We start from the raw sequence: 72,089 nt of genomic DNA on the forward strand, positions 1-72,089 counted from the left end.
CTCGTATCTTCACAAATCCACCAATTACCCGATGACTTTCGTCTCTATCTCCCCCTCAATGTAAGAACCCCTATTTCAAGAATCCGATCAGTCACCCACTTGGAAGAGGTACCAAGAAGACTAATCTTCTCTACTCTAACCGGCATACGATAAAGGCATGATCTTGAACTATTGCCAAACGAACAATTTGCTTCATCACGTCAACACTTGATTAAGCCTCGAACAAACTTGACAAAACTCAATCATACACTAGCTCTAACTTGCTTCATGTTACACTTCGCTACCGGTAAGATTAACACTAAGTTAATCTCAAAGATAGTGAACATGAACTTATTTCGATGTAGCACTACGAGCTTTTGGTTTACAAAGAAAACAGGATTTCCAAAATTTTTTACTCCCCCTTTTTCTTTGTAAACAATACAAAAATCCAAGCAAGTCTTATTCTCTTCATCTCCTCACTTGATCCGGACAACATAAGTACCATAAAACTTTTCGATAATCCGAAAACTGACTTCAAGTCTTCAAACTACGCATAATTCTGACTCTTAGTTAGTTATCTGGTACCCCAGGTAACCCGGAATAACTAGAAAAACTCGGAACATGCACAACTTGAAACTTCCGAACAACACAACCTTCTAAATTCAGCTAAAAATCTGGTACCCCAGGTAACCCGGAATTCTAGAAAATTTGGAACTCGCAACACCCGAAAGCTCTTGAAATCTCCGATCAAATCATTGAGCAGTACTTAGAGTACAAAGGAATTCAAAACAGGCAAAGAGATAAAGGAAATTATGAAGAAACCCGGAAGCACGAAGCCAGATTTAAAGGTCGGACCTCAAAAGCTGACTGTGAAATCAGACTGTGTTAAAAACTCGGAAAAGAAACAATCTTGACTGTTTAAAAATCGGAAAAACAATCTTGAATGTTTAAAACTCGGAACAACAGTCTCGACTGTTTTAAAAACTCGGAAAAGCTGTTTCACAGTTTAAAACTCGGACACTCTTGTTTAAACTGCAAAACTCGGAATCACAGTCTTTTCACCTATTCAAATCTCGGACAATACTCAGAAACATTTACTTCAATACTTAGACAAACCAAAGAACATAAAGAAAACTCGGAACTTTGCCTTTCTAAAACTTGGAGAAATCAGCTCGGATAATCTCGAAACCAATCTCACTTGCTTGAACCCTATCCAAATGAACTTCAACCAAACAATTATCCGAATCAGTAACCTCCGTTAACAACAGATCCCAATCACCCAAACATCTTAACAACTTCAACGTCTTCAATCTCTTCATACCACAAATCAACGAGCCAAACAACTGTCCGTTATAAAGCTCCTTCAAACAAACCGATTTCAACGAATTCGCAGCCACGCCAACACCAATCGGCTTGGCTGAGCCGTCGTTAACATCTCGTAACCGCTTAACCGAAATCTCCTAAAGTGAATAATTGTATTCAGGCAGTGCGTTGATCCCTTTCGCTCCAAACATACAATAACTAAAGCCACCAACAAGCTGTCTTACTGTGTAAAACTCGGACTGAACAAAAACTCATAATACTTCTCTTTAACTTCAATACTCGGAACAAAGTTCAACAAGCTGTCTTACTGTGTAAAACTCGGAATCATATTGACTGTTCAAAACTATCAAAACTCGGACAATCCACACCCAACAAAACTCGGACAGGTAAAACTCGGAATACACATACAAAACTCGGAATGACTTATTTATAACCTGCGGAAGGATCAAAACACGGAACAACCAGTTAAAAATCAAAACTCAGAGCATTGAAGACAAAAACTCGGAAAAATTGTTTCTTGTTTAAAAACTCGGACACAACATGATGAACTGTATGCTTAAACTTCAGAACCATGAAAAGAAAGGAAACTCGGAAACATATTATGTGACAAAACTCGGACTCAGTTAAAAGCCTCGGACTCAGTGGACAGGAATCAAAAACTCGGAATCATTAAATCAAAAACTCGGACCGACTGTTTTCTTTACTCAAATTGATGGTCGGACCATTACTCAAATAGGTGGGCAGGAATCAAAACTCGGAATCATTACTCAAATTGATGGTCGGACCATTAAGTCAAAAACTCGGACCGACTGTTTTCTTTGTAAATCAAATTGATCTTTTAGGGTCGGACCATTAACTCAGAGTAAAAGTCCGACTATATAAGTGATCACAAAAACTCGGACTTGTTTCAAAAGTCAGACCATCAACTCAGAGTCTAACAAATCCGGACTTGTCTAAACAGGAATTTCAAATCACAAAAAACTCGGACTTGTAAAGATTAACTAAAAATTCGGACACAATAAGGAGGAAATAACTCGGACCTGAAAGACACTAGAAAAAAATTCGGACAAGTGTTGGAGATTTGAAAACTCAGACAAGCTGAAGCTCAGAAGAAACAAGTCTCCGGACTATCTCCCTAGTGTGACTTCACACTAGTTCACCAAAACCCCGGAAACACGAACACAGAGTTTTAAACTCAGACGGGTTTAACACTAAGAAAAACTCGGACCGAGCAATTTTTGGATCAAACCTCATATCTGCAACAACTTGGAGAACAAAACAACCACGAACAGCTTCATTTTCTTCAACTTTTCTGCAAAATCTTCAAGTCTTCAAGATTTTGGCGGAAACAAACATCAAATCAAGAGCAATGGTGATTCAGAAGGCGGTTAGACCATTCTGAATCGGTAACCATGCTCTGATACCACAGTGAAAGCACCGGATCGATGACGAACATCAAACATTGCACTTGATTCAAGACATGAAGAACAAAATATGAACAAGATGGAAATATGTAGAAGATGAATCTCTTTATTGATGAATCAGTCATCACAGATTACACAAACCAAAGGAGTATACATCATCTACAAGCTGGATTTAGATCACAAAGATCTAAACCCTAGCTTTCTCTCACTAACACATAGTCTCTCTGGAGAGGTGCACAAAGCTGCTTTCTTTCTCTCGTTGTCATTCTTGTATCTATGTCGCCTTGCCCTAATCCTATACAACACATATATATAGACTAGGGACTAAAGTTCGGACAACACAATCTACACAAAGCTCTGACTTTTGCCCTAAACATAAAACTCAGACAAAAGTTTTCCTAAAACTTGGACAAGTTGTCCAAGGATAAATCTTGGACTAACTTTCAAGATATGTACAATAAAGACCCTAACAATTGGAAGGCATGCACTTTTCACCCAAAGTGCATTAACAACTCCCCCTTGATCAATGCATGGTCTTCATGTGGTCTTGAATTCTTCATTATGGTTGACTTTAACTTGGACTTCTGCTTTGGTTGACCAGAACTGATAAGCGACAGTTACCCGGCAGGAACTGCACTTACATAATAAAAGAATCCAAATAATGTCACATGTCATTCTCTCTTTCAACCTCATAAATTTTTTGGTTAATATATAAAATATATAAATTTCTTTTAATATTAATATTAATTAATAACCAAGATATAGATATAACTTAGATAGTGTTTGGTATGCAGGAATGAGAGGTGGAATGGAATGAGTGATTACGAGGGAATGAAGAAAAGAGTGTTTGGTTGGTCAATGAAATGGAATCACCCATTCCAAAAGTCATTCCATTCCCTCAAAATCATTCCTTCCAAACCCCATGTTTTTTTTCCATTCCATCCCCTCTTGCACCATTCATCAACAACACCACAACCCACCACCACCACCACCGACGCCATCGCCGCCACCCGCCACCACCTCACCCCGACAACCACCGCCGCCGCCGCCGCCACCCACTCGCCACCGTTATCACCCACAGCTGCGACCAACCGGCAACGCCACTCGTCGCCGCCGCCCACCACCATCGTCAACGCCACCACCACCGCCACCAGCAACCGCCGTCGCCGCCACCAACCGCCACCTTTGCTGCCACCTACCACCAACGACCACCTTGTCACCACCACCACTCGTCGTCACCACCGCACCACCACTCGCCGCCACCACCACCACCCATCACCGCCGCCGACACGCACCACCTCCACCTATAACCACCCACACTCACTACCACCGACCACCACCACCACTCACCGCTAATTTTATTACTCTGTTTTTCTTGCCTACCGAACAATACACAGTAATAATTCATTCCATTCACAGGTAACCAAACAAGACATGGAATGGTAATGTGTTGATGCATTTTTGTGTCTGTCACTAGTCTTGTAATTTACGATGTATTTTGTACGCTCGTTTATCGTTTATCGTTTATCGAGTCTGTATTCGCAGTCGACCAAGTCGGATATCCTCCTATCCGCTTGTGTCCGACTTATTTGTCTCGTTGGTTATGTAATAGTCTTTGAACAATGCATGTTGCATGTTAAGGGTATTTCTGTCATTTGTTTATGCTTATAGGTGCCTGCTGTTTGCTGTCTGTTTGCAGCAAACAGATTATAATTTGCAGCCTTCGACGAAACAGAAGTGTTTCGTCGAACACTTGTCGACGAAACAGACTTTGATCTGTTTGTTTCTGTTTCGTCAAGATCAGCGACGAAACAGATGTGTTTCGCCGTCTGATGAGCTTAGTGTTGGGCCCAGTTTCGTTTCGTCGGCCCAATCTGTGTTTCGTCGAACTCTAATGGCCCAACTGCTATATAAAGGCACAGATTATCTCAGTTACAACTTAGAGATGAGAGAATACCCTGAAGGTCACTTTGTCTAGACTGTGTTTGTATCAATTGCATTCTCATCCAGTTTAATCAAACGATTGTGTTTCTTTGGTTAAACCACTGTTCTTACTTTGTTCTATGTTTTGATTTGGCTTAGTTAAGTGGATTCCGCACACTTAGCTTTGTTTGTTATAAACAAGGGTTTGGTTGTGTAAATCGATCCTCCGATTTCGGGACCTACAAGTGGTACCAGAGCCTTGGCTCTTATCCTTGTTTAAAATCAAACATAGTTCAGTTGTTTTATCAAGTGTTTGTGTGTTTCTCAGAAAATTGTTCTTAAAACTCATATTTTCCAGAAAAGTTCTTCAAAAATCTGTTGAAATATGGTTTTTTGCTAAAGAGTTTTATCAAAAACCCCGTTAGATTGTTTGTTTGTGTGATAAACCAGGTTTTTAGTGAAAGTCTTGTGCATTTTAGTGTTTCGGAAAATTTATTGGTGACCGGAAAGTTTAAAGTTTCTGGGTTTGTTCTTCTTTTGTTTAAAGTTTCTGGGTTTGTTCTTCTTTTATTCAAAGAATATTCAAGTTGTTCTTGAATATTCATTGGATATAGAATTAAGTTTTAAAACAGAAAAAGGTTAATCTATTGTCCACCATACCTTGGTTGGTAATCGGAGCATGGGGTGAAGTGAGAAAGCTGTTGTGAGTTGATAGTTTAAGGATAAGATTTGACCTACCTCACCAACTCTGGTTACCTTTTTCAACGAAACAGGCCTCGACGAATCGAACAATCGACGAAACAGATTTGTGACGAATCAAAAAGTGTTTCGCCAAAGGTCCCTTCGACGAATCAAAAAGTGTTTCGCCATAATACTTCGACGAAACACACTCTGTTTCGTCATAAGTGATTGCGACGAAACAGAATCTGTTTCGTAGGAAAGTGTTTCGTCGTGTGTATTTTCATTTTTAAACAGAAGGTTTGCAAAGTTGTCTTAACATTGTGTTTTCAAGTATTTGATCAGGTATTCCTCTTGTATACATTGAAGATGAGTTGTACAAGCACGTGGGACTGGAGCACGGACCCACGACCAGGTCAAAGTTCAAATCAAACATCTATGGCTTCATACTTAGCAAACTCCATACCTCAACAACAACCTTCCATAAGTGCAAGCCAATGGGCCTTGGTTTCAAATCAAAACCAAAGCATTCAAAATCTCTTGCTAAGCAAAAGTGAGATGGGTAGCAACAATCTCCCACCCAAGTTAAATCACATGAATGATTATCCATCATGGAAGGGACGTTTCCATACCTATGTTCAAGGGCAAAGCACCGAACTTTGGACGTGTTTCATTAACGCAGTCAACCCTGCCCTCGAATTAGCAGCATCAACTTCAGCAGGTTATGCTAATATGCTTGAAGATGATAAGAAAGCCTATGACTTGGAGAAAAAGGCGTTTACTATTCTTACACAAGCGCTTCACAAAGAAATCTATCATCAATTTGGATATTGTAAGACCACGAAAAGCCTATGGAATGCATTGGTGGCGAGAGGAGAAAGGAATGCAGCTTCTAGGAAGACTCGTCATGATTTATTAAAGAAAGAGTTTGAATCATTTCAGTTCTTGGAAAATGAAACCCTAAATGATATGACTTCTCGTTTCTATCATTTGATTAGTGAAATGAGTTCTTACAATGTTAATGCTACCCATCAGGAAATGATTGCTCGGTTTGCTGATGCTCTACCTCCTAAGTGGAGTCCATTCATTGAGCTTCTGAAACATACAGGTGCACTGGATGCAGCTAATGCCAGTCTCTATGAATTCATTCAGAAGTTAGAGCACAAGAATGAAGAAGAAATTAGGAAGGCTAAAAGAATTGCAGCTGCACCTCCTCAAAATACAGAAATGTATTTGCCTGGTTTTGGTCCTTCAGCTAGTTCTAGTTCCTTTCAGCAACCGAAGCTTCAAACGGAGTTTGTATCCAATACAAACTCTTCTCCGTTTCCACAGTTCAATCAAGCACAACCACAGTGGGATCAAAGTGCTTATCTTTCACAATCCATTCCTACACCTCAAGTTACCACTGCTCAACCACAGTTCGATCAAAGTGCCTATCTTTCACAATCAATACCCACACCTCAAGCACAACCACAACAACAAGCTCATTATACCAACAATCCTCCACCCCTAAACCCTAACACGGTCAGAGTCGATACTTCAAACCTCTCACAAGTTAGCATTGAAGTGGCGAAGGAGCATATGGAACTCATTAATACGATGGTCAGTGCTTGCTGCGGGTTGGTCGCAGGTCAAATTGGAAACATCAATATGACCAATGAAGATTATCAGCAGATCGACAGGGATGAAATGGAGTTAATGGATATCAAATGGGCTTTTGCTAGTGCAGTTAGAAGGGCAAAAGACTTCATGGCTCGAACTGGAAGAACTTCGTTGGAAGGCAAAAAGGATACGAAGTATGGGTTTGATATAAATGCAGTCACATGTTTCAATTGTGGCGAGAAAGGGCACTTCAAACATGAGTGCACCCGACCAACCAAACAAGGCAATCATAACCCATTCAGAAACCAGACGAGTACTTCAAATGTCAATGCCCAGCAAGAGAATCGTGAAAGAAGGATTGTTGCAGTGAATAACAATCAGAACCAGTCTGGACCATCAAATCCCAATCGAGCATTGACCGTCCAAGCTGACGAAGGGTGTGACTGGTCTGTACAGTTTAGGGAAGGTGATCAAGGAGGAGGAACAGCATGTTATGCAAAGATCATCAATCACATCAAGCATGTTCATAAGGAGGAATTTTCTGAAAGTGACGACAGTTCGGGTTATACCGGGAGTTCTGATAAAGAAAGTTCTGTTTCGGGAGATGATCACTCTGAGTCTGATGTGAAGGAGGAAGCAAGTTCTGATGTTGAAGACTTGTTAAATGAAGCTGAGGAGTTGAAATGTCAGAAATCAGTTCTGATTAAGAAGGCTGCTGTAGCATCTAAGGAAATGGAGAAGTTCTTCTCTGAAGATGAATCTTTTTCTTTTCATACTGCCTTTATGGCAAATGTCTCAGCCTCTACGAGTCAGGTAAATTATGAAACTCCTGCTCCTAATGTTTGTAAATCTTGTGCAGATATGAAGCTTGAATTAGAAAAGCTTCATAGTCATAATCAAAGTTTGGTTATTGAACTGTCTAAGTGCAAGGAGGCTAATATGGCTTTAGTTCGAAACGAAAAAGAATTTAAATCTATAATTTAAACCCTAAAGAAAAGCGTTTCCGAAGTTAACAAAGTGGTTTATCATAAACAAGTTAGCATAAACGATTACATAAACATTGTTGAGGAAACCAAAAAGGAACTAGCCATAGCCAAATGCGAGCATGATGCTATCAAGCAAAAGTTGGAAAGTTATTCTAACTCCCGATTTGTGCTTGATCACATCATCGATGTTCAACAACTGAAAGGAAACAAGAAAGGCGTAGGGTATGAGAAATGTCCGCCCCCTTTGAGACATAACTATACCAAAATGACTGATGAAGAGGATATGCCACGGTATGAACCCAGTGTGCCTCTTGATTATGAGGAATTTTCTACTGGCCTAGGGTTCAAACCGAACAGTTCTTCAAACACATTATCTGAGCAACCAGAAACCTCAACATGTACGAAACAAAGTCCTCCAATCATTGAGGACTATGAGTCGTCAGATGATGAATCAGAATCAGATATTAGTGATCAGGATAAATCACTTAACAAGATGAAAGGAGTAGAAATTCCACTTGAAAATCATATTCTTTGTAATCCTGATACTCCTACGGTCAAACAAGTGACAGATCCTGTCAAGAATGACAAGACATCTGTGTCTACCATTAAGAGCAGTAATGTGTTGTACACTTTGGTTGGTGATTCCAAAATCTATTCAGATCATGATTTTCCAATTAAAAATGTCAATCCATCTCCGATTAATAAAGTTTTTGAAGATAACACAAACAAGTTTTTGGGAAAATCACTTCCAGGAGTCGTTGTAACTCAATGTGATCCAGTTCCTAAGCCTGAGATTAGAAAACAATTTGGAAATCAAAAACCACCAACAAAACAACAACCTATTGCTTCTAAGGGTAAACAACCAGAAAGGCGAGCTCAAAAGCCTAATGTTTCTCAATCAAAATCTGAAACAAATGGAGCTCGTTATCAAAAGAAAGCAAAAGATGTCAAATTCGTGGCATCAAAGGGTACGGATAAAATTGAGACTTTTGAAAACAAATCAAACACCGATTTTGTACAACAAGTCACGATTTTAAAACGTAACAGTGAAAACAATTACACTCAACATACAAACGGGTGTAATGAAAAGGCAAGTACCTCAGGCTCTACGGGTTCGACATCTGTTGGTCAATCAAATTCTCCTAAGTTTGTGGAAAGGAGAACATGTTTTAAATGTGGGGAGTTTGGGCATATCATTAAAAATTGCACAAACACTCCAAAAGATAATTTTTTTGAGAAAGTACCACCTGAAAAGGTTCACCCTCAACGTCGTCCTGTTTCACCAAAACATGATAAACGAACAGTTAAAGAACAAGAAACGAAACAACGACGTAAGAACATCAAAGCTGTTGAAAAGGCTTTGAAATCTGAAGTCAAACCAGTAAAAAGGGAACCAAGTGTTTCACAACCATTAAAACCAGAAGATTCAAAATTTGTTTACAACACTCAATCTGGTAAACAAAAACAAACTTGGAAACCTAAGACGGGTGATAGTTCAGGGGGAGCTACTGTTTTTGAGAATCATCAAGAAATTGAGATCACTTTTTGTGATGCTCAGGTACGACCCAAGACCACTAAGGCTTGGGTCCTCATCCTCAACTGATCTTTCAATGATATGTGCAGGATGTTCTAGGAGGAACTATTAATAGTCATTGGATTTTTGATAGTGGAGCATCCAGGCACATGACAGACGACTTACGGCTTCTATATGATGTGAGAAATATTAGAGGAGGCTATGTCGCATTTGCGGGAGACAAAGGCGGATACATCACTGGAGAGGGAAGTATCTCCAATGGTATTGTGTGTTTCGATAAGATCAATTATGTTCGTCAAATTGATCATAATCTTCTCAGTGTGTCGCAAATCTGCGATAAAAAGTTCACCGTGCATGTTGATGATGCCGGTTGTTATGTGCTTAAACCTGGTTTCAAGATTCCTAAAGAATAGATTCTCTTATCGGCTCCAAGAATTAATGATCTCTATATTCTTGATATGAGCCAAGCGATTACAACATCTGCACAAGTCACTTGCTTTGTCTCAAAAGCCACAGAAAAGGAGTCTATATCTTGGCACAGAAGAATGGGGCACATTCACTTGAGGAAGATGAACCATTTGGTGAAAAACAATCTTGTGAATGGTGTGCCTGTGAGAAGTTTTCATTTACAAGATATCTGTGTTTCGTGCCAGAAAGGGAAGCAAACAAAGAAGTCTCACCCTTTGAAGAAAATCAATACTGTTAGCATGCCTCTCGAACGTCTTCATATGGACCTGTTGGACCTATGAAACACAAGACAACTTTCGGGGATGCTTACTATCTGGTGGTTACTGACGATTATTCTAGATTTTCTTGGGTATCTTTTATGGCACACAAGAGTGATACTCCTGGCATCCTCAAAGATCTTCTTACAATGTTGAAGAATCTCTACACGTTGAAAGTTAAGAGGATCAGAAGCGACAATGGAACGGAGTTCAAGAATCATGTGATGGATGAGTTCTGTACTTCAAAGGGGATTCTGCATGAATACAGTTCTCGTTACACTCCACAACAAAACGGCGTCGCTGAGAGGAAGAATCGGACGATAACTGAAACTGCAAGAACAATGCTGGTAGAGTCGGAACTCCCTGTTCAATTCTGGGGGGAGGCTGTGTCGACTGCTTGCTACACATTAAACCGAGTTCTTACAGTTAAGAGACATGGCAAAACTTGTTTCGAACTTCTACAGAAAAGGAAACCGGATCTTTCTTACTTAGAACCGTTTGGCGCTCCATGTACTATGATTGAGCCGGATGGAAAGTTTGGCGCGAAAGCTATCGATGGTTTCTTCCTTGGATATGCAACTCCAAATTTTTGTGTATGGAATCTGGCTACCAAAAAGATTGAACTATGGAGTGAAGTAAGGGTTCAAAGGTACACAAGTCCTGTTAGGGCTCCGGGTGATCCTTGGATGTTCGATTACGATGGACTGTTTGACTCCTTTAATCTGCCAACCTTTGACGAAGAATCCACAGCTGCTAGAATGTTATTTGACAGTGACAACGCTGCTGACTCGCCATTGGTTAGACCTGTTATCGTTAACCCTCAAGGTTCTTCTTCGGTTAACAATACGGTACAAAATGAGGTATTTGAAGATGCTACTGATTACAATGAGTCATCGAAAGATGATGAATATCATGATGCGGCAGAAGGATCTTCAGCTCCACTTGCTCCTGTTCAGGGTGCTTCTTTGGAAACTCCTCTTGTGCAGAATGTAGATACTGCTGAAGGAAATGCATCCACTTCAACACATATTCCAGGTGTGGAATTGGTTGTTGATCTTAATCTTAACAATTTGGGTATCAATGCTCGTGTTCCTGAAAATCCTGAAATGAGGATTCATGATACCCATCCCCAGCAGAATATTATAGGAGATGTCCATCGCGGTGTGCAGACGCGTAATCAGCTGAGAAATAACCAGAATGCTGGTTTATATTCAGCCATCAGAGAATCTGGTCTTCAGAACGATTGGTCCTTCGCGTGTTACGTGTCACAAGAAGAACCAAAATCTTGGAAAGAAGCCTTAAAAGATAATGCTTGGGTTGAAGCCATGCAGGACGAACTGCAGCAATTTCAAAAGCTTGGTGTTTGGAAGCTTGTTGAAAGGCCGGAGAATTACAAGAAAATTGGCACTCGCTGGGTTTTTAAATGCAAGAAGGACGATCGTGGAGTATTTATTCGTAACAAGGCGAGACTGGTGGTTCAAGATTTTCGCCAGATTGAGGGGATTGACTACAATGAAGTTTATGCACCAGTTGCACGTCTGGAAGCTATTCGGATCTTTCTTGCTTATGCTTCTTTTAAAGGATTCAAAGTCTACCAGATGGATGTCAAAAGTGCTTTTCTTCATGGGATAGTTCAAGAAGAGGTGTACGTCGAACAACCTCCAGGCTTTGAAGATCCAATTCACCCCGATCGGGTCTGGTTGCTCAACAAAGCTCTTTATGGTTTACATCAAGCACCTAGAGCTTGGTACGCAACCTTATCCAACTATCTTCTGGAGAATGGATTTCGACGAGGTCTTATCGATTGCACTCTCTTTATCAAGGAACAAGATGGAGATCTTCTGTTGGTACAGGTATACGTTGATGATATCATATTTGGTTCTACTAATGATTCTTTGTGCAGGCAATTCGAATGTATTATGCAGGAAAAGTTCGAGATGAGCGCTATGGGGGAGATGACTTTCTTTTTGGGCCTACAAGTTCAACAAACCGAGTCTGGGATATTCATCCATCAGACTAAATATGTTAGTGACATCTTGAGCCGGTTCCAGATGTCAGATGCAACGCCCATCGGTACCCCACTTCCGCAGAATCACGGGATTACTCCGGATTTGAAGGGTGAAAGCATCAACTCTTCATACTATCGCGCCATGATCGGATCTCTCATGTATCTCACTGCTTCGAGGCCTGACATCATGTATCCAACGTGCCTGCTTGCAAGATATCAAGCCAACCCGAAGGCCTCTCATCTGTCAGATGTTAAAAGGATTTTTCGCTATTTGAAGGGATGTCCAGACACCGGTCTTTGGTACCCTAGGGATGATAGCTTTGACTTGACTGCATACAGTGATTCTGATTTCGGTGGTTGCAAAATTGATGGCAAATCAACAACAGCAGGATGTCAATTCTTAGGAAATCGCCTAGTTACGTGGCAGTGCAAGAAGCAAACGTGTGTTGCTACATCAACTTGTGAAGCAGAATACATTGCTGCCTCCAGTTGTTGCTCCCAAGTCTTGTGGATACAACAACAAATGCGCGACTACGGTTTTAAATTCCTATCTACTCTTATTTTTGTTGATAACAATGCTGCCTTACAGATCACTAGAAATCCTGTGCAGCATTCCAAGACCAAACACATCGAAATTAAATATCACTTCATACGTGATTATTTTGACAAAAGATTAATCGATGTTGTTCATATCCCCACCGCTCACCAACGTGCCAACCTGTTTACAAAAGCATTTGATAAATCACGGTTTGATTATCTACTTTTGGTCAATGGCATTAAGGTGATACCCGGGTAAACTTCTTTGGCTAATTGTTTTTGTAAATATTTTCTTTCAAAATTCTAAAAATACAAAAAGATTTTCACTTTCGTAACCTTTTAGCATTTTAGGGGGAGAAAATTTCAAGAAAATACAAAAACATTTGAAAAACTAAAAAAAAAAATCCAAAAAGATGTCTTTATGTTCTGTCTTTTCGTTTGAAAAATTCAAAAATTAAAAAAAATAGAAAACCCAAAAATGAGTTTCTTGGAAAAAGGAAGATGATGATATTCACTGGTGTAGTGTGTCAACATGGTCAAAAATGTGAAACAAATGATAAGTATCTCTACTAACGATGTATCGGTAGGCTCACAATCAAACTAAAATGTGCAGGATGATACAAACCTAACAGACTTCAAGTCAGGTGGGAACCATTCATTGGCATATGCTCTTGGTACCGAAATTTCGTTTGATAGATTGCCGAGGTTCTGAGATATTCGGTCTTTATGCTGCTTATCATCTGGGTATCATAGTTGTATCTTTTACCGAAAATAACGGGGACGCAAGTCTAGATCTTCCATGATACCATACATACGTGTACATATTGCATTCGACCTCAATAAGTGATAAACAATCACATGTCCAAACAAATAAGTGATAAAATATCACATTTATCCGGGAGTCAAGTTCGTCTCTCTACTGTACGAAAGTACTGACCTGTTCACGGACTTGCTCCTGTGCCCTCATGCATCGAAAATCAAGTTCCTCATCAATAAGTGATTCTATCACATAGGGCTTGTTTTCAAAACAAAATAAGTGAGTATCTCACATCTTTATACGGTCAAACAGATGATAATCGGTATACTCACCGGTAAGATGAATCCTCGTGCATACCTTGATACGGGAATGTGTCGTGAAGTGGATTCACATTGACTTGTAAGTATAATCCTTACCGTAAATCGTATCTCCTAATTGTGATTACGTTTGATAAGCTTGAGTTTATGTGGACAACAATACCGATAATCGAGGTAGTATACTTATCAAGAACCTTGAACATATATCAAAATCATGTTGACTAAGACCGTAAGCTGGTATGATTCCTTATCCTTGAAACTCGCAAAAGGTTGCACTTGTACAGTTTGTTTATCTCTTTCAATTGCATTTCGTTTAGTTTTCCACGTTTTAAATTTGTTTGTAGCATAGTGTGTAAGTTCGGTTTTGATTAAGCCAAAGTTGTTACTTGGTGTTTATGCCGGAAGCCTGAAACCTACTTCATAAAACGTTCTTGCATTTGAAAACTCAAACAAAATGGCAAAATGGTAAATTGTTCAAAACCTGTTCAGTGTACAAAATTTTCATGCCTTGGTACTTTTGAAAATGATGTCGACGAATCAAAGCATGGTCAACGAAACAGATCCTTATCGACGAAACAAAGAATGGCCAAAGTCAAAGTGTCAACGTTTGGTCGAACCAGTTTGGTTTTCGACGAAACAGTCCGTTTCGTCAAGGTGATGACGAAACGGAATTAGCCCAATTTCTGTTTCGTCATGGGCTAATGTTACAGGCCCAAGTCCAGCCCAGGTTTCTGTTTCGTCGAAGCCCACAACTCAGTTTCGTCGAGAAGTCTGTTTCGCCGAAGGTGAGTCGGTGTATAAAGGGTCCCAGTGGTCAGAAGGTGGTTACGTTTTTCAAACAACAACTGTTCATCTTCTCCAAACACACCCAAACACCCATACCTTCGGTCACCCACTAAATCACTCAAATCATCCATTTTATCTCCAAATCTTGCAAAATTCAAAGGTACAAAAATTATCATGTCCATGCTTCGATCATTATGAACCGTGTGTTCTTGTTTGAAACATCCGAAACCCCTATTTTTTTAATGATTTCATGTTTTAAGCTTGTTTTTAGTATGGAATCGTATGAAATCAGATAGATTTAGGGTTTTTGTATGTTTGTTTGCCTTTGATTCGGGTTTGGGTTTATGTAACAAAAACAGGGGATTGATGTTTGTGGAGGGTTTACCGTCCTAAACGGATTTTTGACCGGAAAACTCATCCCCATTAGATTTTGGGCATGTTTCCTACTTGGGTTGGGTTAAACAAGTAGCAGTCTGTAAGTTGTGATGATCTGTTCATGGTTTAAACCTCATACGGCGAAACGCCCAAATTCCAAAACCCTAACTCCGGCGAATCAGACAGTCGGCAAAACAGAAAAGTCAACGAAACAAATCCGTTTCGTCATGTAACTGGTCAACGAAACAAAGTGAGTCCGTTTCGTCGAAGACTTGATCGACGAAACACAATGGTCAACGAAACAGATCTGGTCAACTGGCAAATTCTGTTTCGTCGATCCTAAGTCTGTTTCGTCGAAGTGTTTCTGTTTCGTCGTCCATGTACTAGTATCCATACATGTCTAAATACATATGTGATATAATTGTTGCTTATTGTGGACATTTCCAATTTCAGATGGCACCGAAAGAAGGCAAACGGAAACCCGCGACAAAGAAGGAGAACAAAACGGAAGAGGAGGTTATGTCTGAAAAGCGACATAATCAAATCGCATATTTGGATCCGGAAGAAAAACTTGCTGAATTAAAAGATATCACGAAGTGGATCAGGGAGTCGCGGATAAATTATGCTGTCACGTTCTGGACGCCGGTTTACAAGTCTCTCATCAAGGCGTTCTGGGATTCCGCAAGCGTTGTGCAAGTGGATGGAAAGGATGTTATCAGAGGCCGTGTGAACAATTTGGGTGTGATCGTATCTCCGGATATTCTGAACGAAGTGCTACAATTACAAGACCATCCGGACGCTCCAGATTCTATCCCAATTATGTGTACGCGAGGTTGCTTATTACGCATGAAATGTACCGGAGACATCTTCAGCACTCAAATCAACAAGGGTGATGTGCCGTTACGCTACAAGTTTCTGCTACACGTTCTCATCCAGTGCCTTAGCAATAGACGTGTCGGTTATGACATGGCTGGCAACGATCTAGTTGGTTTTATGGTGGCTTTGGCTGAACAAACTGTTTAGCATTTCAAGGTACATCTTCGGCAACATGAAAGAAAACATGACGAGAACTGGGAGTAGGATAACCGGGAACAAGTTCTGGATGTATCCACGGTTTCTTCAAATGGTTATGAATATTCAACATCCGGGTCTTCCTAAAGCCGACAATGATGTTCTGAAGATTGAGGCGATGAACTTCAACTCGTTAAGGATTATAAAGAATCTTGCGCACAAAAGATATAAAGAAAGTGATCCTCCAAGAAAGTTGTTCGGTGCGCTAGGAAACACTGCCTACGTTGCTCCTGAAGAAAACAAATGGCGTCACGATGACAGTGAATCAGATGATGAAGAGCCGGAGTTGAAAAGGAAAATGAGTGAAAAATTTGGTCCAGATCCGATTGATTCGGATAGTTCGGGGAGTGATAGTGATGATGAAGGTGGTGATAGTGTCGGTACTGGTGCCGTTGGTGCATCTAGTGTTGGAACTACTGGTGGTACATCAGCTGGTGGTACATCAGCTGGTGGTACATCAGCAGGTGGTACATCAGCAGGTGGAGTGTCAGCTGGTGATACGTCAGCCGGTGGTGATGAGGAGGTTGAATCTGATTCTGATGATGATCATCTGATCGAACCTGGATACGAGATGTATCTAGATGAACGTGGTGTAAAGAGATTCAGGAAGATTCGACAAGAAGATGATCCGGAATACGTTCCTTCTGATTCTGAAGCGGAACGTCTAAAGAAAAGAAAAGCAGAAAAATCTGCAGAACATCAGAAAAAGAAGAAAGCTCGAAGATATTTGAGTACCTCTACCTGAGAATCTGTTCCACAAGCACCAATTCAAGAACCACCGGTAGTATCTTCAGCTCCTGAAACTCAAACTGTATCTCCTCAGGCTATTCCACAAAGATCCATGGCTGAAGCAATCAGAGCAACAACTTCTCAGCCGAGTGGTGAACGTCAGAGGATCTTCTTGGAAATGACTCAAGAAGAGAAGAATAACTTTCTATTCTCTCATCTTGAAGCAGCAGTGGATCGTATTCAAAAGCAAACAGACTTCATCAGGATCACGAAAAACGATCAAATCACTCATCAGGTGGACATTGATAGGTTGAAGTCCACGGTTGGCGAACAACAAGCTGTAATACAATGCCAACAAGCTGAGATTGATCAACTTAAAGCCGAAAACGTCCGTTTAAGAGTTGCATACGAGGAAAGACAAAGAAGTAGTTATGTACTTCAAAAGCTAGCGGAAGATCTGAGAAGTAGATGCGATGTCATGAAAGAGTGGTACGACTCGCGAAATACCACAATACTTGAAGGGGCTAAGAAGTTAAACACTGGCTACGAGTTTCTACGATCTCGGGTTGCTACACTATGGGAGGATAGATGTAAGCAGCAAGAAATACTGAAGAAAAGGGATGATGATCCCGAGGATCAACGTAATCCTGACCCCTCTGCTACATCACAGCAACCGACAGCAGCTACATCTTCCGCAATTATTGTTGCTCAGCCACAAACAGTTGAATCTACACAAGGAACTTCTTCTGGAGCAGCTGAAGAAGTACAGCAAATTGAAGGTACATCTCATATTCCTAGCAGTGCTGATCTCGCATTGCAGGTTATTCATCCATTCACCGATGAATTGCTGGAAGAAGGAGAAATTGTTGAAGATCTCTCACAGCAGCAACTGATTACCCTAAATGCAATGAGAGACGTAGATGATAATGAGATTGAAAAGATGCCTAGTGAGCCGGAATCTTCAAATGCTGAAAACATCGAAGAAATTGTATTCAAGGGAAATGTGAAGAAGTCTTCGTATGTTAGACAAGATGGAACTGAGTTTGCCCCGTTTGATGAAGACTGGTTAAAAGACAATGTAGAAGACATTGACGAGCATCTGAAGAACCGCGATTCATCAGAAAATGCCACCGATGCATTCTCCGCGTGGCGTCAACGGTTCTTGTCAAAAGCTTCTAAACCCGTGCCTGAGGCTGCTCAAGTTGACTACTTACGGTTTGAGAAAGTGAAGCCTAGCGGGAGAATCCTATGTTGGATGTTTGTGAAGGAAATACACTGTGTTGCAATTAATCGGGAGTTTGGGATCCAGTACTTTCGGTCCTTACTGAGCATTCTATCACCATTTTATGATGTGGCCGCATTGACAAAGATAGATCTCATAAATCGTTCAAAATATGATGGTGCGACATTATTCGAGCGATTGATTAGAATGAACAAGAAGTCTGGGTGGAAGGACAAGTCTTACAAACCTCAGTTCCCCATCTACCAACAAATCAAGTTTACGCTTGATCCGGCAACCAACACTGGCAGATACAAACTTATTTACGAGCCGGCGAAAGTGGTAGACAAGATTCCTTTGATGCCAATGAGGCAAGACTTTCTGGGTGAAATGCGTTTATGGTGTTATGATTCCGACACACATGAGGCGGTGATCGTTTTCAATGGCGATCAAGAGAATTTCAGGATGTTGGATCCAATGTGGATAGTTAATATGTCCGCATCCGACATTAACAAGTTATACCGGCATGACATATTCTATGAAGACAAGGACACACATCACCGCACCGCCAACGACCACCTTGTTGCCACCACCACTCGTCGTCACCACCGCACCGCCACTCGCCGCCACCACCACCACCCATCGCCGTCGCCGACACGCACCACCTCCACCTATAACCACCCACACTCACTACCACCGACCACCACCACCACTCACCGCTAATTTTATTACTCCGTTTTTCTTGCCTACCGAACAATACACAATAATAATTCATTCCATTCACAGGTAACCAAACAAGACATGGAATGGTAATCTGTTGATGCATTTTTGTGTCTGTCACTAGTCTTGTAATTTACGATGTATTTTGTACGGTCGTTTATCGTTTATCGTTTATCGAGTCTGTATTCGCAGTGAACCAAGTCGGATATCCTCCTATCCGCTTGTGTCCGACTTATTTGTCTCGTTGGTTATGTAATAGTCTTTGAACAATGCATGTTGCATGTTAAGGGTATTTCTGTCATTTGTTTATGCTTATAGGTGCCTGCTGTTTGATGTCTGTTTGCAGCAAACAGATTACAATTTGCAGCCTTCGACGAAACAGAAGTGTTTCGTCGAACACTTGTCGACGAAACAGACTTTGATCTGTTTGTTTCTGTTTCGTCAAGATCAGCGACGAAACAAATGTGTTTCGTCGTCTGATGGGCTTAGTGTTGGGCCCAGTTTCGTTTCGTCGGCCCAATCTGTGTTTCGTCGAACTCTAATGGCCCAGCTGCTATATAAAGGCACAGATTATCTCAGTTACAACTTAGAGATGAGAGAATACCCTGAAGGTCACTTTGTCTAGACTGTGTTTGTATCAGTTGCATTCTCATCCAGTTTAATCAAACGATTGTGTTTCTTTGGTTAAACCACTGTTCTTACTTTGTTTTATGTTTTGATTTGGCTTAGTTAAGTGGATTCCGCACACTTAGCTTTGTTTGTTATAAACAAGGGTTTGGTTGTGTAAATCGATCCTCCGATTTCGGGACCTACATAATGATCCATTGCATTCCCTCATCCATTCCATTACCTCGTCGATTCCATTCCTTTGTCCATTCCATTACTCCATACCAAACATACCCTTATTTTTATCCTTATCTTTATCTAAAATTAATAAATAACTTCAATTTTGCAATTTAGACTCTTTGTTTTTTTACTTTTAACCCAAATTCTTTCATCTTTTGCAATTTAATAGCAACTCTTTTTTATTTTCAATTTTGGTTCACCATACTTTTCATCTTTGCCAAGTTTTTACATTTCATTCCAAATTTTGTGAGTTAACGCATCGCAACGTGCATATGGAGTTCACCATTTTTCGCATATTTTTTTCCTGTTTGACTGATCCGTCGCGTCACATCTATTTTTATGCGTTCTACAAGTTCATCCAACACGCGGGTCCTGGATGGAGTTAGTTATGTTTTTCTATGTTTTACGTTTCGGTTTAATTTTTCAGCAACGAGCGTGCGTGATTCAAAGATTTTACGTCTACTTTTCGCTCGGCGTTATTTTTTTCCCGTTTTTATTTATTTTGCTTTTACGAGCTTTTCTGGTGTTGGTGATCGCTGGCAATGACATATTTTACGACAACCGCTGCAACGCAGGGGCTTAATACTAGTAATAATAATAAAATAGATGTTTCCTATTTAATATGGTAGCTTTAACTAGGTATCGCGGCTCCCAAACCTTGAGTGTCTTGTTTCGGGCCATGCTCTTAACGGCAATTTTAAGACTTGGGTGGCAACATTTGAATTGTTAAGTGCTGAACCAGTAAGAGGTCTGAATCATTAAGTGTTGAACCAGTAAGAGGTCTGAATCATTAAGAGCCTGTATAATGCTTAACCGTTCAGAGGCAAATGTCTGACCAATTCAGATTAGAGGTCTTAACCATTCAGACTCTGTATAAATCTTAATCATTCAGAGGCAAATGTCTGAACCATTCAGACATCTGCTCGTGAAACAAACAGTCTGAACCAGTAAGAGGTCTGAACCATTAAGAGGTAAACAAACAGCCCCTTGGTATGTTAAAGAAGATGGGGAACACACCTAGAGAATCGTTATCACCATCCACATTTACACTTCATCTCTAAATTTTCGAGAAATCAACTAAGCTGGCACTTTATCGAGATCCCTACGATAAGAAGCAATGTTAGGGAAACTATAGTAACTAATTCCCTAAATATACAGTCACTATTTATTAATTCCTTATACTTTTTCCCCATATTTTTTGTTGGTGGAAGAAAAAGAAACTGGGTAAACTGGGCACCTAAGAAAGTCAACATCGTTATGTGGAGAAGTGTACAAAATAGGTTGTCCACACTGATAAATCTGCAGAAACGGCACATCATCAGCGGCTCGGTTACCTGCAAGCTGTGTAATATGTTCGAGGAAGATGCTGATCATGTGCTAGTTAATTGTTTTGTGGCAACGTTGGTGTGGCAGAAAGTATGCAGCTGGTGCAAGATCCCTGTTGGTCGGTTCGGTAATATAAACGAGCTGTTGAATTCCCATCTAATTTTAAATCTCTCAAAGTTCAAGACTACAGTACTCCAGACTATAATCGTTGCGACATGTTGGGAGATATGGAGAGTGAGAAATGCTTTAATTTTTTCAGGAGAAAGAGCAAGAATCGAGAAAATCTTTGGCGATTTACAACTAACCTCCTTTACATGGGTCAAAAACAGGGGGAAAAGACACAATCTGGAATGGAGAAACTGGATATCTTTCAATATAAATGAGTAACTTCCTTACAGGGGTGTAACCGGGGTGAATATATTAGTTTTGTTTAATGTTTTTTGTTCTAGTACCTTGCTTGTCTTAATCATTGTACAAAACTGTTTGGTGATGGAATAATATGCAATTAGCCGTTAAAAAAAACAGTGGTAAAAAAAAGAATATAAAATAAAATATATTTGTTCATGGATAAATATGGGAAACATGATCTGTGTTGTTTTAAAATATGAATAAACTAGGTTATAACCCGGGAATTCTCCCAGGTTGTTAATCTATGTTTCTAAAAAAATAAATATATACATATATATATGAATAAATGAAAATTTCATGATGAATAGGGTAGATTAATCAATAATACGAATGTCTGTAGAAGTAAACATTTATAAAATGTAATACTGAGAAAAACATTTATAAACCCTAATACTAAACACTTTAAGCAGCAACTTCTTCATTAACTTCTTCTTTAACTTCTACTTTAACACGTGCAAGACGTCATTCAGGAATACGGACCAAATCTTTTGTGCCTCTAAAAACCATCATATCAAATTTTGACTCCGAAATCATGTCGAAGATAATAAAGTGTTCATCTTCAATTTTCATGTCTTCTTTAATTTGATTCCATCCAGTAGTCATATAAAAATTTTGACCATGTTTTTCCATAACAACCAACCATGTACGGTTAGGAAAAGCGGTTATAGAACATTTGTAAGTTTAGGAAATCTCCTGATCTTATCACACATGGATGCAGTTAATGTAGGTTAACAGGTAATCTTATAAGATAATGTTGAAGGTGTTTGTCAAGACGAAATCATGACTCTTTTGTGCTACTGCTTTTATGTATCTTTTTTTTTGGGACATGCAAGTTCTCTTCTTATCATGTTTTTTTTTTTTTTGGTCGTTGGTAGTTTAAGCTTAAAGACAATTAGTGGTATATCATCATGACAGATACCATATTTTTGAATATATCTAACAGTGGTATCAATTCTAAATGCTTGTTGATTATCGATGTTCAAATATATATATTTAGAAATTAAAATGTGGTTGTTTATATGTGTTTTGCATTATTATATAAGTTCTAACTCAATTCCTAAAAAATTAAAGAGGTAAAGTAAGGAGTGACAAAAAATTAAAAATCAATAAGGATTAAGTTTTAAAATGTAAGAATACATGTAAAATTGAGAACAATATTGAATTACCTTGCATAACGTAAGAGAACCAACATCTGAAATCTGAAAGATTTTGGGAAAAAAGAATTTCATTAGTCTCTTCAATGTTTTAAACAATAATATATGATAAAACAAAATAAGAAGCAAAGGAACAATCATTAGCGACGACATTCATTGGAAGTTCAGAAGAAGATGAATATAGTTGTTTGAACGCATTATGCATTTTCTAAACACCAGCAGAAAGCTAAAATAAAACATCATAACACACGGTTATAATTATAGAGTCAAAACTTTTATCTTCTAAAAAAATAATTAAAACTAACATAGATTTATCATCAATGGAAAACATGAAAATACGTAGAAATGATAGTACAATACATGAAAACTTACTGGAAATTTATAGAGTGATGAAAAAAATATGACAGCGTAGAAAAAGTCAGAATCAAGATTCAAAGAAACTTGAAGATGAAATGAAGAAATATGTAATTTTTTTCTATTTATAGACATAACCTATTTAAGGAATAAATAATGACATCATTACAAATCAATTACAATCAAATTAATGAGCTTAATTATATAAAGGATGTTAAATTTAGAAAGATTACGAATTTTTTAAATTAGTCAATACTACAATCTAATTTCTATAATCATGATATTTTATAAACTAAATATAAAATTGTAACTTATTTGTACAAAGAATTTAAAATAAATAATTAGTGTTACTTTCATGAAAAGTAACTAAGGATAAGAGTAATATGAAATTTGTAATTTTCGTTTTTTATCGTATGATTAGATTAGTAAATAAAAAATGTAATCTCATAAAATAAGAAACATAAGTAAACATCATTTCGAACCAAACGCCAAAATAGATAACTCAAAATGTCATATTAAATAGGGAAACTATATAAATGTTTTAAAGACAAAATAAAAAACTCAAAGCAAACACTCCAATAACAAACCAGATTTTTTTTATTAGAGGGAGAAACCGGAATGGAGAAACTGGATATCTTTCAATATAAATGAGTAACTTTCTTACAGGGGTGTAACCGGGGTGAATATATTAGTTTTGTATAATGTTTTTTGTTCTAGTACCTTGCTTGTCTTAATCATTGTACAAAACTGTTTGGTGATGGAATAATATGCAATTAGCCGTTAAAAAAACAGTGGTAAAAAAAGAATATAAAATAAAATATAATTGTTCATGGATAAATATGGGAAACATGATCTGTGTTGTTTTAAAATATGAATAAACTAGGTTATAACCCGGGAATTCTCCCAGGTTGTTAATCTATGTTTCTAAAAATTAAATATATACATATATATGAATAAATGAAAATTTCATGATGAATAGGGTAGATTAATCAATAATACGAACGTCTGTAGAAGTAAACATTTATAAAATGTAATACTGAGAAAAACATTTATAAACCCTAATACTAAACACTTTAAGCAGCAACTTCTTCATTAACTTCTTCTTTAACTTCTACTTTAACACGTGCAAGATGTCATTCAGGAATACGGACCAAATCTTTTGTGCCTCTAAAAACCATCATATCAAATTTTGACTCCGAAATCATGTCGAAGATAATAAAGTGTTCATCTTCAATTTTCATGTCTTCTTTAATTTGATTCCATCCAGTAGTCATATAAAAATTTTGACCATGTTTTTCCATAACAACCAACCATGTACGGTTAGGAAAAGCGGTTATAGCACATTTGTAAGTTCAGGAAATCTCTTGAGCTTATCACACATGGATGCAGTTAATGTAGGTTAACAGGTAATCTTATAAGATAATGTTGAAGGTGTTTGTCAAGACGAAATCATGACTCTTTTGTGCTACTGCTTTTATGTATCTTTTTTTTGGACATGCAAGTTCTCTTCTTATCATGTTTTTTTTTGGTCGTTGGTAGTTTAAGCTTAAAGACAATTAGTGGTATATCATCATGACAGATACCATATTTTTGAATATATCTAACAGTGGTATCAATTCTAAATGCTTGTTGATTATCGATGTTCAAATATATATATTTAGAAATTAAAATGTGGTTGTTTATATGTGTTTTGCATTATTATATAAGTTCTAACTCAATTCCTAAAAAAATAAAGAGGTAAAGTAAGGAGTGACAAAAAATTAAAAATCAATATGGATTAAGTTTTAAAATGTAAGAATACATGTAAAATTGAGAACAATATTGAATTACCTTGCATAACGTAAGAGAACCAACATCTGAAATCTGAAAGATTTTGGGAAAAAAGAATTTCATTAGTCTCTTCAATGTTTTAAACAATAATATATGATAAAACAAAATAAGAAGCAAAGGAACAATTATTAGCGACGACATTCATTGGAAGTTCAGAAGAAGATGAATATAGTTGTTTGAACGCATTATGCATTTTCTAAACACCAGCAGAAAGCTAAATTAAAATATCATAACACATGGTTATAATTATAGAGTCAAAACTTTTATCTTCTAAAAAAATAATTAAAACTAACATAGATTTATCATCAATGGAAAACATGAAAATACATAGAAATGATAGTACAATACATGAAAACTTACTGGAAATTTATAGAGTGATGAAAAAAATATGACAACGTAAAAAAAGTCAGAATCAAGATTCAAAGAAACTTGAAGATGAAATGAAGAAGTATGTAATTTTTTTCTATTTATAGACATAACCTATTTAAGGAATAAATAATGACATCATTACAAATCAATTACAATCAAATTAATGAGCTTAATTATATAAAGGATGTTAAATTTAGAAAGATTACGAATTTTTTAAATTAGTCAATACTACAATCTAATTTCTATAATCATGATATTTTATAAACTAAATATAAAATTGTAACTTATTTGTACAAAGAATTTAAAATAAATAATTAGTGTTACTTTCATGAAAAGTAACTAAGGATAAGAGTAATATGAAATTTGTAATTTTCGTTTTTTATCGTATGATTAGATTAGTAAATAAAAAATGTAATCTCATAAAATAAGAAACATCAGTAAACATCATTTCGAACCAAACGCCAAAATAGATAACTCAAAATGTCATATTAAATAGGGAAATCATATAAATGTTTTAAAGACAAAATAAAAAACTCAAAGCAAACACTCCAATAACAAACCAGATGTTTTTTTATTAGAGGGAGAAACCGGAATGGAGAAACTGGATATCTTTCAATATAAATGAGTAACTTCCTTACAGGGGTGTAACCGGGGTGAATATATTAGTTTTGTATAATGTTTTTTGTTCTAGTACCTTGCTTGTCTTAATCATTGTACAAAACTGTTTGGTGATGGAATAATATGCAATTAGCCGTTAAAAAAAACAATGGTAAAAAAAAGAATATAAAATAAAATATAATTATTCATGGATAAATATGGGAAACATGATCTGTGTTGTTTTAAAATATGAATAAATTTTGAGTTAAATGTGTTTCTTAACTAAATGAGAGAGGTTTTGACAGAGAAGTTAATATAAATGCATTTTTTAAGGGCATAAATTGATGTATTCCAGAAGATGAATTTCTCTTGAAAGTTAAACTATTGATTATGGGTCCTAATATTAATACATGCTAAAATCTTATTTACACATGGTGTATACGGGCCGTTTACAGTTATACGGCCCGTATATAATAAAATAAAACTAACAAAGTCTGTGCCTTCAGACTTTGTCAGTTTTTTTCATTCCATACGGCCGTATAACTGTATACGGCTCGTATACACCGTGTTTAAATAATTTGCCTGGTCGTATACAATGGATACGAATAATTTATACGGGCCGTATACAGTTATACGGCCCGTATGAAAAGAAATTAGATTTTACCCAAAGTATTTAATGGATTTAAGGTGTCAATCACGCGATACATTTTACAATCGTTAGGTGGTCAAAGCTTTCTAAAAGTAGAAAAAAATAAAACTTTAACAAGTAACAAAGACTGAAAAACAAAAAAAAAACGTGTCGTATGACTGTAATAAAAAGGAAGGGTGAGGCATTTGATGAGAGTTGTAAGGAGAAGCGTTTTAATCACTTGTTTTCAACGGGGATGTAATGCAATGATTACACAAGGTGATATGAACCCAAACCAACTGCTTTGTCTTGAGTCGTCGGGAAAACTTTTCCTCAGGGGAGGGTGAGTAGTATGAGTGTGAGTCCATTATGGTTCGTGAATGTTTCAAGGTCTTAAGTGATGGACAATTGGTTAAAAGATGTAGAAGATTTTGTTGGTTTGTTTCCAAGTAGGGTTTAGAATGTTTGAAGTATTCTTGGTTCAATACCAACTCTTCTGAAAGACAAGAATACAACGTTCATGTATCACAAGGAATGACCGATCTAAGGCAGAGAACCTGATTTAGATACACAAATTCATCACCGGTTTCTACAACACAAGCACATACACAGTTTGTTGGAAGAACCTTACACGTCTTCTGCTAGTTACTCTTTTCTTCGATTTCAACAAATCTTTCAAGGTCTTAAGTGATGGACAATTGGTTAAAAGATGTAGAAGAGTTTGTGTAGAGATCTTTACGTACAAATTTGCATCATCCTTACGGTTACAAATGAAGTATTAAAAGATGTTAGTTTCTTGACAATATGGTTTCTCGACAAATGAAGTATTATCTGTCATTGCTGCCTCTTCGGTTGGTAAAAGACAAAGGATGGTTTCTAATACAGGCTCTTTTAGAGAAGCGTTGGGATTCAAGGGTTTATGAGTAAAAGATGTTAGTTTCTTGACAATATGGTTTCTCGACAAATGAAGTATTATCTGTCCTTGCTGCCTCTTCGGTTGGTAAAAGACATAGGATGGTTTCTAATACAGGCTCTTTGTCAGTTGTGGTTGATTTATAGAACGATCCTTGACTTGAGTTTGTGGATTTCGGTTGGATCAGAAAAACTTAAAAAGAGAATCAACTAAAAAAATACAATTGATTACTCGGTCGAATAACCGGTCCGTTAAAGTTGAGCTTCCTGATGCAACTTTCACAGTGGTACCAATGTCCTACTACTACAATCCTTCCAACGCCTGATTCCGATACAACCCTCGATGTTGATGAGTGAAAGAGTTAACATTCTGATTCAGATTCAGGAAGCAGATGTTGATGAGTGAAACAGTTAACATTCTGATTCAGATTCAGGAAGCAGATGTTTATGAGTGAAAGAGTTAACATTCTGACAATATGGTTTCTCGACAAATGAAGTATTATCTGTCCTTGCTGCCTCTTCGGTTGGTAAAAGGCATAGGATGGTTTCTAATACAGGCTCTTTTAGCGAAGCGTTGGGATTCAAGGGTTTATGAGTAAAAGATGGTAGTTTATTGACAGTATGGTTTCTCGACAAATGAAGTATTATCTGTCCTTGCTGCCTCTTCGGTTGCTTTATTCTCTTTAATCTATTAGAACGATCCTTGTTTTGTCACGTACATGCGTTTAATTCCCAACATCATCTGTTCATCATTGTTCTTGAAAATGAAGATGAAGATGAAGATGAAGAAACGAGGGTTTATTCTCATTAATCTATTAGAACGATCCTTGACTTGAATTTAAGGATTTCGATTGGATCAGAAAAACTTAACAAGAGAATCAACTAAAAAAATACAATTGATTACTCGGTCGAATAACCGGTCCGTTAAAGTTGAGCTTCCTGGTGCAACTTTCACAGTGGTACCAATGTCCTACTACTACAATCCTTCCAACGCCTGATTCCGATACAACCCTCGATGTTGAAACCGGTTTTACCTCATGAAAAGGAAAGAGTTAACATTCTGATTCAGATTCAGGAAGCAGATGTTTATTAATGTTTGAGAAACTAACAAGGTAAACCTGAATTTTCAAAATTTTTTACCATGCGTATACGGGTCGTATACCGTTTATACGGCCGTATACGACTGGTAAAAATATTTTTACCGATCGTATACTATGTATACGACGATTGTATACGGGTCGTATATTGTTATACGGCCCGTATACTATGGGTAAAAAATGGTAAAAATTGGTTTATTCTCTTTAATCTATTAGAACGATCATTGTCTTGAGAACCTGATTCTGATTTAAACAATGGAATTTGTGGATCAACAGAAATAACTGAAAATAACTCGCCATTCTCTTGCATCTGTATACGTTGATTGTGGATTTAAGTTGCAAGAACCCGACACGTCTTCTGTCATGATTCTAAACATTCCGAATCACTAGCAGAAGAACCCGACACTCTTCTGTGATGATTCGAAACATCCCGAATCATGCCGTTTTTTCTCTTCCGGTTGTGTACTAAGCTTCCTGATACATATCATTCGTAAGAAACTTTTCGTGCACTGAACCTTCAGTTGTGTACTCTTCAATCTTCTTGAGTATTTTTCTAACTTTATGCTTGCATCCACCACAGTGAATATTAACTTTGAGTGAAAGAGTTTGGAAACTGGACGGTAAAAACGAAGTAACTGTTGGAATTTGTGGATTTCGGTTGGTTCAGAAACTTAACAAGAGAAGCAACTAAAAAAATACAATTGATTTCTCTTCATGTTACGGAGAATGTTCTAGAAATTGAAGGAAAAGGAAAAGATTTGTTGAAATCAAATTCAACAGAGATAACTTAATACAATCGGTCAAATCACACACTATATAAAGATTACAGAGGTTTTTACCATATGTATACGGGCCGTATACGGTTTATACGGCCATATACTCTCGGTAAAATATTTTTTTACCGATCGTACACAATGTATACGAACGATGTATACGGTCGTATATTGTTATACGGCCCGTATACTATGGGTAAAAAATGGTAAAAATTGGTTTATTCTCTCTAATCTATTAGAACGATCCTTGTTTTGAGAACCTGATTCTGAAAGACAAGAATACAACGTTCATGTATCACAAGGAATGACCGATCTAAGGCAGAGAACCTGATTTAGATACACAAATTCATCACCGGTTTCTACAGCACATACGCAATGAAGTATTAAAAGATGTTAGTTTCTTGACAGTATGGTTTCTCGACAAATGAAGTATTATCTGACATCATCTGTTCATCATTGTGTGAGATTAGCCAAACGAGGATGAAAGATACTCAAACCATTTGATCCCGTTGTTGCAAACTCCTTTAATGTGAGATTCTTCAAGTTTGCACATTTTGAGAAAATACCAATGTGTTTGTCAGCTTCGTCAACACACAAAGTGACATAATGACGTGGAAAAACAAGGACCACATGTCGATTGTTGAAAGTTTGAACTGATTATTTATTATCAGGTGAGTTCCAAGCATTTTATCGTGTGTTGTAATTTTAATGAAGCAATGAAGATTGAATATGCACTAGGGTGAGGGTTTTGCACTGATTCCTGCGCTCCAATCATCTGCTTCCTGAATTGAATCTGAATCTGAAAGTTAACTAGACCCCTCAAGTTGTCATTCGTAACAACTAAGCGTCTGGAGAAGAGTATGTTGATATAGGAGAGTTGAACCCGACACGTCTTCTGTGATGATTCGAAACATTCCGAATAACTAGCAGAACCCGATCCACTTACATTCGAATAACGCTGAGAATCCACAACGCTTATGGCCAGATTCTTTCCTTCAATCTTGGCAAAATCAATGTCTGCTTGTTTTATTATCACGAAAGTACTGAACAACTGAGATAGACACAATAACAACGGTCTATTTGCTTCGTCCACTAGAACTATTTGTGTATGCATTCTTTTGGTAGTTAACAACGCTAATTAGAAAAAAAATTTGTAAAATTAATCATATCGATTGCTATAACAGGATGGATGTGACACACACAGATAGATAAGCTGTCACAGTTGTCAAGACTGTTTGTCGGGTTTCCAATGGTCACACAGGGTGATAAACAACGCTGATACGAACATATGTGTTTCGAAATAGGCTTTGTTCTTGGTTTAATGAAGTTACACGTAACATCTACTTATATTCAGATTTAAACAATGCCGGCCTCAACTGAGATAACGGACATCCATCAAGCTCAAAAAGAAAACTTGTGTTTCCCATAGTCACAAAAGATTGCAGTTTGTATTTCGCATAGCCACCGTTTCCGTAGTAAAAAACGGTTGGGTTTGCACATTCAATCTTCAATACTTCATTAAAATACCACTAGTAGAAGAACCCGACACGTCTTCATGTTACGGAGAATGTTCTAGAAATTGAAGGAAAAGGAAAAGATTTGTTGAAATTGAATTTGACAACTATGACAGCTTATTAAAGGTAGCAATCACCTCCAATCATTTCCTGGTCAAATCACACACTATAAAGTTTAAAGTTATCGTGTGTTGTAGTTTGGAAAGATGACCGAACAGAGATCTGAATAACAAACTGTGGAGAACTTGTTTGTGTCGGGTTCTTCTGCTAGTTACTTGATCAACGGACGGATCGGTAACGTTACTCTACTTGTGCTCCGATTTAAGCGGCGTGTTCCGATCAACGTTGTTTAAAGGTGATGAAGAGTTTAGAAACCCTAGAATGATGTTGCTTTTACGGGAAAAAAACGTGATAATTGAAACCCTAGAATGATGGTGCTTTTACGGGAAAAAACGTGATAATTGAAAAACATCAATCTATACGGCCCGTATACAGTTATACGGTCCGTATACATTTGGTAAACATCAAAAACCTCAGAAATAAATCCATTGAGCCGTATACTTTTTATAAATCGTATACACTTGTATACGGCTCGTATAACTATATACGGGCCATATATAATAAAACAAAAAAAAACATTCTCTTCGCATTTTCCTTTTCAAAAACATTCTATACGAGCCGTATATTTTGTATACGGTCCGTATACACTAGGGATGTGAAAATAAGATCTAGGGGTGTGGGAATAAGGGGGGCCTTGATTATTCTCTTCTCATTGGTGAAGTATAGGTGTAATGATCTACTTCATGACATGGTATGTGGTCCAACTCCAGGACGATCCATTTCCAACAATAGAAAGAAACGTTTTACTCATTCATGATATATTCAAACAGAAAGTGACTTACATAAACATAAGCTTGGTAATATTGCACACTAGCCGTTAAAAATAAATGAATATTCGTATCGTTTTTAGTTTATATTAGAGACTCAAATTGAAGAAAATATTTAGTTAAAGGAATGATAAACTTGAGAAATATGACAAGTTTAAGAAATAGTTAATTATTGTCGATTAATGTTTATAACTGATAATTTGTTTTTCTGAAATAATTACTAACATTTGCTCTCAAGACTGTCAAATAAACTATTAAACTGTCTAAAGGGAACGGGTACGTTTAACCTTTGAAGTAAGTAATAAGTATGTTTAAGGAATTAAACCTTTGAAGATTTTGTCGATTAAATGATCAGATATATAATGTGGGGCTAGCCCATTTGATAGAAGCATATGCTTGTTAGGTGAATGAGAATAATTTATGATCAATGGTGTAATAGAGTAGCAACAACATTAATCGTTAAAAGGATGATCAGATAAATGTATATTTTAGAAAGTAATGAATGGCAATGTGATCTTATGTACTTAAATATCTATATGTAGGATAATGCTAGGGAGAAAACCCTCCATTTTGATAAAACCTTAGAAAATCTAACCTTCTGACTTTTTTTTTTTCTGAAAAAAATAACACATGTAATATACATGTTTTTAAGAGTTTTGAGCCAAAAAAATCAAAAAAAGCGCCGAGTGGGTTTTTTTTTTTTTTTTTAAATAAATAAGTTTCAGCAACTTTTTCACTAACATGTAGCAACTTTTTCACTAACATGTGTTAGACAAAAAGTTGCTGAAACTTGTTTATTTAAAAAAAAAAAAAAAACCACTCGGCGCTTTTTTGATTTTTTTTGGCTCAAAACTCTTAAAAACGTGTATATCACATGTGTTATTTTTTTCAAAAAAAAAAAAAAAGTCGGAAGGTTAGGTTTTCTAAGGTTTTCTCAAATTTTTAGGGTTTTCTATCTAACCTAACCCTCTATATGTAAAGTTGATTAGGGGTAGGTCGATATGTAAAGTTGAATGTTTTGTTTAAATTTTGGTAGATTGCAAGGAAAGAAAGCATAATGTTTTATACAGAAAATACGATGGTTTATAACTTTAAAAATTTAACCTTCAACATTTTTGATAAAACAGATCAAAGTATTAAAACTTTGGTCAATTTGAGGTTGACCTATTTGGTAGAGGTACATGTCTTTTAGAAGGAAGGTCTTAGGTTCAAACCTGGGCAAGAGAACAGTTTAGAATTTATTGGTGTGGAGAAGTAACATTAGCCGTTAAAAAAATATCAAGATTAACTGACGGTTATGATTATGGTTATGCTTATGATTAAAGGTGCCGAATGTTAACCAAACCAAACATATGCATTTATGTGTGTATGCAAGGGGAATAGTTTAGAATTTATTGATGTGATCGAGACAAGATGACGGTTATACTTATGGTTATCTGATTAAACTATAAATCGGTTACGGTTATAGCTATGGCTATGGCTATGGTTATAATTAAAGGTGTTCCATAACCAAATGTTAACCGAACCAAATATATGCATATATGTATGTATGACTATGTTCAACACCTACAGATACTCCCCTAGTTCCCTCTCACTGCTTCATCCACAACAATATGTTTCTGGTATTTAGAAATTCAAACTGGAGTTTTCCTGAATTGAAGTCCCTTTAGTTTAGACTATGGGGTATGGGGTGGGGGTTTGGATAAGAACGCCTAAGTCACCATCTCGGGTGGGCTTGGGTTTGGGCGTGGCCCCTTGGGCGGGACTTTCAGCCCGGACGTTGGGCGGGTCTATCAATATGACACGGCGGGCTCTCAATGGCCAAAACAACTAGCCGTTGGCCAACGGCTATGTGTAAAAAAATTTATTTTTTCTATTCTTTTTTTTACCACATCCAACCACAATACACTCCACCTCTTCTATAATCATCTCTATTCTCATTCAACCACAATACGAAAAATGAATCCTCATAATCGTGGTTTTGACCCGAACAACCCGTGGGCATTACAAGAAAATCCTAGCCCACCACCCAATCGTCCAATTCCTCCTCCATTTTTAATACACTCCACTATGCCCGATATGGCGGGTTACGCATCGTATCTCTCGAATCGTGTGTATACTAACTTCCCTCACACCGACGATTCTATACATAGCCCGTTTCCACAAACGCCCATCAACCTTTCACAAACATCCATCAACCTTTCCCAAACCGGAACCGTCCCCGAAACTCAACCCCCCATCGATGGTCCTTCTGCATCAAAACCCATGAAGAAGAGAAGTCACAAGAAAAAAACCGAGGCCGAGAAAGCACTTGAAAGAGCCAAACAAAAACAACAAAGATGGGTCGTTAATGAAGAAGTTGCATTGGCGAGGGCTTGGCTTCAACAATCTCAACATCCAACTTTAGGTATTTTTAAATATTTTGTAGCCCTTATTTTAATATTTATGTTTTTTTATATAACTTTGTAATATATTAAATTTTGTTTTGATTAAAATAGGAAATTTTCAACATAGAAGCCATTTGTGGGAAGCGATTAGTAAAGTATTCCATGAAGAAATAGAAAGGGAGCTTTATCGTGAAAATGATAGCTTATCCTCGAAGTGGACCGAGATAAGCGGGTAACTCACCAAATTTAGTGGTTTTTTACATAAGGCAAAGCAAAACCCAAAAAGTGGTGAAATCGAAACTGACTTTGTGACAAATGCATTGGTTACATACAAAACGAATGTGGGGAGCGAATTCCGTTTCATGCATTGTTGGGAAATTTGTAAGTTCCATCCCAAGTGGGCGAATATCCCCCAGTGGTAGCGAAACTAACACGTCTTCCAAAAGGTCAAGGACACCCTCGTCCCAAGCCCAATCCGATGCACGAGATCAAGAGTTGGAGGACTTTCTGGATGATTCGCCAAACCGGCCTGAATACGGAAAATATGCCGCAAAAAGGCGCGCTCAAAAATCAAGATCGGGTACGGCATCGCCTTCAGTTAGGAGTTCGGGCTCGCGTAGCGGAGTATACACCGATCAGTTGGATGACATTGCAAGTAAGTTATATACATTCAACGTATTCCAACAACAAAGGGCCGAAATTCGGAAGAACAAAGAAGCTCGGGATGCCCTGAAACAAAGACGAGATGATATGAAATTTCTAGCACAGCCCATCAATCACCTATCAGGTGAAGTGTTGGAACTAATGTTGGAGACGAGAGAAGAGATAAAGAAAAAATATTACAAGCACTAGGAATTCTTTTATGTAATTTTCTTTATTTAAAAAACATTATTAAAAAATTTAAATTTTTTGTTTTAAAAATAAAGTTTGGGCTGGCCACGCCCCAGACCCCCGCCCCACCATACCGTCTTCAATGTGGGTCACCCCAGCAAAGCCCACCCAAGCCACGTGTCAACCCATGCCCCAAACACCCACCCATGTTTAAAAGACACGGCACAAACATAAACATGAAAATAAACCTCCATTTTTAACACAACTTATAAAAATTTGATCTTTCTGTTCGAAGCCTTTTGTATGGAAAATAATCAGTTTTGCGTAGGTATGAATATATGTCTATATAACTTAAAATATAAAATCGATGGTTTTTTCACCACCACTCTCGACTTTCAAAATTTCCACTTTTAGCTTATAGTTTTGTAATTCATATTTTTTGCATATAGAATTTTCCTTATTTATCCTCTACTTTTGTAACTTGCATCTTTTACCTATACTTTGGTAATTTACGTTTTTGGCACAAATGCTTTATACCGACCCCTCAACTTTTAAACTTTGCTTTTTATATTTTGACGTAAATTTGGTATACGCTTTCGTGCTTTATTTTGTATGTTTCTTACATATGAATCGGGTCATATATAATACGTTTTGACTTGATGGTATAAATTCGAGTTAGTCGAGTCGCATATAATACGTTATGATTGTACGGTATGAACTCGATTTGCTTTACGTTTTAATCCAATTGCAACGCATCTATAGGTTACATTGAGTTCAGTCGGATACGTCAAAAAACGCATTTTATATGATTAACACATCACATAAAGTTTGGACTAATCCGTTCAACGTTTGCGATGTACCCGCACTTATTACTAGTTACTATGAAAGACAAGATGGAGCTGCTCGAAGACTTCTGTACATAACCTGGTTCATTCCCTATAATTTTTCCCTTTATTATTTTTATCACATTCTATGGAACCTGCTTGAAGACTTCTGTAAGATTCTGATATGGTTATGGTTAAACAAAAAAAGATAATAAAAATAATTAAAAATAACAAAAATATAAAAATACATTGGTCAATTAATCAAACTTAACCGAAACGACCCATAACCAACAGTTATCTGACCATTGGTTATTGTTATGGTCAAACAATTTTCGTAACCGCAGCTCAATTATTGGTTATAGTTAAGCCAACATAATTGAACCGAACCGACTTTGCACACAAGTATTTTTTTATAGCATATCAATGATGCATTTTTAGATGCAAACTAGTAGAGTTGTTCATAATAGACTTGGCATTAGGTCGTTTAAAGCTCTGAAGCCAAACTTAAACGAGCTCGAGGACAAGTCATTGAAGCTCATTTAGTAAAGAACAAAACCAACTTCCATATATCACCATGAAATGGATTGTATGAGGCTTGAAAGTGGTGTTAGAAAATGGTGGTTTGTGGTGGGGATATGTGGTCGTAGGGTGGGGAGAGACAAGAGGGGACACTACTAGAAAATCAAGTCTTTTCTCACGGCGTATTTTGTGGCAAATTTGTGGGAAACAGGTAGTAGCAACAAATTTCCCACGAATTCTTTTGGTGTGAAAAAACTTCGTCGGAAATGGCATGAGCGACAATTTTCCTACAAAATTTCTGGCAATGTTCCCACAAACCGAACTTGTCGGAAGATTTGCGTCAACATTCCCACAAAGTTTGTTATAAACTTTTTCTTTCTATTTAACAACAAATTTGTCACAAAACATATATTTTTAATATATTTTAAATATTTTAATTTGGCGACAAAATTCCTACGGTTTTGAGATAAATGTTGTGACAAAGTTCCCACGCTTCTAACAATCATTATTTAAAATTTGTGACAAAATTCTCACGGTTTTTAAATTTACTCGGTGACAAAATTCCCACGGTTTTAAAAAATAAAATAAATTCCTTTAAACTTACTGACAAAATTCCCATTATTTTATAAATCAAATTAATATTATTAAAAAAATTGAAAACCAAATTCTTTTAAATAAATTGCAGAAAATCCTAAAGATTCCAACAAAAAAAAAACATGTAGTCTTAGAATAAAAAACAAAATGCACGTTTTTGTAACAAAACTAACATGATCTTTAACATACATAAAAAAAATTACTTTTTTCCGAATTTATTAAACTTTGCTTCCATGTATTTCTGCCATCGAGCATGTTCGGACCGCTCTCGTTCACGTTCAACACGTTCTTGTTCCCGCTCTCGTTCACGTTCAACCCTTTCTTGTTCCCGCTCTTGTTCAAATTGTTCAAAACGGGCTTCAATGTTTTGTCGAGCCTCTCGTTCCTTTTCTAGTTCAGCTTGAACTTTTTGGAGCTACAATTTGTTAAAACGAATATAATTAGCAGATATTAACAAGTAACGGGTCAATCCAAAAAAATGACCCAAACAAACATACATGTATATATTAGATAGCACAGGAGGGTCCGTTGACCCTCCGGCCGCCGGCCGGCTATGCAAGCTTTAATATGTCATCCAGTGGGTTTTCGTATTATGAACCCCCTAATTTTTAGTTGAGCAATAAATGAAGTGAAAAAGAAGAAAGATGAAGGGCGTAGGGCAAAAAAATGGTCATTTGAGTAATTCTGATATACGCCATAGTTACAGAGAAGGATAAAGTGGATAAAGAAGGCGATGTACATCCAATAAAAAAAGCCTGGGCACTATTAGCTGTCAAATACTTTTTTTTTGGACAGCTGCAGACCAGTTGGTCCACCGGCTGGCGCGTTGCCAACCTCCCTGGGTTCGAACCTCGCACGACCCGCAGTTAAGCGCCTTCCGTACCGGTCGAAACGCCAGCCCCCTTAATTCTCCAGCTCCCTCCCGTGCGGGAACCTCACTGACCCAGGATCGAACCTGAGACCAAGTGAGTAAACCCTCACACCTCCGACCAGCTGGGCTGGCCATCATTGGCAGCTGTCAAATACTTATACTGTGTTCTCTTTCTTTTCAAAAGTGTAATATTAAACAACAATGATAATAATATTTTAAAGTGTGGGTCTGCCTTTTATGAGAATGTTAACAATTTAGAAATTTAATAATTTTCAGTTAGTTTAGACACTGTCAAGATTTATTAATTTGTTCTGGTAACAATTTTTAAATTTAATAATTTTCATTTAGTTTATAGAATGTCAAGATTTATTAATTTATCAAGTTTCAATTTTTAAATTTTTTTATATCGGTAAAATTTTTATTATTATTATTATTATTATTATTATTATTATTATTATTATTATTATTATTATTATTATTATACACTAGCAGATGAGTGTGTGTCTACGTATATATTGACCCTCCGGTTAAAATTTTCTGGTTCCGCCACTGGATAGCACACACTAGTCTGATACATTCATACATATATATACACACAATAATAACAGTAACATTACCTCATCCAATTGTCGGGTATCTGACACACTAGCTGTGGAAGATGTTGTTCCAGTCAACACAAAATGTGGATCAGAAGATCCTACCCCAAACAACTGACGACCCTGACACTCGGGATGCAGACTCTCCCACACTTCCATATCATCGCAATCCGTGTTCCCATACTTATTTTCAAGTTTTTTCATATAAGAGACCTACAGTTTATCAAAACAAATGGCTTGATATTGTACTAAAAGATGATACAATAATTATAAATAAATGATAAAAGATAACTTACATATGAACGTTTTGAACGATCGGTAACAAACTGTAACTTATTATAGTCATTTGCATTGATCTCCCCATCATTTAATCTCTTTTTACACTCTTTGGTGGCGTGGGTATGAAGTAATACTTCCGCGAATCCAACCTTTTTACCCTTTATTTTTTCCTACATAAAAAGATGCAATGTAATTTATAAGTTCTAATTGTTCATATAGGTTTCTAAAAGTAATAATATGATTAGCTTACCAAGTTGCGACGGTGTTTGTCAAACCCTTTGGACCCGCCTGTATGACGACATAAGTCATTCTTCCGGTTTTCTCTCCCTACTTTGGACTTCTTTTCCCAATCTTTAGTGTTCCAAGACTATAGTGGTAATATATATATATATATATAATTAATACATAAAAATAATTAAGCCAAAAAATGTAAATTATTAAAACCTTTACCATACACATACGTTCCCATTTCCTACGAGGCACTCCATTGGGCGGATATTTGCATTGTATCTCAAAATTATATCCGTCATCGGGAATACGTTCCCTCGCCTTTAAAGCTTTGTTTTTAGAACTTTTCCTCATATCGCTCATTATGCCTCTAAATCGATCCTTGAGCACACAAATAAACGAATGACGTATGCTCTGGTGTGCTTTTGGATCCCATCTATACATAGTCTACAAAAACAAAAACAAAAATAAAAATGCAATAAACAATACATATAATCATAACATATACAAATAAATAATTGATAAATTACTCGGAAGCGGTCAAACATGCGCGTCTTTACGTTTTGGGGGATCGTTTTGAACGGGTCGTGTTTGGGTCAACCCACAAAACTTCTGGCTGTGTTCGGGTTCATATGTATGATATGATTTTCGGGTTCGGGTTGGGTTTAGGTTCGTGTGAAATTTTCGGGTTCGGGTCGGGTTGGGCCCGCCACCCCATGAACATGACCCGTTTAGCACCCCTAGATTGAACCAAGGGTTTAGACGTTTAGTAGGGACTTTGTCGGATCAGAAGAATGGTGGAAAGGAAACACAAGGGCTGTGGGTTCAGTCATGAATCCATGTAACTCAGCAAGTTAAAGCAAGTTGGTAAGAAAGTAGCACTGGATCCCAAAGTAAGACAGCCTCAAAGAAGACACCAAGGAGAAATAGACGAGGCAGAGCAAAAGCCCACAGGAGAAGATGGGAATTGTGTGTCATCCCACAACAGAGGATAAGTATGGCGAAAGAACTACCCTCAATGCTGGTTTTGGTGGTAGAGGAGATAAGGAACCTGAAGTAAAAGGTCATCGTCTCATTTGTTGTGGGCAATGGAAGACGAAAAGATGATCGCCGCAAGCTGTGACAGGAACCAAGAGTCATCAGGTACCTTTGTTTCATACGGCTGCTCAAGGTTCAAGGACCCTATCACATAATTTTGAGTACCTCTTCAGCAAAATACGGCGTTTACAGGACGTTCTATTGATTATTCGGATCCTCATATATCAAGGCAAGATATATTGCTTGAGTGGTAAAGATATAACCTTCAGTCGTTTTCTTGTGAAATTTTTGAAGGGTACTTCACTTGGACATGGTGGTTATCGAGAATATGTATAAAGAGCATCAAAAGTTGTTCCAGCTTTTAATTTTAATGTGATAAAGAAGATGACGTACATTTATGTTTAAAATAGATCAGGTCGAAGAAGAAAGATTAGATAGGGTTGCTAGAATCATCTCTGGTGCTACATTGTCAATCACCGGTTGTTGCGCATCAGAATCTGTGGAATTATGTATTAATTCAGGGTGAGCGTCAATCACCAAAGATGACAGGTCCATCAACAGGTGCAAAAACCGTACGACAAGAGTTGGTGGACGAAAAAGGACCAGAGACACGTTGTTGAAATTGCATATTTAAAGTACTATCTTTATTGAATCTCATCTCGTACATCCATTCTCTATCCGATGACACTTTTATACCTCTATAAAATCCCGCTATTCTATACCTAAAATCCCGCTATTCTATACCTATAAAATCCCGCTATTTATATTAAAACAGATAAAAAAACAGAAAAAAAACTAGGCGCCAAAATCAGATAGCGACACACGAGCTCTTCACTATAATATCCGCTGTAGCGCCCGCTATGAACGCTATTAACAACTATGTTTTAACCGAAGAGTTTATGGTTACAATTCATAAAGATCATTCATAGATTGTTATCTAGACTAGGGCTGACGTTTTTTGACATAGCCTAGGAGTTTATAGGTTTTAAGTTGTCATTTCCAACACATTTAGTAAACACCAAAGATGACAGGTCCATCAACAGATGCAAGAACCGTACGACTAGAGTTGGTGGACGAAAAAGGACCAGAGACAAACGTTACTAAAGCTATAGTCAAGGTCACGTTACAACCATGTAACAAGGCCAATTAATCCATGACTAGTGGCAATGTGGCTGAAGAACTCGAGCTCTATGATTTGGAGGCCAAACATGATTACATCAAATAATGTTGATAACTTTTAGATGTGCTTGCACGTTGTACAGATGTTTATGATAATTGCAGGTAAATGTAGATATGAAGATGTGTAAACAATGCTTGGTAATAGTTCGACCGTGTTGTTGTGGGTCTTTACTGAAAGAAGGCAAAGAAAAAGATCATGTTGGTACAACTATTAAAGCTCTGTTGGGGCTATTTATGGGTCACGATAACTGTAATGGTAACAATAAGAATAAATTGTACAACATGTTTCCAAAGATAGACGATTCTAATCAAGTAGCAGTCAGATTATCATCAATAATAACATATACAGATAGCAAAAATATAGTTCTTTGCGTGTTTCGTAATTCATAACCACAAAAATAAAGACAGATGTCACATTGAAATTAAGCCAACATGATCCTCAAAAGTGAAGATTTAATCAGATATGGGTTCAATTCGTACCTGTTGTAAAGGAGCACCACCAAAAACCACCAACTCAGAGCCTACCGATGGTGGAAAACCACTAGTAGCAGTCGCACAGTCCTCAGCCCTAGTTAGTGAAGTCGAATCTTAGAGATGATTAATTAAAGTATGGAGATTTATATCTTGGCGAAGGGAATAAATGAGAACTTACCAGTTTTGATCGAACTTTGAATTGTAGCAGCAAGTTGTCGCTCTGAAACAAAGAGGGAAACCACCTAAAACCACCACACCGTCCGCCAAGTATAGAACAGCGAAAGAGATGGGAGGTATAGCGCCAAAACACAATCAGCGGGAAAAGAATATTTAGGGCTTATATAATTTGGGGATTTTAATTTCCATTTATAAACATAACATTAACTTATATTTATTAAATTGTATTTATATTTCATTATTAATTGTTATATCATATTAATACATATACATATATATGATATAAAGAAGTTATCGTCAATATATATCAAATTGTTTTAGTTTGTTATTTAAATAGTATAGTATAACACCAAATAAGCTTCTATTTGTTTTATTTTGGGTAAATTACACTTTTCGTCCTTTATGTTTGTAGCGGGTTGCAATGGATGACCTTTAACTTCAATAATTACAGGCACAGTCCTTTTTTATAATGGTGGAGACGATAAGTGGTGGAGAGGAGTTGTCAATAAGAGATCAGGCACAAACAACTTTTTCTGTCTTTTATGAACTTGAATATGTGACGGTGGTGGTTCCGATGACATGTCATGGCGGTCGAGGTCGAATAGGCCTATGGATCCAAATTGAATGCTCAATTCAATTTCGCCTCTATTACCGATTGAAATTCATCCTCTCAATCCCCCATCGATGGTCAGAGAAAGAAACGGATAACCGTATTCACCCAAAAAAAACTTACCTCCGACGCCACGGTGGTCAGAGAAAGAAACGGAGACGAGGAAACGACATGGTCGCTGCTAGACTTCATCAGAAGCAAATGGGATCGAATTGGGGTGGTTTGCTTCGGTCACCGTGAACCACCTCAAATTCAAGATGGAGGAATTCTTTGGTGGTTGTGTGGAAGAAATGTGGAAATGATAACTTTTCGAAAGCTTTTCAAAGCTTAGTGAAGAAGAATGTGCCAAGGAAATTGTGAAATTGCAGGTGTATTTTACATTTCAAAGCTTAGGGTTGACTGCAGAATAGTGGGGTTGGTTGGAGAGAGATGAAATGAGAGATTTTAGGGTTAGTGTTAGTGTTAGGGAAGATGGTGTTTATTAGTTTATTAATAAATATTTTAAATAAAAACATGAAATGACCATAATACCCTTAAGTGGATAGACATAACTGAAAATTTTAACATGGTTAGTGCTAAAGGACGTAACGTGTAATGAGTTTTACAAAAAAAAAGGACTGTGTCTGTAATTATTGAAGTTAAAGGTCATCTATTGCAACCCGCTACAAACATAAAGGACGAAAAGTGTAATTTACCCTTTTATTTTATAGTTTCCTTACACGGTGAACACGTGTCAAGGACATATCACGACTTTATTTTTAAGGTTTTCTCCATCAGTTGTTTTAAGAAGTACCAATATCATAACGAATCGAATCAACACTAAACAAGCTCCCGCCGCCTAGCGCAGATTGAACAGATTGAACCTTACTAGACGTAATGTGTAGGTCCCTTTTCGCGGAGGATTACGAACCTAAACCTTGTTATACAAACCTACTAGCGAGTGCGGAATCCAAGCTAGCAAGCAAACCGAGTTAGTAGCAAGTAGAGAAACAAACACACAAAGATTCACCGATTAACACTAGTCGTATTAATGCAAATGAAGGTTTCGGTTACAAGCTCAATGTTTACAGAAGTGTTCTATAAACTCTCTAAGTGTGTGTGTGAGTTCTGGGCAGAATGCTCTCTAAGCTTCTATCTCTCGGGTGTGTGAAAATGGCAGAACTTCAGAACTTCCTCACACTCAACACATGCATGGGTATATATACCCATCTCAGCAAGTCTGCTCGAAGGATTCGACAGATGGTCCGAAGGATCATCTGTCGACCACATGTTACACGAAAGATCAGCATGGACCTCGAAGGATCATCCTTCGAGATCTAATAGTCGAACCATATCTTTCGATCACCTCGAAGGATCAGGTGTATCCTTCGAGGCTATCCTTCGATCAGAACATCTTTCAACTGTTGTCCAAGTCAAACCGGAGGATGGTTGACTTGGTCAACTTACAACACAAATCAGGACATCGTTTATATCAGACCGAATACAGACAAAGTACAGACACAAGTGCACCAACAAACTCCCCCTTGGCTGTAGCTTTGTCTTTGATCTCTAAGCTTTGTCTTGTTCTTCTAAAAGTGTAGACGCGTCTTGAACTTCGACGGTCTTTGGTCTTCAGGTCTTCAAGACTCTGATGTCCTATCATGTCTTCAATGTCGGAGGATCTTCAAAGTCTTCACGTCTTGAAAGTAGAAAGTGTATCAACAAACTACCCGTATCATGTAGGAAGTGTGTTGACAAACTCCCCCTTAACATAAGCTCCCCCTTGAGTTATGCTCGTGAAAAGACTTTATCTTTATGAAGTGAGATCCTTGTGGTGTTGATGATGGCCAGCGGCAACTCGATCATCTTCATCTTTTGAGCGCCTTCTCGTCGTGTCTTCATTCCAGAGCTTGTCATCGACTATGTTCTCCCAGCCTTTAGAATCTGCACATGCAAGAAATCTAAACGCGTAATGAGAACAACTGCTTGGAATATAGTATAAACAAATGACACACGAATGACCATGTCATAATCAAACACCGTCCGACAGTTTGAAAGTTTAATAAATTTGTCAATTTAAGTCTTTAACTTTCAAAACATGCAAATTTCGACCGTTTATGAAGATTTAGTCATTTCGGTTTTCAGTCAGGTTTCAGGTAACGAAGACTTGAGCTCCAACATCGTACGATCGAAAATAAAGCAGAAATAAAATCTTTTTGGCTTTTATAAAGTTTATATTAAAACAAACCTAAAATCTTTTTGGTATTTTTGAAATTTAAAAGACAACAATTTAAGATCCTTTGAGTGTTATCAAACGACATCACCGCTAATGTCGTGCTGATATGCACCAAACGACGAAACTGTTTAAAAGAAAAACAATAAAAAAATTAAGCAGTAAATAAATAAATACAGACATTCTTTTTGCGAGTTTCGAGGGTAAGAGAATCATATCAGTGTACGGTCATGCCAAAACACTCTTGTTGTTCAATTAGTTGACATTAAGATAAGCATCCTATAACAATTATCGGTATTGTTGTCCACTTAAGCTCAACTTATCAGATGTAATCATGGTTAGAGGATACGTTAATGTATGATTTATACTTACCGACCGGTGTTCATCCACATCACGACACATTCCCGTATCAAGGTATGCACGAGAGTTCATCTTACCGATGAGTATACCGATTATCATCTGTTTGACCGTATAAATTGTGAGATACTCACTTATTTTGAATTGAAAACAAGCCCTATGTGATATAATCACTTATTGATGAGGAACTTGATTTTCGTATGCATGAGGGCACAGGTGCAAGTCCGTGAACAGGTCAGTACTTCCGTACAGCAGAGAGACGAACTTGACACCCGGATAAATGTGATATTTTTATCACTTGTTTGATTTGGACATGTGATTGTTTATCACTTATTGAGGTCGAATGCAGTATGTATATATGTACACGTATGTATAGTATCATGGAAGATCTAGACTTGCGTCCCCGTTATTTTTCGGTAAAAGATACAACCATGATACCCAGATGATAAGCAGCATAAAGACCGAATATCTCAGAACCTCGGCAATCTATCAAACGAAATTTCGGTACTAAGACCATATGCCAATGAATGGTTCCCACCTGGTCTTCAGTCGATTAAGATTTATATCACCCTGCACACTTTAAAATGATTGTGAGCCTACCGATACATCTTATATAGAGCTGCTTATCGTTTTACATTTAAGGTTTGAAGAGATTTGGATAGACCACTGATGTACTATCATTTTCTCTTTTGCTCTCCAGGAAACTCATTTTTGTTTTTCTATTGTTTTTGTGTTTTTGAAATTTTTCGATGTTTTTGGATTTTCAGATTTTTGGATTTACTCCCCCTAAAATCAACAAACTAAGATAAATTTAAAAACACACAAAGATATTTACAAAAATGATTTTCCGATGTTGGTTTTACTCTTGCTTGACCTTAATGCCGTTTACCAATAATAAAAAGTCAAATCTTGATTTGTCAAAAGCTTTGGTAAATAAGTCGGCACGTTGGTCATCGGTGTGGACCTTAACAACATCGATTAGCCTTTTCTCAAAGCAATCACGTATGAAGTGATATTTGATTTCGATGTGTTTGGTCTTTGAATGCTGCACAGGATTTCTAGTGATATCTAAAGCAGCAGAATTATCAACGTAAATAGGAGTAGTTAGGAATTCAAAACCGTAGTCCCGCATTTGTTGTTGAATCCAAAGTACTTGGGAGCAACAACTTGAAGCAGCAATGTATTCAGCTTCGCATGTTGATGTAGCTACACACGTCTGCTTCTTGCACTGCCATGTGACTAGGCGATTTCCTAAGAACTGACATCCAGCCGTTGTGGATTTGCCGTCGATTTTGCATCCGCCAAAATCAGAATCACTGAAAGCTACCAATTCAAAGTTATTATCCCTAGGGTACCACAGACCGGTGTCAGGGTACGCCTTCAAATAACGAAAAATCCTTTTAACAGCAGCAAGATGTGAGGCCTTCGGGTTAACTTGATAGCTAGCAAGCAGGCACGTTGGGTACATTATATCTGGCCTTGATGCTGTGAGGTACATGAGAGATCCGATCATAGCGCGATAGTTTGAGGGACTAACAGCTTCTCCCTTCAAATCTGGAGTAATTCCGTGATTAGTTGGCAATGGGGTACCAATGGGCGTTGCATCAGACATCTGGAATCGGCTCAAGATGTCACCAACATATTTAGTCTGATGGATGAATATCCCAGACTCCGTTTGTTGTACTTGTAGGCCCAAGAAGAAGGTCATTTCCCCCATAGCACTCATCTCGAATTTATCCTGCATAATGCGCTCGAATTCCCTACACAAGACATCATTAGTAGAACCAAAAATAATGTCATCAACGTATACCTGTACCAGAAGAAGATCTCCATCTTGTTCCTTGATGAAAAGAGTACAGTCGATAAGACCTCTACGAAAACCGTTCTCCAGCAGATAGTGTGATAAGGTTGCATACCAAGCTCGTGGTGCTTGATGAAGACCATAAAGAGCTTTGTTGAGCAACCAAACCCGATCGGGATGGATAGGATCTTCAAAACCTGGAGGCTGTTCGACGTACACCTCTTCTTCAACCACACCGTGTAAAAATGCACTTTTCACGTCCATCTGATAGACCTTGAATCCTTTGAAGGACGCATAGGCTAGAAAGATTCGAATTGCTTCGAGACGTGCAACAGGTGCATAGACTTCGTTGTAGTCGATCCCTTCAATCTGACGAAAACCCTGAACGACTAAACGAGCTTTGTTTCGGATAACAACTCCGCGGTCATCCTTTTTGCATTTGAAAACCCAACGGGTACCAATCTTCTTGTATCCAGCAGGTTTCTCTACAAGTTTCCAGACACCCAGCTTCTGGAATTGTTGCAGTTCTTCCTGCATTGCTTCAACCCAGGCATTATCCTTCAAGGCTTCTTTCCACGTTCTTGGTTCTTCTTGTGAGACATAACACGCGAAGGACCAATCGTTTTGTTGCCCGGATTCTCGAATAGCTGCATACAGGCCTGCATTGTTGTTGTTTCGCAACATGTTTCTTGTTTGTACGCCACTTTGCACATTTCCAATGATGTTTTGTTGAGGATGGGTATTATGAATCCTTGTTTCTGGATTATCTGGAACTGGAACATTTATACCCAGGTTGTTAAGATTAAGATCAACAACCAATTCAAGACCCGGAATTGACGAAGAGGATGATGCAGTAGCCTCAGCTGCTCTATGTGTATCCACTGGAGGAGTACCCTCTGAAGTACCATGAACTGCTGTTGTAGGAGCTTCCTGATCTGCATCTAGAAATTCATCATCCTCTGAAGATTCGTTCAATTCGTTTGCATCATGAAAATCCTCATTGTTGAGAGTATTGTTGTTCACCGAAGAAGATGGTTCTTGATTCACAAGAATTGGACGAACCACCGGTGAAACTGTTGCATTGTCACTCTCGAAAAACATCCTAGCCGCAGCATTTTCTTCAACGGCTTCAACATTGATCGAATTGAAAAAGTCATCGTACTCAAACATCCAAGGTTGACCCGGATTTTTGACTGGCAAGGTGTGCCTTTGTACTCTGACCTCAGACCATTCCTCGACCCTTTTAGTCTCTAGATTCCAGACTCGTAAGTTAGGGGTGGCATACCCAAGAAAGTATCCATCAATTGCTCTTGCCCCAAACTTTCCATTAGGATCGATGATTGTGCATGGAGCTCCAAACGGTTCTAGATAAGACAAATCTGGTTTCCGTTTCTGAAGAAGCTCAAAGCAGGTCTTGTTGTGTCTTTTGACTGTAAGGACTCTGTTCAATGTGTAACATGCAGAGGCCACAGCTTCAGTCCAGAATGGAATGGGTAACTGTGACTCTACCAACATTGTCCTAGCAGTCTCGATCAATGTGCGGTTCTTACGTTCAGCGACACCATTCTGTTGAGGAGTATAAGCTGCACTAAACTCATGAAGAATACCCTTTGAAGTGCAGAACTCCGCCATGGAATGATTTTTAAATTCAGTACCATTGTCGCTACGTATCCGCCTAACCTTCAACTTATACAAATTCTCAATCTGAATGATCAAGTTTTTGATAATGCCAAAGGTTTCACTCTTGTGTGCCATGAACGCAACCCAAGAAAATCTTGAATAATCATCAGTAACCACGAGGCAGTATTGATCACCCCGAATACTCTTGTGCTTGACAGGACCGAACAAATCCATGTGCAAACGTTCAAAAGGAACTGCCACTGTGTTGATCTTCTTTGTAGGGTGCTTCTTCTTTGTTTGCTTTCCTTTCTGGCACGAAACACAGATGTCTTGAAGATGGAAATTTTTGAGAGGAACACCATTCACCAATTCATTTGAAACCAAATGATTCATTTTGCGTAAGTGAATGTGACCCATTCGTCTGTGCCAAGAGATAGTGTCTTTTTCTGTGGCTTTTGAAACGAAACAAGTTGCTTGTGCAGACGTAGTAATAGCCTGGCTCATGTCAAGGACGTACAAATCATTTATCCTTGGAGCCGACAAGAGAATCCATTCTTTTGGAATTTTGAAGCCGGGTTTCAGCACATAACATCCATTAGCATCAAAGTGTACTGAAAATTTCTTGTCACAAATTTGAGAAACACTAAGAAGATTGTGATCAAGTTGTTGCACAAAATTGATCTTGTCAAAGCTGACAATCCCGTTAGATATCATTCCTTCACCCGTAATGTATCCACCTTTATCTCCAGCAAAAGCAACATAACCTCCTCTAATAGATTTAACGTCGTAGAGAAGCTTCATGTCGCCCGTCATGTGCCTGGATGCCCCACTATCAACAATCCAGTGACTACTGATAGTTCCTCCTGAAGCACCCTGCACATGAACTCAAATGAATTAGTTGGAGATGGGGACCCAAGCCATTGTGGTCTTGGGTCTTCCATTTTCATCAATGACAATAACTTCTTGTCTTTGATGGTTGGTGAATTGTGATGGTCCCCCTGATTCAGTAACCGTTTTTGGTTTCCAAGTCTGTTTGGTTTCACCAGTGTTTTTCTTTAAAAGTTTAACTTCTTGATGATTTGAAGTTTTAGAATTGTCTGGTTTTATAACAACAGATTGTTTTTGAACCACATCGGTTTTAATCGCTTTTTCTATCTTTTTGACCTGTTGGCGTTTCTGTTTCTTTTCCCTTTCTTTTACAAGGCGGGGATCTTGTTTTGTGGAAACAGTTGGCTTACGGTCAGTTTTGCCACGGGGATCATCAACCTTTCCTTTTTGTTTATGAAGATATGGGCAGTTTCTAATAATATGCCCAATGGTTCCACACTCAAAACATGATCTTCGTTCTACAAACCCCGAAGAATCATGTGATCGTCTAGCCGATGATGTTGAACTTTGTGAACCCGAGGTACTAGGCTTTGAACTGCTTGGTTCATTTCTTTTCTCGACAATAGCTTTCTTGACAAAATCTAAGTTAGATTGATTTTCAAACTTTTCAATTTTGTCTGTTCCCGTCGATTTCACAAAGTTAACATTTTTCTTCTTCTTTTGGTTCGGCTTCTTGTTAGCTTGAGCCGGTGCTTTACCTTTGGGTTTGGTGTGATTTTGCTGTGTTGGCACTGTTGGTAATTTCTTGTTGCCAAATTGTTTTCGAATTTCAGCTTTTGGAATAGGAGGACACTGTGTAACTTTAACTTTAGGTCCTGCCTTTCCCAAGAACTTACTCGTCGAATTCTCAAAGACTTTGCAGATTAAGGATTGATTAACGTTCTTAATGGGAAAATCTTTGTCTGAGTAAATTTTATCATCACCAACTAGAGTGTACAGCAAATTCACACTCTCCGGCTCTCCTGCAGATGAGGACTCAGTTGCAACAGTCTTAGCGGGTTGAACAGGGGGATCACATAGAATGTGATTCTCAAGAGGTATGTCCTCATTTTTGGCTACCGCATCAGACTTTGCTGGGATAGTATCATCAGATTCATCATCAGACGAATCAGCATCCTCAATCACAACTGGAGGATCTTGATTCTGTTCAGCACTCACAAATGTATCTGCTGACACATCTGAATCTGAGGATACTTCCTTTTGGTATCCGAGTCCTGCAGCAAACTCCTTAACATCTAGAGGCACAGAAGGTTCAAAGAAAACCCTGTCCTCTTCATCAGGCATGGCGTCATAGTTATGTCTCACTGGTGGTGGACACTTCTTGTACCCTATGCATGTGACATCTCTCTTTTCCTTCTGAACGTCAATGATGTGATCTAACACATAGCTAGAACTCAAATAACTGTCTAGCTTGAGTTTGATCGCATCACTTTCGGTTTTCACACAAGCCATCTCTTTTTGCATATTCTCAAGGCGAGATATATACAAATTAATATCAGTTTGTTTTCTTGAAACCATTTTAGTCAGTTCTGTTTTATCCTTCTTTAATGTTTCAATTACTGACTTAAATTCTTTTTCATGGTTTTCATAAAACATGTTGGCTTCTGTGCATTTAGAGAGGTCCACAGTCAACTTCTGATTGTGGATGAATGTCACATCATATTTTTCTTGCAAAGCGTCATGCTTACTTTGCAAGTCACTCAAATTCTCATTCACAGTAGTATGTTTGTCTTGCAAGTCAAACAAACTAGCTTGTAAAGCATCATGTTTGCCTTGCAACTCAGACATACTTTTCTCAAGATCAGCACATCTAGCATGCAACCTAGCACATTCATCACAATTAACAGCAGTGGGTTCATCGACACGTACCTGACTTGATGAACCGTCGACATTAGCCATAAAGGCTGAATGGAGAGAAGACGAAGAGTAAGCAGCTTGATCCACCAGAATAGATCTTCTTTGAGTTTCTGCTACAGCTTCCCCCAAGAGTTCATCAATGTCAATATCATCCGAAACATTAGATGTCTCACCCACATGATCATCACCAGAGTTGGATGATTCTTCATCAACACTCCTGCTGTATCCAGAGGAGTCTTCATCTTCAGACGATTCATCACCACTGGCAGAAGATTCTCCACCACTGGTGTGAACTAGCTCCTTCACAATCTGAGCAAAACATGCTGTTCCATCAGGAGCATCACCACCCAACTGGATTGACCAGTCACAACCTTCATCCACCTGAACTGCAAGTGCTCGGTTGGTTTGGTTGTTGACAGGCACCAATGTACGATCATTGTTTCTGTTCTGCTGGTTGCCTTGGTTCCTGAAGGGGTTTTGATTCCCGTGCTGGGCTGGCTTTGTACATTCCCGTTTAAAGTGGCCCCGTTCACCACAGTTGAAGCACTTAACAGCTTGCTTATCGAACCCATACTTGGTGTCTCGCTTACTTTCCAAGCTGGTTCTGCCAGTACTTTCCATCCAATCCTTTGCTCTTCTCACAGCACTCGCAAAGGCCCACTTGATATCCATCAAGTCCATCTCTTCCTTATCAATCTGCCTGTAATCTTCTTGTGTCAGATTAATGTTTCCAATCTGACCTTCTATCAACCCACAGTACGCGCTCACTACAGTGTTAAGCAGCTCCATGTGTTCCTTAGCTACTTCTACACTGATTTTAGAAAAACTTGAAGTGTCAAGCTGTACTGTATTTGGCTTTGATTGTTGACCTGCAGCAGATGATGTTCCTCCATAACATGCATATTGTGGTTGTTGAGCAGGAGGAGGAGGAGGTGGTTGTATTGGATTTCCATACAGATCTGTGGTTGGAGACGGCTTTACAGGAACTTGCACTGGATTGCCATACATATCCGTGCTTGTGACAAACGCCGTTTGAAGTGGAGCATGTGAACCGGCTTTTGCAGATGAAGAAGTGGAGGTGCCATAATACATCTCTGGATTCTGTGGCACTGCAACTCTCTTTGCCTTCAACGTTTCTTCCTGATCCTTGTTCTCCAGAAGCTGCACGAAATCGTTGATATTTGTAGTTCTCAACGTTCCGTTGTACTTCAAGATTTCCAGGAAATTATTCCATTGAGGAGGCAATGCATCAGCAAACTTCTTTACCACCTCTGTTGGAGTCGTTGTGACTTCAAAGTTGGTCAGCTCAGTAAGTAGATGATAGAAACGGCTTGTCATATCTCCCAAGGACTCCTTATCCATACATGTGAAGCCATCGAATTCTTTCTTCAGTAGATCTCGTCTTAGTTGACGTGTGGCTTCATTACCTACTCCTCTCGTCTTCAATGCATCCCACAACTTCTTCGTAGTCTTGAAACTGACGAACTGATGATAAATATCCTTGCTCAGTGCTTGAGTGAGAATAGCGTATGCTTTCTTTTCTAAGTCATACGTCTTCTTTTGATCATCAGGAAGATCGGCAAATGTAGCTGTCGAAGAAGCAGCAACCTCGATAGTTTGATCGAATTCCGTAATGAACCGTAACCACAACTCTGTATTTTGACCAAGAATGTATGTATGAAAACGATCAACCCATCCTGGATATTCATGAAGATGCATCAACTTTGGAGGCCTGTTCAAACTTCCGGTTTCACTTTCGCTTAGTAGAAGACTTTGAATACTCGGAGTTTGATTTGAAACAAACGCCCATTGACCAGCTGGAGTGGCATTTGTTTGTGAGGATGTAGATACCGGAGATTCGGCCCATGATGGAGATTGACTAGTATTCATGTATTTTCCACTGTCTGGAGCCGGACTTCCCCACCAACTCGGATTCATGATAGATAAGCAAAATAAATGCTAAGTAAGAATGATCCGAAAGATACACAACCGAAAGATCCTGGTCGAAAGATCTGAAATCACAGAAAGTTGTTAACAATAAACAGATTACAATCGAAAGATATAATCTTGTTCGAAGGATCAACAGTACTCGAAGGATTACTGTTGACTCTCGAACAATGATCTCGAAAGACTCAAGAACACGAAGGATTCCCTTTTGAAAGATCCTTATCTTTCGTGTTAAATCCTTATCTTTCGATCAACAGATCTCGAAAGATTCACCAGTACGAAGGATCCTAATCTTTCGGACACGAATCTTTCGAAAAGATTCCTTTCTCGAAGGATATGTTTCAGACTTCGAAGGATGGGTCGAAAGATAGTAATCTTTCGAGCCTTCCTTGATCGACAGATATCGAAGGATAATCTTTCGATGCCGAAAGATATCTTTCGAGAGCTCTGACACAATCTGATCTGATGTGAAAGGTTGGTGAAAAAGGTGATGGGGTTGGTGAAGTTGCTTTCGGCAGAAGGGATGTTTCTGCACAACTTTCCACCAACCTTTTGACTTTCAAAAATTATACCCAAAAAGGCAAAACCTTATCTTCAAGTTCAGTCACCGGAAACACACCGGAATACCACCGGAAAACACAAAGTTTTCTAAAAACCAATTTTTATGTTACCCAACCCAAACTTGAACACTCCCGGTTAGTTTAGACACGTTTTTACTCAAAGAAAATGCAAGAAACTTAGTAAAAACAGGTGCAAAACCAAGTGTTTCAACACACCAAAACTTGTAAAAACCCGGTTTTAAACAAGGTTAAGAGCCTTAGCTCTGATACCACTTGTAGGTCCCTTTTCGCGGAGGATTACGAACCTAAACCTTGTTATACAAACCTACTAGCGAGTGCGGAATCCAAGCTAGCAAGCAAACCGAGTTAGTAGCAAGTAGAGAAACAAACACACAAAGATTCACCGATTAACACTAGTCGTATTAATGCAAATGAAGGTTTCGGTTACAAGCTCAATGTTTACAGAAGTGTTCTATAAACTCTCTAAGTGTGTGTGTGAGTTCTGGGCAGAATGCTCTCTAAGCTTCTATCTCTCGGGTGTGTGAAAATGGCAGAACTTCAGAACTTCCTCACACTCAACACATGCATGGGTATATATACCCATCTCAGCAAGTCTGCTCGAAGGATTCGACAGATGGTCCGAAGGATCATCTGTCGACCACATGTTACACGAAAGATCAGCATGGACCTCGAAGGATCATCCTTCGAGATCTAATAGTCGAACCATATCTTTCGATCACCTCGAAGGATCAGGTGTATCCTTCGAGGCTATCCTTCGATCAGAACATCTTTCAACTGTTGTCCAAGTCAAACCGGAGGATGGTTGACTTGGTCAACTTACAACACAAATCAGGACATCGTTTATATCAGACCGAATACAGACAAAGTACAGACACAAGTGCACCAACATAATGTATATTTTTTATGTGTGGATATTGTTTTTGTCATGGCAAGATCTTTTTTTGTTTTTTTTCGGTTATACCGAGTTTCGGTACCGTATTAATCCCGTTACAAAACGAAACGAATCGATAACGTTCGAATTCCCCGCCGCGTAGCGTGGGGAATTTCACTAGTTAAAATACATTTATTAAATATATCTAATTATTTATTTCATTTTTATTATCATATATAATTCTTTGTAAGTTATATGAAAAAGTTATGGTAATAGTTTAGTGGGGACTTTTTTTACGTTTCTAGAATAGTAGTTAAACTTCAAATTTAATAATAATGATTATTTCAAATTCCTGATAAGATATGGAGTAGTTATACCTAAATTTTCATATAAAGATATATACACAATGGTGTATTAGTTTATAAAAGTTAACTAACAAAATTTAACATAGTGAAATCAAATTAATAAAAATAAAGTAAATTACAAAAAACATCCTTTATATTGACACTAGGTTGCAAAGTGTGTCCTTTGTCTTCAAAAAGTATAAAAAACGTACTCGATGTTTGCAAACCCTTGCACGTTATGTTCTTTAGCCCTAACTCAATTGGCTTTCATGGTTAAATCTGACCAAATGAGTCCCACATGAGGGTATTTTGGTCATTTTACCCTAAACACTTAAATAAATAATAAAAAACACCTCTCTCCCCATCTCTCTCAAAACTCACTCTCCTTCCTCTACTCTCTCTCTCTAGAATTCCGCCATGGCACCACCATTGCCATCACATCACCGCCGCCCAAAGCTCCTTCGCCATCGCACCACCACTGGCATCGCACCACTGCCATCACATCACCACCGCCCATAGCTCCTCCACCATAGCACCACCACTCCATTGCACCACCACCGCCACAGTACCACCACCATCACATTACCAACTCGTCGTCATTACATAGCTCTTTCGTCGTCGAAACCCTAAAAGTCGTCGTCGTTTAAACCCTTAAATCCGTCGTTCCACTGATCCGCCAGATCTAGATTTGTCGAAACTCCATTTTTTCATTGCTGCTCATTATGGTTGTCGTTCACTACTGTTATATAACCACCGACAAGTTTGTGAAGAAGATGAAGAGTGGGGTTGTTCCAGATCTGATTTCTTCATTTCTCGATTTCGTTTTATGTTGAAATTGTTAGGGTTTTTGAGTGTACGGATTCATCTACATGTTTTTGTTGATCTGAATTGTTTCGATTCAATTTGATGCTCTTGTTTGTGCTAATATGTTGTGTTTTTAGAGGATTTTATAAATTGAGTGGGGGTTGTGGTGGTCATGGTGGGTAGGTGGTGGCTGATGGTGGAGGTTGAAAGAGATGGTATGTATATGTGTAATAGAGAGAGATATTTATTAAGTTTTTTATATGTTAATTTTTATGTTTATTTATTTGAGTAAATAATGTAGAATAACTAAAATACCCTCATGTGGGGTTCAGTTGGTCAAATTTAACCATAAACCTAACTGAGTTCGGGCTAAAGCACATAACGTGCAAGGGATCGCAAACATCGAGTACACTTTTGTACTTTTTGAAGACAAAGGACACACTTTGCAACCTGGTATCAACATAAAGGACGTTTTTTGTAATATTAAAAGTGTATATTATATATAGTATAAAAATCAAATTAAAGTTTTAAATTATAGAAAGGAAATTGGTAGCACATAGGGTATTAATGTTTGTATAATATAACTTTCACCATCATCAACAACCACCCACCACCACCATCAGCCGCCACCATCACCATCAACAATCACCACCGTCAGCCGCCACCACCACCCCACCATCAACAACCACTACCACCAGCCGCCATGGTGGTGATTGTTGATGGTGGTGGTGGCGGGTGATGGTGGCGGTTGCTGAGGGTGGTGGTGGTGGTGATTGATGGTGGTGGTGGGTGATAGTGGTGGAAGTGGTGGGCCAATGGTGGTGGTGGTGGTGATGAAAGTTAGGATTATTAAAATCCAAATAATGTTTTGTGGAAAAATTGTCGCAAGTTGCGACAACTTTGCCGCGATTTTAGATTTTTTAGTCTGTAAAATTGTTTCTTATATTGTATGAACAAATAACAAGAGTGATCAAATAAAAAGATAATGTTTTGTGGGGAAAATGTGGCAAGTTGCGACAACTTTGCCACATATTTTGATATTTTAGTTTTTAAAAATGATTACTTTTATCGTACTAATAATTAACATTCAAAGAGCCTTTGGCCTAGCTGTATCAAAGTGTTGGACAAGACTTTGTCTTCTCATATATGAAAGAGGGTTCGAATCCCATTGACAAAAAATTATGCCGTTCAAAAAAATAGTTAACAAAAATTGATAACTAATATAGAAAAAGTGTAACGTACAATAGGGCTTATCGTATGCTCGTACGCGATTGTGAAATCGCATGTTATAAAAAAGCATGTTGGAAATTGCATGTTGGTATTTTTATGAAATCGCATGTTGGTTTTTTTGTACCAATTTCGCATGTTAGTAAATATGATGAAATCGATGTTGGTATATAAAGCAATTTCGCATGTTGGTTTTTTCAGCACAATTCGCATGTTCATGAGTGAATTCGCAACAGATCGTACGACTAGGATGATCGCGTACATTTTGTACGATAAGATCCATTGTACGTTAACCTGCCTCAAATAATATAATTAAATTTCGTGGGAAAATCGTTGGAAGTTGCTACAAATTTGCCACTGTTTTGATTTTTTTTAGTTTTATAAATTGCACTAACTAATAATAAAAGTTAATAAATGGAAAAGAAATAAAGTTTTGTGGGAACCTTGTTGGAAACATAGTTAACTTTGCAACGAAATTGCCACAAATACAGGTTTGGTGACTATCTTGTCGAAAAATTGTGGGAAAATTTATGGTTTTTAATATTTGTCTAAAATTTGTGGGAAATTTTTTCAAAAAAATGCCACAAGTTTGCCACTGTTTTGAATTTTAAACTAATAATAAAAGCTAATAAATAAAAAAACTAAGTTTTGTGGGAACATTGTTGGAAACATAGTTAACTTTGCAACGAAATATCCACAAATATAGGTTTGGTGACTATCTTGTCGAAAAATTGTGAGAAAATTTATGGTTTTTAATATTTGTCGATAATTTGTGGGAAACTTGTCGCCAAAATTAAGTTGTGGGAAATTTGTCAAAAAATTTTGTAGCAAAAAAACCATTTTTCTAGTAGTGGGAGTTGGAGTGTTTGTTTAAGTGTTGTAAGAATGAGGATGAAATGGGGAAGGGATATGTTAATCTTTGCAACTTTTCAAGCCATACACGAGATCTTACAACCATACATTTTCATCATTCAAATTCATCACAAGTCAAGGTGGGTGGCCCACCTTGTGACCGTCAATGTGGTGTGTGTGTGGGTGTGGGGGGGGGGGCAGTATGGCGTCCTGAATTTTTTATGTAAATGGACATGTGATGGAATTTGTTAATTCTTATAGATATTTTGGCGATTATGATAATTAGGTTTAATTAGAGGGTTGATGGTCATTTAGGGATTAAACTACCCTTAACTAGTTTACTAGTTTAGGTGTTAGGATGATAAAATTATCGCTAGTTTAATCGCCGGTTCGAAACCGGATATTATATGGAAGTTGTGTCATAATACCGGGAACGATGGTTTTGATATACCATTGATGCTTCAGAGTTTATTTAAGGTGTTTAATACCCTTTACAAGTCCTACGTACATTGTAAAAATTGAAATTTAGTGTTGCGGACAAACATAATGGTAATTTTTAATGCGAATCGGACAAATTATAATTATATCAATTTTCCGGAAAGTTAAAGTGTTTTTGCATTTTGTGTGTCCCTAATTAGGGATTTTGTTCATATTTTAATAATAATATGCTTTCAAAACGCTCGTTGATCGTTTCAGCCAGTTTTCAGAACTTGCTGGCATGAATAGTGTGTTCAATGAATAGTAATTTTCAGCATTTAGCCAACATATTCAGACATAGTTTGTTGTTTTCTCGTGACGCGGTGAAAGTGACATTAGTTTAACCATGTCCTATGATTGCTAGACTTTGTGTGACCTAATCATGCATCAATTAAGTCATAAACGAACACAATTAAACGTATAATTAATTGTTAAGTTGTACGGAATTATCATTATTTTTGCCGGTTATTACACCAAGTTCTTTTGTTGCAACTGCCCTATGTCGATCTGGAGCTCTAACGAACCTGGTTCCAGTCGGCGTAGAACATCCCTAACAGATGTTACAAACGGTTAGTATAATGAGTCAAGATTTACTATTATTAGTTATTAACAATTACTAACAATTTTTTTATTGTTGTTTTCAACACTTTTTTGCATCAACCTTTCATCATTTATATTTGCTATGTTTCTTGTGTAGTATATGTTTTTAGCTTCTTGTGGAAATTCTAGATGCTGCATTTTAGAAGATATATGCTTCATAAGTTGGTATATAATTTAAGCACACATTGCTAGCCGGATCTGAGGTCAGTGAGATATGTATCTTTGTTATTTAGTTTACTAATTCCACAAGCTTGTGTAATACTCATTATAAATTTTGTTGTTGCGGTTCCATGCGAGATACATAGTTACTAAGAAATCCCTCAAAGCAAAAAGTGTTTATGCACGTCTTTCAGATGTTCCACTTACTTATGATTTGTCATACAATGTTCATCTATCAAATCCAGAAATACTTTCAGTACCTGAAGCAGTTCTTAAGTGGCAGACAACATGACATTCCTCAAGAATCTATTTAAGCTCTTGATGTGGTTTTAAGGGAATCAACCTCATTAGGGTAACACATTCTTTTGCGTTCATTTTAGTGTTTGAGGTGGGTTTTTTTTATTTCAGAGTTAATCATGCTTTTCATATGTATTTCAGCCATTAAGTAGTTTAACAATTGTTGTTCAATGTGCTTTTGTTTCATTTTGTAGTAAATTATACTCTTTAGCCATGGGTAGTTTAATGATCGCTTGTGTTGTTTGGAACATAATAGAAGTTTTAACTGATCTATTTAGAAATTTCTCTTTTGCAGATGTGTCATCTATAGCTTATTATGAACCAATGTTGGTCTTTGATTTTATTTGGGAATTACTTAACAAAGATTTAGCCAAACAACTAACAGACCAAGAAACTATCAAGGTATTCGCTTCCATTGGGTTGTTTACTAACCTTATGCATACAAGCATTTTCTTTGTTTTTATATTACATTTTTATTTTATGTATTGTTTTTTTTTTTAATTTTAAACAGCTAGGAAAGATTCATAGTTGATTGTATGGTAACTACGTTTCAGGTGAAAAGACATAGAAATGGTGTTAAGAGTGGATGTCCGTCGCCAAAAACCAGCTATCCAACCAATTAACCAGCTAACGTGAGTTAAAATAGTAGTTTTATTATTGTTCCATACTTCGATCTTATTGTTTTATATTCATTGTGCAGGTGTGGCGTGTGAACAGTAAAGAAAATAGTCTATTATAAGCATTTATCACCATAAATTTCCTGGCTAAAGATGCATTCTTATTTTATCATATTGAAGATGTTAATTTTACCATCTTTGTCTTTGATTGATATAGCTATTTTTGGTCTTTCTGTAGTGGGTTCTGAAATCTTCTCGGTAAGACTTTAACAATCTGAATTCGTTATGATTTATAACCTCAACGAATCCTGATTGTTGAAGTCCTACTGAGAAGCCTTCAAAACTCACTGTAAAAAAACCAAAAATAATTATATCCGTCCAAGACAAAGATGGTAAAAAGCGGTTTCTTTGTTTCTTACTCTCACGATTATGCTTTTCGATATGTTTTCTTTGCTTTTTAGGGGTAAGATGAGTGCTTCTCTCCATGGGTCATACAAAACACAAGCTATTGGAGACAACCCGCCATATTTAACATATAAAAAAACTTTATATGTTAAATATGGCAGGTTATCGCTAATAGCCTGTGTCTTGTATGACCTATGGAGAGAATCACTCATCTTCCCCCTACAAAGCAAAGAAAAATTATAAAAAAACATTATCATGAGAGTAACAAAGAAACAAATCATTTGAAAAGTGCCATCTTGGACCATTTGGGCATTACTGCCACATATTGTTTGATAATTTGTTAAACGACAAATTAGACTCGACAACGTTGGCCAACAAAGTATTCTTTTTAGGTGTTAATGTGTCATAGTTTTTTGTTTGGAATCTATTATAAAAAATAATGATTTTGTTTCACATTTTGTATAGATAATAACTTTTAATGTAGTGAGCATATGAATAACTTGTGAGTAAATGCTCCGTAATTATTTTGTATTTTTTATCCATTAATATTTATCGTTGTAATTTTGTTAGCAAATTTATAATGTTTAGCATATGGCATTTCGTATTTGTATTGATTAATTAATTATGGTTAAAGTTTTATGTACTTATGATTGATTTAATGAAAAGATTGATCTCCTAATGTAAAACAAACTCATATAATACATGGGTCATAAGCTAATATGAAGATAAAAAAATAAAAATAAGTGAGAAATAACTAATTGTTTTGAATCATTGTCATTCAAATAGTAACTTCGGATTCCATTCACAAGACAACAATGTGATAATGGGTGTACCTAAATAACCCAACCTATCAAAAGCACATAAAGCTTTTGGGCTGGCTAATTCGTGCCGTCGCTCGAGATCCAAATTTTTAAAGAGCTCGAAAGGTTTTTATAAGCTTTTATATATATAGTAAATTGTATATTTAATATATGAATTCATTTATTATACATAAAAGTGTTGGTGGTATAGTGTAAAAAAATCATATCAAGATAATGTTAAGGTCTCAAGTTCAAGGTTTGGCTCAACCACCAAGGTCTTATCTTTTATAATTCATTCCCCTTACCATAATTTTGAGCCCAAATTTTTATTTCGCCCGAGATCTAAATTATTTTAAGAGTTCAGGTATTAGGATAACAAAGGTCATGTTAGTTGTTACTCAAGGACCAAGGTATTTAATTTTTTTCTACTAACATCGTAATTACATCTAAACAATTCTAAGAGCAACCATTAAGGGGAGTGGTGGTGGTGCGTGATGGAACTCCCATCACTCGTGGAAAACGTTAGCACACCGCCGCCACCACCTCCTATCACTCGTGAACTTTATCACTCGTGGAGTTTTTCACGCGTTGATGTCCATTCCGTGATAATTAATGTGAGGGGTGTGGGGTTTATTGTTAGGTGTTGTGAGTGATGACCACCGCCACTAAAAAAGGTTGTGAGTGATGACCACCGCCACTAAAAAAGGTTGTGAGTGATGAAATAATGGTTGATGACATGGCAGAACTTAATTGGATATTGTGAGTGATGGAATTTGTACCACCCCCAGTCCCCTAAAGACTAGAAGGTATGGGGGCCGGCTGATGCCCGGCTAGGCCCGGCGCCAGACCCCCACACCGCCCCCTGGGGCTCGGCTCGTCTAACCCGGCACCCCACAGCCGGGGTTGCCGCTCCATTTCCTTTGAAAACTAGCCGTTTGATAACGGCATTTTTAATAAAAAAAAATCATTTTCATTTTAAATAAATACCACAATCTAATCCATTTTTATACCATTCTCTCTCATTCTACTCTCATTCTTCTCCAATTCTCTTCCTTTTTTATAAAAACACTCCATAATTTTTATACCATTCTCTCCCAATCATGAATCCATTCAACCCAAACAACCCCAACCCAAACAACCCCAACCGAATAATCCCAATCTGAACCAACCTAATTTTTTTTCGAGTCCCGCTTACACTCCGACTATGGATCCTTCGTGGGGGGCTTCGCAATTTCCGTTTTCGGGTTTCCAACAAACACCCAACGCCTTCTCATAAATGTCTCAACTTCAACAAGTTCAACAATACCAAGCGCTCCAACAAATCATGAAACGCAACACGTTTGAACAACTCCAATCGCAATCGCAACCCCCGGTTCAACTTGAAGATGATGATGAAGAAGTCGTCCCCGAATCACCACCGCAAGAGCTCACGCGCAAAAAAAACAAGGGGAAGGGAAAGAAGGTTGAACCCGAAACCGCGCCAAAACCGAGAGCAAGGGGGAGACCTTGGACGAAAGTAGAAGAGGAGGCGCTAGCAATGGCGTTTGTTAAGGCCTCTACTTGCCCGATAGTCGGTATGAACCAAACTTTTCATTTAAATTTAAATTTTTTTTTTTTTTACTAATGCAATATTTTTTAAAATTTAGGAAACAACCAATCGGGTAGTAGTTTTTGGAAGAAGACAACGGATAGATTTAACGCGATTATGGAGCATGGTCCGGCTCGTGATGTCGAATCCGTCTCGGGCAAGTGGCGTAAAATGAGCAAGGTCATCAACAACTTTAACGCGATTTATAACCAAATTTACCTTTCTCCTCCTAGCGGGAGTAACGACGAGGACATTCTTAACTTTGCTATCGCCAAGTGAGACTCTCAAAATCCAACGCCTTTCCCGCACTTCCGAGCATGGAACGTTGTAAGGAAAGAACAAAAATGGAAGCCGGTTCCAAATGAGGTCGCAACGGCCAAACGTACTAAAACTTCCGAGTCCGGAAGTTATAGTGCGGGAGGCTCCACCGCTCGTTGTCAAATCGACATAAACGAAGACCCGGAAGATGACGAGGATGTGTTGCCCGTTCACGAGTCGGAACGTCCCCCCGGGAGGGACAAAGCAAAAAAAGAAGCGGCTGGAAAGCGAAAAGTGGCCGACTCGAGTGGAGGCGGCTCGAGTGGAGGTAGGGGCGAGAAGGCATCGTCAAAAATGGACGACTTGATAAACGAATTCCGTTCGTTCAAAGAGTTCGCGGCCGAAAAGTATACTCACAAGAAAACCGTGTCGTCCGACTATGCTCGAGCGGAAGATTTTAGGATTATGAGGTTGGATCTCGACTCGGTTCCGGAGGATGAATGTGAGGTTTATCGGAGGATGAAGGAAGAGGTGAAAAAAAATGGACGTCGTAGGTTTTTTTTAAATTTTTATTTTCGGTATTTTTTTTAGGAAACGTAATTTTTTTATTTTAATTTTCGGTATTTTTTTTTAGGAAATGTAATTTTTTTTTATGTTATGAAATGAAATTATTTATGTTGTTTTATGTTGTGTTTTTTAAATTTTATAAAGTTTTTATTAACTTGGGTTATTAAATTAAACCATAGAAAATTATAAAATAATGAGGTGGGGCCCCATCCTCCATCCCCCTCCATCCTTCATTTGGCTCATCCCCCACGAGCCGCCTACGTGACACCTACGTGAAGACTCATACCCGTGGGGATGAGCCGAACCATACCCTTTAGTCTAATGCAATATTGACTTCTATTATATATATATATATATATATATATTGATTTCGATGGATGATGAATAATAACTTTATTATTCCATATATAAGTTTGCAAGTGTTTTGTGCATCATTAGTTGTACTTTGTGCTTTGGGAGTTTTTTTTTAAAAAAAAAACTTGATTTTTTAGTTTTAACCCAAGATTTTTACCTTTTTTCAATTTTAACCCTACATAATTTATTTTTTTTAATTTTAACCCAAAACTTTTCATTATTTGCAATTTAATTTCACAACTTTTGTCACTTATACTTTTTATCTTTCGCAAATTTTCATTTTACGTATAGGTCTAAATTTTTCGAGTTAATACGACGCAACGTGCATCTGTGGTTCAATGTTTTTACCTCTATTTTTCCATGTTTGACAGGTTTGTCGCAACACGCAAATCCTAGGTCGAGTCAGTGTTGGTGGTCGATGACGGTTGTGTGACATTAGTACTATTTGACACCGTTTTACGTCCCGCCGCAACGCGGGGTGAGCTTTAGGGGGTTTTCAAAGAAAAATGGTTATGCATATGGTTGTCGTAACGTTGGCTTTGGGGGTTTTCTAAAAAAAATTGATTTTTTTTAACTTTTCACCCAAAAGTATTTCATAAATTACTTTTAACCAAAAACTATTTGTTTTTTTACTTTTAACCCAAAACTTTTTATCTTTTGCAATCTATCCTCATAACTTTTTATTTTCAACTTTGATCCTTTATAGTTTTCATTTTCCGCAAATTTTTCGCTTTATGCTTGGTTCTAAATTTTGTGACGTAACACATCGCAAAGTGTGTCTTTGGTTTAACGTTTTTACATTTCGTTCTAAATTTTGCGAGTTAACACGACGTAGCATGCGTGTGTGGGTGAACGTTTTTACATCGTCTATTTTTTCCCCGTTTGACAGGTTTAACATAACGTGCTGGTCCTAGATTGACTTAATTATAACTAAAGTATCCCCGCCGCATTGGGGTGGGTCGCAATCCTAGTTTTTATTATAATATATAGTTTTTAATTATTTTATTATTTAATATATTATAGTAGTTTATTATTATATTTACTTTTAATAACATATTATTCTTTTTTTAAACATACATTTCCTTTACCTTTCTTTTAATAATTGTTTTTTGAGTAAATTACAAGTTTTGTCCTTTATGTTTGTCCCAAATTTCAGGCACTGTCCTTTACATTTAAGATTGATGAGTTTTGTCCTTAATGTTTCAAAATCCTGCACGTTATGTCCTTTAAGGCAAACTCAGTTAATTTTTTTTTGTTAAATCTGGTTACCCAGGGGTATTTTAGTCTTTTTACCCTGTTTACTTAGTATTACTAAAAAATAAAACAAAATTATTTTAAAAAATATTATTATTATTATTATAAGTGTGTGTGTATATATATATACCATATATCTTTCTATATATAACAATTACCACAACCCTTCACCGTCATCTCCACCACCCTCCACCGTCACCGTCACCACCACACCCCATCGCCACCGTCACTACGGCCACCATCACCACCCCCCTCCACCCTTCACCGACATCATCATCACCCTCCACCAAACACCCTTGTCAAAACCCCCCCTCCAATCCTCTGCCTTCTCTCTCCCTATATTCGCACTCTCTCTTTCTTCTCTCCACCCTCTCTCTCACCTGCCGCCACCTCCCACCACCACCACCATCCCGCATAACCCACCTCCACCTCTTCAATAGTGCAACCCCACCATTACCCCAGTTGTACCTACACCAAAACCACCCACACAACCCACCCACCACCATCGATTCTCTGTCTCTCTCCTTCACCACCACCCTCCACCGGCCCCATTATGTATCATAAAAATCACTTCTTCTGAATGTTTAACACACAGTATACAATTTTAAAAATAACCCATTTGAGATTACTACAACTACCATAACCATATTATTTAAATTGTTAAAAATAAATAAGAATGTCAATGGTTGTTGTGAAAAAAGGAATAAAAAGATCTGGATTAGAAGTGAAGCTAAATTAGGGAAAAGCGAAAGGTAAACAGAATCGAAGGTTGGGTAAGCTGACCTGTTCATATTGTTTAGAAATAAAACAACAGATGCAGCAGAGATATCACATCTGCAAAACATCTACTTGTCACCAAACAGCTGCTAATTGAAACGTTGAAAAAGTGAATTTACCATCACCGTCTCCACCATCACTACCCCCACTGGAACCCTAACCCCAACCTGAAACAATCCAAACCAGCAACAAATACCATTAAACCCACCACCCCCACTGGAACCCTTCGGTATGTGTAGAGAGAGAGAGCGACGGTGAGGTCACCGGAGAAGACGGAGGAACAGAGCGACGGAGGAGCAGAGCGACGGAGGAGCAGAGCGACGGAGGAGCAGAGCGACGGAGGAGCAGAGCGACGGAGGAGCAGAGCGACGGAGGAGCAGAGCGACGGTGAGGTCGCCGGAGAATACGGAGGAGCAGAGCGACAGTGTGGAGGTGGGTTATGCGGGATGGTGGTGGTGGTGGGAGGTGGCGGCAGGTGAGAGAGAGGGGGGGAGAGAAGAAAGAGAGTTGGAATTTAGGGAGAGAGAAGGCAGGCTTGTTTTGTTTTTATATAGATTTTTTATTTTAAATATCTTTTTTATACTTACACAATAGTCCTTGAAGATAAGTTTTTTTTTACATAATGGTCCTTAATGAGATAAAATGACAACAATACCCTCATGTGCAAGGCACATGACCAGATTTAACAAAAAAAATTAACTGGATTTGCCTTAAAGGACATAACGTGCAGGATTTTGAAACATTAAGGACAAAACTCATCAATTTTAAAGGTAAAGGACAGCGCCTGAAATTTGGGACAAACATAAAGAACAAAACTTGTAATTTACTCTTGTTTTTTTTCTTTTTTTAATATATTAATTTATCGATTAATTTGATACTTATTTAATAAGTTACGTTTATAACTTTTTTCTAAAAAGTTAAGTACGTAGTTGTCCTTGATTTCTTTTCATGACATTCCGTTATAAGTTTTGTTAAAACGAGATTATACTCAAAATAAAGTATTTATTTGGCAATATAAAACGGTACTATGATAAACTAAATCGTTTTAATAGTTTGATTTTCTAAACAACATGTTTTATTTTCAAATCACGTTTGTTTTACATTATCATTTGCTCGGTTTCACCGCAACGCGCGATATAAAAAAACTAATTTATATCGAATTGGTCTAAAAAGTGTCACAAAATTGTAAAATAATAAAAACATAACAGTTTTCCCGGCATGTATAGAATTGTTGCTTGCCATAGCTTGTATAATTATATTCTTAAAGTTTTAAAATTTTAACAGCATTTTCTCACTAGCATGTTTCGGTTCAGTTTAGTATGGTAATCAGAATTAGACTCATACGCGAGTGTCATGTATAACAGTTTTACTACATAGGTCACCTTAATCTAAAGACAAATAAAACACATTGGTGGTCTATACATACATACATAAATACATAATTCAATATACAAATTCATGTTAACACAAGTTACTGGCAGTTGTATTCTATATATTATAATGGGTAAAAAAGTTTACTAGCTTTAAAACAAACAAGTTATGATATGAATTAAACCGATTGGAAATTTCCCCTCAGTTGTATTCAAATAATTGCGTCCTATACCAAATATTTTATTTTCAATTTATATTAGGATTCAAATATCTAGTTAACTAATATGTACATATGCAAGTTAATTATAAAATTTTGAAAAATAGAGAAAATTGTCCTACTTTTTTAAGTTGTATATAATAATTGCCTGTTTGTCTTTTAACTCCAAACCACACATCTATGATATCCAATCACATTGTAACGCCTATTTAACTAATTATTTAATATGACCCAAAAAATAACAATAATGTTGTGTCCACAGTTTGACTTAAAAAGATCCTAACTCAGTCTCTCCACACTGTCCCTATGGATGACTAACATCTTGGAGACCAGGCGCGTCATCTTTTCGAGGGATATTTTTCACTCTTTATTATTAAACACTTGAATTATTGGGAATTTTAAAGTTATTATGTTGGTGTAAAGTTCAAAAGGTTGATCAGAACTAAGACCATCCGTAATTGTTGATATTTGGGCGTTTTTAAGCACAAGCACGCTCGAAACATGCCCGAGATCGGCACCGGTGGGCTTTTTTTGCGAAAAAAAGGTTGGAGCGTGCTATATTCCACGCTCAATTTCAAATCTTTTGCCCAATCACCAATTTCCAAGCTTTATTTGTCCAATAAATTTTTTTATGGTTTTTCTTTTATTTAATTCTATTACACCACAATGCCCACATCCCCACTACACCCATTTTAGAAAAACGCATTATTTCTGACTGGGCTGCCACATGGCATACAACGCCCAAGAATGGGACATTATTCACCCCAACGACTACGCATGCTCTAAATACCACCAATAGCTCAAATGATTAACAATATGGATTGTTAGGAATGTGAAGAAGAATAAACAAACGGTTTCGAAACTCTGCAGAAAATAAAGTTTGATAATAATTTAAATAAATTGGCTATTTTGAAGTAACGGCTATATTTTGTATTTTATTTATGCCTATAACTAGTTATTTTCCAATCGTGCGTTGCGGCGGGACCCAATAACTATAAAAAGGTGTGTCAGCAACGGCAAACAGATACCGAATATCAAAACATAAATAAAATGACATGGTAAGAATAGTCACTCCGTCATAAAAAACTAATTTTAAATAACCTAATATATAATAATAGGACTCACACGTCTTACACGTTGGAAATTCGGTTGTTTTCAGTTCAGTTATTAGTTATTACGGTGCTAACACATTAAAATATGGATGAGCTTGGTACCTGTAACGGCAGTGAAAGTACCGATCCAGAAAATCATCGAAATTAGGTACCGGCATCGAAAATGTTCGGTACAATACGGTATGGTATTTGAAGGTAAAATTAATAAATACAGGTATGGTGCTAGACCGGTGTCGAACCGAAAGTAACGATTCTGAAAACGTCAAAAGGTGGGTACCAAATTGGTACCGAAAATGATTTGGTATAGTAAATTTGGTACCGATACGATATCGGTTCGTTTACAGGATTTGATACGATTTGCTCATCAATATTCTAAATATCCAAGTTAATTTTACATTGCTACAATTCATTCATTACAGAAAAAGACAAAAAAGAAAGCAAAATAAGTTGTTGTGTATATAAAATCTCATTCAAACGAAATACAGTTTACTTACTGTGTGTATGAAAAATAATCTAAACGGTGCAATTACTTGCATTGCTGCATTGCTACAGAATTTGATGAGCTCGTTACCAATCGGTACCGAAAATACTGGTACCGAAATCCCCAAAAGTGGGTACCGGTACCGAATATACCTAGTATGACACGGTTCGATACAGGTCGGTATTGGTACGGCACCGGTATTTGAGGGTAAAAACCAGTGAATACCTGTATGGAACCGGTATCAAAAATACACCGGTTTAGTAAATTTGAGACCGATACCTATACCCGATACCATTTGCTCATCTCTTAATCATACTAATTTTAAATAATTCTAATCTAATTCTAATATTAATTTAATAATCAATCAACTGTTCATTCTGTTTTTTTTATGATATATAAATAAATAAATAAATAAATTGATATGAAGGATTCTATGACCCAATTTAATCTTTCCAGGTGAGAATAAGCTAGAATTTATTTTTAACAGGAGAATAACCTAGAAATAAAGGCTTGTTTCTAATATGTATAACCACTTTGATATATGATAATAAATGTTCTCTCATTTAGGTTTTATGTAGAAGTGTGTGAACGCATCTAACCAAATTTTTTTGCTCCCATTCGACAGGTGGTATCACAACTTGTTAGTGTTACGATGACACACTTTGTGTTGGAATAAGTTTGTCTCATCCGTCTTATGGTGGATACCTTTGGGTGGATTTGTGTTATGCGTTTTAGGGTACTCTGTCAGGGCTAACAAAATCAACGCAATACTTGACAAAATCTACACAATCCTTGAAAAAGTGTGTCATGATTGTGGGTGCCTAGAACATCCATAATAATCACAAGGGTGTTACTATTGTGTTACCCGGCATACCCTTGTTAACAAGGGAGGTCTTGATAGCACTAAATGTAGCTATCGACATCTCGTCAACCAGAAGAGTTCCATCCATTATAATTCTGATTTCTTACATGAAATCTCACAACAAAGAAGATGTGTTACATCAAGATATAGAGGTTGACAACCTACTGAAATCATAATGTTGTGTCTTGACTTCTTGACTACTTGAGTAGTTAAGAAGTCAAGATAACAAATTCTATAGAGAACGATGACAGAGAAGATCATGGCATCAATAATGTTCTCCTCGTGGGGGATACTAAGAGATTTATGAAATTGGAGAAACTAAACAACATCCATACTCCAAGAATTTGAGGACTAGTTCTTTACAAGTGAGAGAATTAGGCCATGTGTGGGCGTTATGCGACACGTGTCGTGCCACGTCACACATGGGCTTTATGGGCGTCATATCACTAGAGTCCGTAGTCATAAAGCCTCTACCCATCACTACCTAATTATTAATTTTCATTTTTATTAATTAATTAAAAAACCACATAACTATTTTTTAATTGGTCAAAACCATAGCCCTCCTCCCTCTCAAGAAAAATCACGCCGCTATAGGCATGACGCTCCACCCAAATTTGACCCCTATAACGTCGCCTGACATGATGTGGCGGGCACTATGGAACGTGATCACCCAAAAATCCTCACACATGGCGTCCCACTTCAGATAACCTTACAAGAGAAATACAGCTCAAATGATTCATTCATATATGGATCAGTAAGAGTGTGAAAAGATAATAAAGAAACGATCGCGTAACTCCCAAAAAAAAATAAAACTTTTTAATTTGGGTTATTCTGACCGAATTTAATATTTAAATAACGTCATTTAATTTATTTTGAACGAACTTTATATTTTGGTTACTAGAATGGCTATAAATAGAGTTTTATTTTCTAATGTTTAGAACATTTTTTATCAACGATTATAATCTCTCCGATTTGGGTTTAATATATGTTAAAAGTACTGACTTGACTTTATATATCTTTATATATTTGGTCAATTCCATTTTCTTTTAAGTTCTTTTCTCTATATTTCGCTTAATTATATTTTTGTTTGGTTTTACATGTCATTTGCATTGAGCTGGATTTGCATTGGGCTTACATCAAGTAATATTGGGTTCTATATCAAGTGGGCTTAGGAGCTAAATGGGCTTAGGAGCTGCATGGAAAAGGAGGTCCAGTCCACTACGGATGTTCGCTTGTTCAGTTAGAAGTCCAGATCTATTTAAAGACTTGTGAAGATATTTCCACACCTAACTCAATCATTTGTGTGGTTATCTTTCACTCGTTGTTCTCTTTGTTCTCTTAGGCGATTAGGGTTTTGTTTCAGTGAATCTCTTTGATTCATTTTTTGAGTTGTTATTCCCTTGTTGTTGTCTAAGCAGATTATCATATTGATAATCTGCAAAGTGAGGATTATATTGTGAGTGATTGTTTGAGTTCATCTTGTTCAGTTGTATAGATTTTATCTGGGTTAATAAAACTTGGTTTGGGTAGATCTGTCTCTGGTTTACCATTTTTCACATGGTATCAGAGCTTTCATAAGCTCTTGGGTGTTTCGTTATTCCGCTGTGAGTTCTTGAGTTGGATCTGTTCAGATCTAAGTGGATCTGACTTGGATCGGTGTTTCTTGTCTCCGATCTAGTGGTTTTCCGGTTGTATTCTTCTCCGATCATTTCTTGGAGTGTGTGCCTGGTGAAGATATTTGGGGATCTTGAAGATCTTGAAGATTCAAAACCCTAATCGAGGGTTTGTGACGTTCTTGGTGCTGATCTGTAGATTCACGTTGGTCTTTGTAACCCTAGAAGGTTACAAAGCAAACTGACTGAATCTTTATTGCTGATTGTCTTCTAATCAGTTCTTGTAGCCCTAAGTGAAGGCTGCAAGACTGATTCTCAAGGTTTTCGCACCCTCGGTGAGATCGTTCTTTATTCCTCTTTTTTATTTTCTGTCTTGCATTTTAGGCATCTTGATTACCGGACTAGTTGGGCCGGTTTGTTGTTTTGGGACACAGACAGGGTACAGTCTGTTGCATTTGTGTGTTGTTGCTGTTGTTTGACTGATTGGTGTTATCTTGTTCTTGATTGTGTATATTTCTGCTTTTTCTGTTGGTTCTGTGAGTCTAGCATACAGCTCCTGTGCAAAGGCCTGGGTAGGCACCTTGAGTGACGATCCTACTATCTGGTCCCTGGCACAGCTTCGCAGTGTAGGATTTATTTGTTGTGTCTTTCTTGCTTATTTGTTTCTTGATCATCTGATATTTTCTCATGGCTGATTTGATGAATCTGTTTGGTGAAACTTTGGTTAGTAAGTTGGAACCTGATAATCCTTTGTATTTGCATGCTAGTGACTCTACTACTCTAACTGTGATTGGTATTAAACTTAAAGGTACTGAGAATTACACTGTGTGGGCAAATGCTATGATTTTAGCATTGAGAGTCAAGAACAAGGTTGGATTTATTGATGGAACTTTTGAAAAACCTGTGGATAATCCTGTTCTTGAA

The 72,089-nt window shown here is 37.5% G+C and overlaps 1 protein-coding gene across 2 annotated transcripts; it reads right to left on the reverse strand.

Annotated features, from left to right (window-relative positions):
* Positions 1-36,673: 36,673 nt before the first annotated feature.
* Positions 36,674-41,527, reverse strand: LOC110941614 (nucleoporin GLE1). Of its 2 annotated transcripts, none has more exons than XM_022183273.2 (7): positions 41,387-41,527; positions 41,215-41,302; positions 38,751-38,964; positions 38,540-38,656; positions 38,307-38,459; positions 38,032-38,223; positions 36,674-36,958 (listed from the first exon to the last, which is right to left on the reverse strand). In XM_022183273.2, exons 3-7 carry the CDS (start codon positions 38,817-38,819, stop codon positions 36,743-36,745), a joined length of 747 nt encoding a protein of 248 aa, XP_022038965.1. In that variant the 5' UTR covers positions 38,820-38,964; positions 41,215-41,302; positions 41,387-41,527; the 3' UTR covers positions 36,674-36,742. The 2 variants fall into 2 exon arrangements, with proteins under 2 accessions (XP_022038965.1, XP_022038964.1); XM_022183272.2 differs by having other exon boundaries at positions 38,740-38,964.
* Positions 41,528-72,089: the final 30,562 nt, after the last annotated feature.

The sequence above is a fragment of the Helianthus annuus genome, chromosome 5 (genome assembly GCF_002127325.2).
Source record: "Helianthus annuus cultivar XRQ/B chromosome 5, HanXRQr2.0-SUNRISE, whole genome shotgun sequence".
Lineage (NCBI taxonomy): Eukaryota > Viridiplantae > Streptophyta > Magnoliopsida > Asterales > Asteraceae > Helianthus > Helianthus annuus.

Excerpts from the sequence above, each read along its gene's own strand:
- LOC110941614 (XM_022183272.2), bottom strand. The coding sequence starts at position 38,961 with ATGTATAGATGGGATCCAAAAGCACACCAGAGCATACGTCATTCGTTT. Across the intron at positions 38,224-38,306 it reads ATCGTTCAAAACGTTCATAT|GTCTCTTATATGAAAAAACT; the intron begins GTAAGTTATCTT and ends GATAAACTGTAG. Across the intron at positions 36,959-38,031 it reads ATACCCGACAATTGGATGAG|CTCCAAAAAGTTCAAGCTGA; the intron begins GTAATGTTACTG and ends AACAAATTGTAG.